Source organism: Cyprinodon tularosa, unplaced genomic scaffold (assembly GCF_016077235.1).
Source record: "Cyprinodon tularosa strain WSP-4 unplaced genomic scaffold, ASM1607723v1 ctg405, whole genome shotgun sequence".
Lineage (NCBI taxonomy): Eukaryota > Metazoa > Chordata > Actinopteri > Cyprinodontiformes > Cyprinodontidae > Cyprinodon > Cyprinodon tularosa.
The window spans coordinates 920,716-992,804 of NW_024039125.1; the positions used below are offsets into that span (position 1 = coordinate 920,716).

At 38.6% G+C, this 72,089-nt stretch overlaps 1 protein-coding gene across 1 annotated transcript; it reads left to right on the plus strand.

The window, feature by feature from the left end:
• The first annotated feature begins 32,768 nt into the window (after window positions 1-32,768).
• LOC119791921 (general transcription factor II-I repeat domain-containing protein 2-like) lies at window positions 32,769-34,294 on the plus strand. The gene is given in 1 exon segment (XM_038298308.1): window positions 32,769-34,294. A coding segment is annotated over 1 exon segment (1,371 nt). The 5' UTR covers window positions 32,769-32,923.
• Window positions 34,295-72,089: the final 37,795 nt, after the last annotated feature.

Genomic DNA, 72,089 nt, shown 5'->3' on the forward strand with positions numbered 1-72,089 from the left:
TGGTGGAACACAGTGAGTAATTTTGGATAAATTAATTGCTGCAACAAAAAAATGACATGAAAAAAAGGATCATTAAGTGGGTTTATAGATTCCTTGACCTTCTGTTTCAGATTTTACTGGCAGAGGAAGCAGGTTTATCAAAGGAAAGTTTGAGTGACAACAACGTTTTCAATGGCTGTTGCAATCTGCAACATATTGCAACGTAAGCTTAAAGGAATTCAAACTTCTGAAAGGACTTTAAATATGAAATTATTACATACTGTTCAATAAATGATCAGTGTTTTTAATTAAGAGTAATTTTCATTTGAATGTGCTTTACTGGAGGCATCCATGTTTGTCAAAGAACACAATACCACTAAAGTGAAGTGTTACTATATTCCAGCAAAATTGGCCGCTCCCAGACTCAGTGATCGAGTAAAATTATTAGTTTTATTTTATTACTGATTAAATTAATTAAGTCAGAGCAAACATATTACTGTATAGGTATAGTTAATGATCCATTGGTTGTTCCTTGCTGACTGGACTTTTCCTTTAATGTTGCCGAGTTGAAGAGGGAGGATTTGCCATCGAACTTCTGGCCAGAGAAAAAACCCGTAATATGTAGCCAACATTTGGAAGAAGAATGTTTTCAAGATGACTTGGATAATAGCGCGTTGTGACAAACACCAGATACAGCACTGTGACTTGATCAACAGCCGATACCGCACCGTGACGTCACAAACCAGTAGGTGGCAGTAGTGTTCTTTGACAAACATGGATGTCTCAAATAAAAGTCAATTCAAATGAAATTTACTCTTAATTAAAAACACATGATTTATTGTTGGTTTTTCACCCGAAGCCAGAGCGCCACGGCCAGTCTTTCGGGAACACTCACGGATGAAGTGTGCGTCGTCTGGCATTGGATGAGGGGTTGCAGACAGCGAACAAACTCGTCAAACCGACACACGGACAACCACGATACTAGCTAGTTGGTGATTGTCCCTCTTGCGTTGTCGCCTGGAATAACATAGTGCAGACCACGCTTCAAAATTTGGTATAAATCAAAAATATCTGCATCATACCTGCAACAAGCTAACTGTGACGCACTGCTGCGGGAGTATACACAACCCTTCAAAGTTTAGAGGACACAATCCTTCAGGAGCATTTTAACAGACTCACAAACACTTGCTGTCAGTCTGTCTGCTATTGGTAACATAACCAACTATTAGGTTTAAAGCCAGGGTGCTTTTGATAGCTTTTTCAAAATTGCTAATAAAACGTTTTTTTCTATTTACACAGGTTATCCTCTCCTGGTGTTATCACCTGTTTAGAACAATTTAATGAGACAGAAAGCAAGGCCAGGAAATATTCTCTAAGGCTGTAAGTGTTTTATAGCCTTTTGTCTACCCAGTGACATCGTTATGGAACTTAACACAGTTGTTCTGGACTTTGGCTTAGAATAACTCTTATGTAATGAAATCTCCAACACATTTCAACTTATTGAATTGACCAAGTCTGACACGTCAGGCTTTACTCATCCACCGGTGTCAGAAGGTCCTCTTTCAGATGCAATTTGTAACTAAGAAAGTTTAGATTCAAAAGATCTCAACATTTAATCGGCATAAAAAGACTGGTGCATGCATAGGAGAAACGCTCATTCAGCCTCCAATCCACTCATTAAAGCCTCACTCTGAATCATATGATAGGTTTTGTGATTTTTTTTCCTCTCATTTATGGAGTTCATGGTGAGGTTCAGGCACAGCTGCTATTTATTCAGAGCGACTTCCTTTCACCGCCTCATCGACCCCAATTCAGAAAGTCATATACATAGATGAATGACGCTATTGGGTTGCAAAGTACTCTGAGAGTTACATGCAAAGCTTCTCTATTCAGGAAGCATAGGAAGTGAAAATAGTATGTATGGATTCTGCTTGTTGCTTCGACATTCAGAGGATGTTTATTTGGAGGAGATTCTGCAAACTGGGCAGAAAAAAACTCACTTAAGGAAAATGTCTCTTGATTTAGTCAACTTCAACTGAAGTTGCTTATTTCTCAACTTAATGTTCTAGAATTCATTTTAGAAAACAAAGAGTTGGTGACAAGTTGGCTAAAGTTGGAACAGTGATCGTTTTCCTGGGGTTTGTTCAAGTCTTTTTATTTTATTTTGGATGTAAGTTTTCTCATCATTCAATTCTCAATATTTCAGTATGATTTGATTCAATTCTCTCTGCAAAGTTCCTTGAGATTACTTTTATGTGAAGCTGTGCTTTATAAATGAACCAAATTAAACTGAATTAATGTGATCTGTAAATATTGGTCTTTGTTTACTTTTGGGTTCTTTGTTTTGGCTTGAAGAGAGATTGTAAATATGAAAGAAACAAACATATGACTGTAATTATATAGTAGTATGTTTTTATTACAATTTTTTATGTATTTATTACTGTTTTCAAGGCTGCACTTTAAAAAAATGAAATTGTCTAGAGGTGTTTTAATCAAAATTAATTTTTTTTACACTCATGTATTAAAAAATGACAAAATAAATCTGTCTAAGTCTGTCTAAGTCTAAGTACAGCATTGTTCAGTTGTAGTACTTTGCTAAATACATTTTGTGTTCTGGAGCCGCATGTATTAAGTGTGTTTACATACAAGAAACGTGTGGTACAATGTCTAACACACAATGTGTGTGGCAATCAAAATGACTTTATCCTTAAGAATTACAGGTTAGGGCCTAGGGCAGACGTCTAGGGCAGATGTCTTCAACATTTTCCAGGCCAAGGACCCCCGAACTGATGATGAGATGGAGCAGGGACCCCCTGATCATATATATTGTGTGAAATTATGTTATATCAAACTGGTCCTATATACAGTCTACTACATATGGATTAATTTAACAAAAGTAATTTCGTCCTGGGATTAATAAAGTATTTCTGATTCCTGGTTGATGGGACAGGTGTTGTGAATGAAATGGTGCCCAGCTTGAAAGAGCTCCTGTGTGTCGCTGAATGTGAGCATTGATGACTGAAAGACATCTTCTGCCTCCATTTATCTGTTGAATTCATGTAAATGTGTATTTGAGTCAATGAGTCAATGCAATCAACTGGTTTAGATAGAAAACTTTGAATCAATTTGACTGTATGATCTGGTTGAACTGTAAAGTGCCTTGAGATGAATTTGGCGCTATATAAATCAACTAAATTGAATTGAATTATTTAAGAACATTTCAATAAGTAGAAAAAATTGCAAGAGGGAATATAAAAAAGAAAATCTTATTAAACAAAACTTTCCCGACCCTTCATGCAGTACCTCAGTGGACACCCTAGGGGTCGCCTAGGGTTTAGGGCCTAGGGATTAGGGAGGATTAGGGGTTAAGCCTTAAGAATTTGCCACACAAACATTTCAAATCCATGCAAACACACCCTAAAATTTAAACACTGTAAGGAAATGTGGCTTTATTTATTTGATTTAAACTGAAGACATATCAGACTTTTCCATTAGTTTGCAATTGTATAATTTAAATTGAGTGATGAAACATATTTATCCTCATACACCTTAATACACCTAAATTGATTAAAACAGCCTCAGTTGGGTGTAAACTGTGAACATGAGTGTGTGAACACCACCCTGGACCTGCTGCAGGGAGCGCAGTGAGAGTCATGTTCTTTGACTTTTCCAGCACTTTCATCAGACCAGAATTGCTGAGGGGGAAGCTAAATGATGCTTGATTCGATAGACATCTCGCTGCCCGGACCATCAACTACCTCACTGAACACCCTCAGCATGCGAGGCTGAATGCCTGTCAGTCAGAGGTGGCGGTCTGCAGTGCTGGGGGCCCCAGGGCACCATTCTGTCCGCATTCCTCTCCACCCTCTAAACCTTGGACTTCACGTAAAATACAGACAGCTGCTATCTCTAGAAATTCTTCTATGACTCTGCCTTTGTAGGCTGTGATTCTGAGGGGAACGAGCTGGAGTATCAATCCAACCGTGGCCCCGTGGTTGGGGACCGCTGGTCTAAGCTATAAAGAGCATGTAGATGTTGAATAGCAGGGGCCCCAGAATGTAGCTTTGGGGAACCCCGCATCCAATTTTTCTGGTCTCTTATTTAGAGTTCCTTACTGACACATAGAAGTCCCTGTACTTCAGGTAGGATTTAAACCAGTTCAGTGCTGTACCAGAAAGGCCACAGTGCTGGTATCATTGGACTTCAGTCCAATGATACCAGCACTGTGGTTCTTCCACAGTCTGAATTTATACGGATGTCATTGAACACCTTAATCAGGGCAGTCTTTGTGCTGTGGTTGGCATGGAAACACAACTATTTAAATAATTATGCTAATGAAGAGCAGGTCTGAGAAGAGCCAGTGGTTCTGCAGGATTAATCTGTCAAAGCTTCTGTTTTTCAACAATAGTTTGATATTTGCTGTTTTTAAGGCTTAGGGAAAACACTCGACATGAGGGACATGTTTATGATTTGTATCAAAACAGACTCTAAAACCGGTTTAACCTTTTTTAAAAACCTGTAGGTAAAACACAAAGACAACAGTTAGAGAAGTTTAGCTGCTCAACGTTTTCTTCTTAACCTTGCAGTTTATTTGGCAGAAATGGGGCATTTTAACAAAATTATTCTAACTGGTGACAACATTGCTACCGGAGTTGACAGTGGTGTATTGACTGCTTTTGTAATAACTTGTACAGTAGCAGCTATTTAAAATGACCCTTCCCGGTCAAACACCAGCTGAATGGCAGCAAATTTCCAGCCACTGGCCTTCTCCTGGGCATGCTTTTTCTTTACTTTGACTCCACCCTTTCAGTGAATTACAGGTTCTGACCAGGACGTGATGCTTTTCTTTAGATCTTAAAGGAATAGTACACCCAAAACATGATTAGCCTTCATTTTCTACTCACCCCCCATGCTGAACAACACTCTGGAGTACTTTTTTGATATCTCAAATGCATCTGGAGATCTGGGAGGCTTCTTGCTGTCTGATGACATTCAAATAATGGAGGTCTATGGTGCCCGAGTCAGAAAGGTCCATAAAAGTCCACAAAAAACGTGTCAATATTCCTCCATACTGCTCGTCCAATGTATTCCAAGTGTCCTGAGTGGGTAGCATCCAGAATTTACTCGAAACGAAGTCATTTAGAATGTTTTTAGAGCATAAACAGTAGTGTATAGGATTTCATGAAAGCGCGCGCCGGCGCGTTCATGACGCTACGGAAGCCGGCAGACCAAACCAGATGAAAGTGCGCATTCAGCGTCTGCTCTGCCGATAATGCAAGCGTAGAAGAAGAAATGTGCTGTTTACCTGTGCAAAGAAAGAAACAACGAAAGAAAAATGTCTGAGAACTTCAGTGTTGAGGAAGAGCAAGAGTTCTTTGCCGAGCTGAATGCGCACTTTCATCTGGCTTGGTCTGCCGGCTTCCGTAGCGTCATGAACGCGCCGGCGAGCACTTTCAGGAAGTCCTATACACTACTGTTTATGCTCTAAAAACATTCTAAATGACTTCGTTTCGAGTAAATTCTGGATGCTACCCACTCAGGACACTTGGAATACATTGGACGAGCAGTATGGAGGAATATTGACACGTTTTTTGTGGACTTTTATGGACCTTTCTGTCTCGGTCACCATAGACCTCCATTATTTGAATGTCAGCAGACAGCAAGAAGCCTCCCTGATCTCCAGATGCATTTGAGATATCAAAAAAGTACTCCAGAGTGTTGTTCAGCATGGGGGTGAGTAGAAAATGAAGGCTAATCATGTTTTGGGTGTACTATTCCTTTAATGTCCACAAATCCAGAGAGTTTAAAAAGGAATCTTAGGGGACCAGCCAAGAGTCCATCAAGGAAAGTGGGGAAATTTTGAATGGCTGCTACTGTATTTGCTCAGTAAAGAAGTGTTTAATCTCACTCACAGCATCATCAGTTACTTTTAATGTTCTTCATTTAGCAGCTGGTTTGTTATGAGGCTGTCTGGGAGAGAGCTGAATGTTCTCAAGCATTTGCCTGCTGTCTGGAAACAGCTTGTTCTCCTCAAGGTTGGTATCAATAGCTCAGCAAAGTTTTTTTCAATGGATCCCAATATTCTGAGTAATATCACTGGTTCCTTCCTTATCCATTGCTTTGGGAAGCAATGGTTTTTTGTGGCAGTTATTTGGCTTTTCGTGTCAGCCTGTTTTCATGGGGGCACAGAAAAGCATGAAATAAAGGGCAAGGAATTCAAATTTATTAAGAGAGCTGCATGAAGTGAAGTTAGGTTAAATAAAATTTCTATTTCTTATGAGGTCAATATCCATTTATAATTTAGGAATTTTACATATTTTTGACTTAATTTAAGTTAAAACTACTGTTTTCTATAAAATTTGATTTAGAACTGAAGAAAGACTGTTAAATCCATCTGTAAAAATCAGAGGGAGCATCAGAGGGACTCATCTCTCTGAAATGAGTTCCTGGAACTTGGGATGTCTGGAAATGTTTCCTGAAGTCTCGACCAGGTTTTATCATGTAGATGTGGTATTTGCCCTAATAGGTGTGTTTTCATATGTCGGTTGAATGGTTTATTCTTTGGCATTGCTTCAAGATTGTCCCAACGATGGCTGCTGAGATGGTTATTGTCATTACAATCAGCACCATTACAATTGCACTGCTTAATTGTTGCTCTGATGTGTTGCCGTGAAAAACCACTGGTGGGTTTATCTTCTTCTCTCTATTTGGAACACAGCTGCATCACGCATGAACCAGCCTTCAAGGTATGAGAGCTGAAATGCTTTCAGAAAATCATCCTATAAACTATTTGTCATTTGTAAAAATGTTTTTTAAAAAACTATATTTCTCATTTGGCTGTTCATTTCGTCTTTGTTACCAAATGTTTTCTATTTGTTATGATAAGATCTTTGGATATTGGTTTATTTTCTTTAGTAAAGTTAAACATCAGTCATTGAATAATAGTTTCTTTTGTTTCGGATAGAATAATTATGTGCATTTAAATGGTGTGGGACACATTTAGAGGACACAATATGTTCTTTTGAATTAGGTAGAATGCAGGAGAACATCTACTTTGCATTTTTCCTCAGCCACAGCTGTGAGAAACAAACCAATGTTTCGGCCAGTGTGTATGAACTGTCTCATTTGCATGTTGTTTATGGGAGGGTTATATTCTGTTCATTCTTAGCAGTTTGAAATGTGAAAACAGGTCATTAACCTGCATGCAGCCCATAAGTCAAATGTTAAATGTCAAATTTGTTTTGGGAGCGAGGAATCAATGCAGTTTTACATTGTTGCTCATTTTTCCATACACATTGTAGAGTGTGCATATAGTCATTTAGGCCCCATTCCTAGAAAGGTAGAATTTTCTTTTTCTAAAGTTGCTTAATACAAAGAACACTTTCAATGCAAAAAAAAAATTAAATCAAAAAACACTTTCAAGTAAAGCAAACACTGAATGCTAAAATATAGTTGTGACTTAAAAAAACATAAATTTTTTCAAATTATGATTTTCAAATTTTAAACCATTTCTGTCTTGGATTGAAAATGTTTTTTTAGAAGTTTTTTTGTTTTTTTTGTTTGAAGCATTTAATTAATTGTATGCGGCCCTGGATTTCAGGTTATGTCTTAACCAAGTAATTCACTAAAACATAACAACACATCCAAGGCTGTTTGGCATTTTTCTGTTTTCTGCCTTATAGGAGTAAAACCCAACAGCAGCACATTTCCAGATATATGATTCTCTTAAACCCATGCAAATTACGGTTGCATGGTGCTTTGCTTGTTTACCAAGATGATGCATGGAAAACTTAGGTTTCAGACCAGTGGGAACATTGGGTACCAGGTGTGGAACTTCAGCAACACTTGAAGTGTAGGAACACACTTTATTGGAGACCAATGCGTTTCGGCTGTCACCTTATTCAGGGTCATATATCCAACTTTGGGTACCTAAATTAGCTATGTAGCATTAAATGTATTGTGGAGGATTTTTGCGAATAAAAAAAAAAAACACACTCTCCACTTAAAAAAAAAAAAATGCACAACCCTGTACCCCCTCCGAGAGGGAACACTTATTAAAGGCATGCAGGAACCCATTTCTCCTCGTGCTTTCTCTGTTTAAAAGTTGCTCTTCTCATAGGACATGCAACCTTACTGTGCCTCAGTGTCCGCCCTAACCCCTAAATCCCTCAATCACTATATAAAGTGGGACTTGCAATCAACTGGTTTTCCTTAGATAGAAAACTTTGTATCAATTTGACTGTATGATCTGGTTGAACTGTAAAGTGCCTTGAGATGACATGTGTTGTGAATTTGGCGATATATAAATAAACTAAATTGAATTGAATTGAATTGAACTTTATAGCGCACTCAGTCAACTAATCGTTCGGACAGATGATCACTCCTTATTGCCCCCCGTTGGTCACATAACTCCTCCTCCAACACGCGGTGTTTGCTCCATCTTTGTTATTAGTTGTACTGTCAGGTAGCGACAGCCTATGACAACAGCGGGCCGTTATGACAGCAAATCCCATAATGCTTTGCGGGGAGAGCTCTCCGTGCAAAGCATTTCGGGATATATCATCCTTTTCTGAGGCTTTTCTTTTCTTCTCACAAACTTCATAGACACTTTTTCTCTTACGACTTTCGGCCATTTTCAAAGAACTGCAATGAGAAAGTTGAGCTTTAATGAAACCGTAGCTCACCACAGATATACGCCTGAAAGTGTGGATGCACAGAAAACGATAGCTAACTGGATGAGCACGTAGCACGGCCTTGATAGACATATCACCAGAATGATTGACAGTTAGGAGCCGCTGATTGAGATGATGCACCCGGAAATAAAAGATAATCATTATACTTTTTAAAGCAGCAGCCGCTTGTGGAATTTTCTCCAAGGGGGGGGGGGGGGGCTACAAACTCAAAATAGACGTATACCAAAAAAACAATCAAATGTATATTAAGTTATCACACCAGTATGTTTATATTAATGCCAACAACAAAAAACATAATAAAAACGCTTTATAAAAATAACAAAAAAAACATCCTTTCATGTACAGGTTTTCATTTTGTACATAAACCTTGCCCTTCAGATGCTACACTAGTACACTATATCATATTATTTTCCATCAGAATAACAGATTGTTCATTCTTCTTTGCCATTTCTAAAAAGTGCTTTAATAAACTGTAATGAAATACATGCCTCAATATCAATGTAATGAGCAGAGAGGCGTCCTGAATTTGCCATATTTTTAGTCTGATAACTGAACTCCCTGTTTAATCATTTTAAAAAGTGTTTTTTTTTTGTTGTTGTTTTTTTTTGTCTCTTGACAAAACAGTTTGATGTTATGATGACTGGCAATCAGCATATGCTAAAATTGCAGGTCAGAACAGCACAGCCTTTTTGCTACTGATTGGCCCAAAGGGGGGCCAAATCATATGCAGATAATAAAATGTTTTGGGTTTTTTTCTAGTTAAGTGCTAATTTGCTGGATATGATAAACAGCAAAGCTATTATAACAATAATAACAAAAGTTTGACATTACAGATGTGTTGTTGTTTTTTAAACTCTTAAAATGTCTTTTGGAATGACTATCAGAAAAGTTTTCTTATGAAAGACTGGATAAATCAGGCTGGAAATACCCTTCAGCATAAAGTGGGAGTTGGAGGAGCTGAAATTTATCAGTGTGTGTGTTGTCATCTGCTGGTTTATCCAAGCCGCTTTGTGCCAGCAGTTGTATGACCTTTTTTAATCACATGAATGGCTGGGAAAAATAAAGATCCTTTCAACTTAAGGGCTTAAAACTATGAGCTGTTGACATAAACATCAATGCTATACGTGACTATAAGTGACACGCTAATCTGAAACAGTAAGTCTGGCCAAAGTATCTTATCTTCTTTAGATCTAGTAAAGGGTGAGAAATCATAAATGACAGGTTGTTTTTTATGAGGTGCCCCCAGGGACATAATTCAGAATTAACTTGCATATACACATATAAAATTAAACTCTTCCATATAATATACTGAAAAATGTGCATAAACACTAGTGAAAAGCTCTCACATAAACTAGTAAAAACATTTACCTCTTATATAATCTACCCCAAAGCTCTCATACAAAGTAGTGAGAACTGTTCATATAAACTGGTGAAAAGCTTTACCTTTCATACACACAGTTTTCTAGTTGTGTGTATGAAAGCTTTCTAGAGAGGAGCAGTGTCACCGCCACACTAACCCTTCTAGTTCCTGCTTTGGACCCAGCTCCCCACCCCGCACCTGGACCAGACCACCCCCAGTAAAAGCCCTCCGGGGTCGGGAACAGCATATCCCGCACAGGCCCTCCAACCAGATCCTCCATCCCCCCCAAATAATTTACATGGCCAATTCCTCCCCTCAGTGCCCCAGTCATCCCTCCCTCCACCCGCCTTTTGGGGAAAGCTGAAATGACAGCCCCGGCACCGGCAGGCCACCCAGGCAACAACCCCCCCGCCAAGACCCAGGAGCCTTGCTCTTTCTACAGGCCCTAGAATCCGGGGGGCAGCCAGAGAACAGATGTGTGAGAAGAACCCGATCTTCCCTAATTCCACTCAAATGTAGTATATCTGCTTTTAAGAGCAAAAGAGATAACAAGCATTACCGTGTGAGAAAATAACAGTTTGTTTTTTTTTAGCTAACATATTTATTAGATGTTTCAAAAATCAAACTACATCAGTTCTGACATTACCCATATTGAACTTATTTTCTTTCTTAGCAACAAAAGATTGTTGTGTGCAGCTTCGCCAGCTGCCAATGACTTCAGTTTCCTGACAATCAAGACTTTAGAGAGAATTGCAATTAGCGGAAGACAGATGGTATGCCTAATTAGGTGGTGTGTCTATTTTGAAACTTGTGACCTTTCCTTAACACATTCTACAGATCACAACTTACATTATTGCCACTGACTTGGCATGCTCCTCGGGTCACATTAGGTGTTTTTTGTAAGACACGGGTGAAGTTCCTACGTTATCATTGGTTTGAAATAGGAATTAATACCAAAAAGTGTCAAAAGTGTTATACTACCTAATTTGTAATGCATAATGCTGCTACTTGTGCACACTTTCACACACTGCTGCTTAAAACAGAAAAATGGCACAGCAGATGTTCCCCCCTCCCCTTACCGCTTTACTCAGCAGTTCTCTTATTTCATGAAGTTTTAAACAAGCAGTCTAGTTAAGGTAAATGCCAGCTCCCACCTGCACCTTCCAATATCTGCTCTTCCAAAGACAAAACCTTAAATTCTTAACTGTTCAAATTGAGTCATAAAATCTCCCCCATTACAGCAGATTAGGTGCGAACTGGGATTGTACATGTGAGGGCGAGAGTTTAACTAGGAGAAATAAATTCCAAGTCATTTCTAAAAGCGTTCATTGTAGCAATGAGCAGGCTGCTCCCTCAAATGAAATTACATGAAGAAGTATGACTGAGCTGGGACACTATTCTATTAATAAAAGAGAAGTTGTAGTCATATTCAAGCATTATTGCACCATGATGCCTAATGCTATCCAGGATTTATTTTTCCCGACCACTGCAAAGGTTCCCTGGGTGCGGAGCACTCGGATAATGCCAGTGAGGAAGCAGAAAACCAATAATTCTTTCTGCGCTGTGAAGCCCTTTTAAGCTCCTTCATCAGTTTAATAAAATCCCTCTCTTCCATTCTCCCGTCACAAATCCTCAGGGTCACTGCTGTTTCAAAACCTCCAGCGTCAGTCATTATGGTAAGGAAAGTAACTGCCACTCTCATTCTCTGTGCTTTATTAGGATGCTAGTCTTATTTTACTGAGCTGTAAAGTAATGTTAGGAATGCCTGATGAAGGCAGATTGTGTTGTAGAATTCAAATTCCATCTCTAAGACCATGATAACTATTTTCACATAAAGATATTATACTTAATAATATAACTGTATGTATCTTAGGCAGCTATGGGCATGTAAAGAAGTTTGCAAAAAAATATGTTCAGTCACATTTTTGTTATGTACCACGCTTTCTTCACATTTTGTACATTTTTTAAACATTTGGCTGAAAAAGCTCAATATAAATGTATGACTTTAATTTTATTTTTTTCTCTTTCTCTCTTCACAGAGACTGCGAGTGGGGGCACCAGAGTGGGAAGTTGTGATTGAGACTGTGTATTTATTTTTATTTTTTTTACTTGTCAGGTTCGGGTCAGAGTCTTTGGATCCCCCGGCGCTCGTCTCGGTGCTTTGGAGGGGCGTGTCTTTGAATCTTCACAACCAATATTGAGCATTTTCCCTTTGGATAAACTGTACATGCAGAAGTGCATTCTCACAAACAACTACAGGTGCTTGGTTCCAGGTACTCAGAGATTCACTTCCATACAGAAAGCCCATATACTTACCTTCAGCTACCACAGTATATATGTTAGATTGAATAATACTACTTATACTTCAGTGATAGTATCAAGGTGTTACTTTATTGTATCTCTTATACTATATTCGCTGGTTGTGCTGTTCTTTCTACATCTATTTGCGGGTGATGAAGCAGACTGCAGATGTTTTATGTTATCTCCCTTTATCTCCTCTTTCCTCCATTGCAGTGTCCATTAAATCTGTAATACTCCCAGCATGAATTATAATAAAGCTATTTTTATGGATAAATCAAACAGACCACTATGGCGTTAGCCATACTGTTCCACTTGTGAAAGCAAAATCTGTTGGGCTCTCTTTTTGCCATCAAGGAAAATATTCTTATTGCCACATCACCAGACAGGACACTCTTAAAAAAAATAAAAAAGATATTGAATTAAAAAGTGTAGTGACTAAGGGGTGTAAAAGTGCTGCATAAACAAAAATAAGCAGCAAATAGAAAACATTCAGCAAAAGCAAAAACAGACTGTCATACAACACAGATACAGAGAAAAGCTGCAGTCAGAGAATGTAGAGAGCAGCAAAAGTGTAAACACGATGCATGTCAGGGTGGGGTTGAGGTTTGTGGACCCAAATGCAGAGGCAGGGGGGCAGAGGTGAGTTTCTTGTTGATTTAATGAAGGGTTAACAGAACACTGAGGCAGGACATGAAAACAAAAACAAACAAACCAGATACCAAGGAGACATCTGGGGGAAACAATTACGAGGAGGAAGACTCAGTGAGAACGGAGTTGGAGGAAGTTAGACAAGGAACCAGCACCGAGGAACTGCACAAAGAGTGTATATATGGGAGACAGAACAAAGAGAAGACTAGAGAGCAGATGGGGAGCAGGTTTAATCAGAGCAGACAGGAAAGGAGCTAGGGAAAAAGGAGAACACAAGAGGGCAGCAGAGAGCAACAAATAAAAGCCTGAAAACTGAAAAATAACGAGAAATTGCAACAAAATAAATAAGATTTAAACCACTAAATCTAGAAAACATGGAGCAAAGTAAAACTGAATACTCAAAAGAAAACATAACAGAACCAGAACTGTGACACTGCAGACCAGGGGTTTAATTCACAAAGCAGATTTACTGAAAACTTTAAGTTTTCTAAACCTGAAAACAGGGAAACTCCGTTTTCCATTTCACAAAGACAGTTTCCTCAACCTGTCACAGTTACTGTAGTAACATTCTCCTCGGAGCTAACCTGGTCAGCAGCAGGTCTTGAGTAAACTCTGTTTCCGCTGTCTCAGCTCTCCTTACAGCCAATAACCCTGTTTTATTTCCTTATTTAGTCAGATTTTTGTGGTAGTTTTATGTATAAGGCAGACTTAAAGCATGCTGGCACTATGGATTGGTCCAAGGAGGTGTTAATAATGTCTGTGAGGACACCAACCAGCTGACCTGCACACTCATTGAACACCCTAATAACATACCGCTCAGGTATTTTATCAGGGTCTAGGGCCTTTCTTGGGTGCACTCTCCTCAGAGTCTTCCACACATCAGCCGTGGCAAGGTTGCATGCCTCATTCTCTGATGTGGTACAGCTCTCACTGCTGGAGTAAAGTTTAGTGCCTCAAACCTTCCAAAGAAGTTGTTTAGGCCATTTAGGAAGTCAGCATCAGCTGCACCCACCAGGGGGCAGGGTGTGTTGTAGTCTGTGATCGTCTGTATGCCTTCCCATATCCTCCTGGTGTTGCTGGCATTGTGGAAGAGATCCTGGATCTTCCGGTTGTGGTTCTGCTTCGCTGGTCTAATGACACTCTCCAAGTTGGCTTGCACTGACCTCAGTGCCTCTTTATCACCAGACTTGAAAGCTGAGTTCAATATTATTAGCGATTTCCGAACCTCCCCATTCATCCAGGGCGGTTGGTTGGCCTGGATGGTGATGTTCTTTGTGATGCCGATGTCCTCAATGCATTTGTTGATGTAGGCTAACACAGTCAGTGTTGGGCACGTTACTTTGAAAAAGTAATTAGTTATAGTTATCTGTTACTTCTCCCAAAAAGTAACTGAGTTACTAACTGAGTTACTCCACAATAAAAGTAACTAGTTACTAGTAAAAGTAACTATTGGGTTACTTTTGCATTGCACCACCCGGCCAGCTGAATAGAGTGGACGACAAAGACAAGAACCTGCAGAGAGTTTTGCATTTATTACAACTAAACGTAAATGAGATCAGGGGGAACACTATCTATCTATCTATCTATCTATCTATCTATCTATCTATCTATCTATCTATCTATCTATCTATCTATCTATCTATCTATCTATCCATCCATCCATCCATCCATCCATCCATCCATCCATCCATCCATCCAGTGATGGGCAGTAGCGCCGCTACATGTAGCGAAGCTAATAGTTTAACTACATTTTGCAGTAGCTTGACCGTAGCGTCGCTGCTTTATTTATGAAGTAACTTTCCTGTAGCGACGTTATTGTTTTGATCAAGTAGCGACGTAGCGTCCACAAACGCTACAAAATCCAGGGCATAACTAAGTAATGAAACCAGGTTTTCTATTTCTAAACAACAATCAGCCACAAAACTACTGTAAATAGCAGTTTCAGCTGACGCTCTTATAAGTGGCGTAGTAGCACAGGCACACTCAGTGGGGTTAAACAAGCGCACCCTTTCCGAGTCTGTCGTTCTATTGGCTGGAATGGTTGCTAGGCGACGATCCAACTGCAGTCCGAGAGAGCAAAAAAAAATCCGCAAGCAGGGCCTACGGGTTTGCGATCGTATCTGAGACTGGTGCAGAGCGCGGATTGTGCGCGAAGAGAAGGAGGCAAGCGAGAGGAGAAAATATCTGTACAAGAAGCATTAAATCTGAGAGAATAAACAAAGATTTGAGAGAGAAGAGAAAATATTTGAGAGAGAGCGCATGTTTGGAGTGTGAGCATTATAAGTTTTGAGTGCAAGAAGATGAAATTCTTTTCTCAAATTGAAATGATGTGCTCTTGCATTATGGCAGGATAATTCTCCCATATGTGCCACTAAGATACTCTAATTAGAGAGCAGTAGTGAAACTTTGATATTGTATTTTCATGGCCTAGTTTACCTGACAGGATGTTTACATAAATCTGTTTTTAGGCTTTGCTCAGACAAGATTTTTTTATTTATGGAGGAACAGCTCTACCGTATATATAAAATAAATACATAAATAAATAAATGTTCAATAAATAAATAAATAAGCATTCAATTAATTGCCCCCAAAAATACAATGAATAAATATGTTGGTAGAAATAAAATTATATGGTGAGACATAAATATATGTATCACTTAATTAGCTTCTTTATTTTTTCACCTTTTTTGTAAACAGTTTCATTTGTTACTTGGATCGACTGTTTAATTGAGGTCTGAAGAAGTTTTCTCTAAGGGAGACCCTAAAGAAATAAGATGCCTTTTGTAGGGTTTTGTTTTCCCTAGAGATGTCCATTGAATGCAAACTCATAGCCATGTCTCGATATGTAGAACACTACACAGTACCTTTCATTTGGTTCTAATAACAGCAGATTGTTTACTAGTTTGTCTACTAGTAATTACTTCAGTTTTTATCTTAATATGCTGATCATAAAGCAATGTTTACACTGTGTTATGTCATTGGCTGATCTTTAGTAAATATTTTAACCAGTGCATCAGACTAATTTTGAATTGAATTAGGTTGGTACAACGTTAAGTAGCTTCTGATGTAGTTAAGCTACTTTTAACACATTAGTGTAACTTAGCTTGCTATAATTCTTTAGGTGGTAGCTTTGGTGTAATGAAGCTTAATTTATTGTTGAGTAACTGATAGCTTAGCTCACTACACTGGACAAGTAGCTTGCCCAACACTCACTCACTCACTCACTCACTCACTCACTCACTCACTCACTCACTCACTCACTCACTCACTCACTCACTCACTCACTCACTCACTCACTCACTCCATCCATCCATCCATCCATCCATCCATCCATCCATCCATCCAGATTTCTCCCTTTCTCCATATAGGCTATCATTTGATCGTTCACGCTCTCCATAGTTCTCCTGTGGCGCGAGCAAAGGGCGACTGTTGCGCGCCTTTAGCGAGCATGCGCGTTTCCTGTCGCTTGCGCGGTGAATCGTGCCGCCTGCGCTGTGCGGAGATGCAGGGGAAACCGTATGTGATGGGGAAACGCAGCTCGACGTAACGCCGGTATTTCCATCTGGAAAACGCTTTTTTGCTGCTGGAGTCCTCCTCACTCTCCATCTCTCTGTGTGTGCTATACGTTAACACCCACCAGCGGAAACACCCACCTACCCAACTGACAGACGGAATCTCACTATATATCAGCCATTCTCATCCTCTCCTCTCTCATGACAAGGCGCGCACGAGTCCTATCGTGAAAAAAGGTTAATTGTGCGACCTGAGTAACGTGCAGTAACGGGGTGTCTGCAATGGTAACTGCGTTATAGTTACAGTCAAAGTTATTAGTTAGATTACTCGTTACTAAAACAAGGTAACGGCGTTAGCAACGTCGTTACTTTCAACGCCGTTAGTCCCATCATTGGACACAGTCAATGCATACTTATCTATATATATTTTGTTGCGATAGGTTGCTGCAGCTTTGAACATGTTCCAGTCAGAGTATTTGATACAGTACTAGAGTTTCTCCATGGCGCCCTCAGACCACACTCTGACATCTTTAAGTGTTTATTTAGCTCTGATTAGCTGGGGCTTATATGCAGGAATAAGCATGACAGATAGGTAATCTTATCACCAGAGGTGGGGGTTGCTCGGAATGCATTTTTGATGTTAAGAGTAAACCAGATCTAAAGTGTTTTCACCCCGAGTTGCAAAGTCTACATTTTAGTAGAATAGATGGAGCATAGCCTTCAAGTTAGCCTGGTTAAAATCCCCAGCAATGATGAAAACGTCCTCTGTGTGCAGATTGAAGCGCAGAGATAGCCTGGTATTAGGACACGATTTTATTCCGATGCATAGTCATTTCAATTAATTATTTAATTCAGTGACAAGGCTTATTATATACCGGAATTAAACTTATAGTTGTATTTAAAGTTGAGATAACAGAAAGATTGACCAAGTTGTTAAACATTTCAGATCTTTAAAAGTAACTGTGTCTTCACTTTGAGTAGTAACTGGTTACTTTGGTTTGTTTAGAAACTGATATACAAATATAGTAACTGTATCATACAAAAAGCAGCTCTCCGTAATAATAACCAGTATTCATTTACAGTAACTAATTCTAATTAAATCCCCTTGTAATTTTCAATGAATATTACCGTTAATTAGATTTCACAGCATCTAATTCTCATGTTACAGTAAAATCCCACAATCAAAACAGTCTGGTATATCACAAGGTCTGTAATATCACAGCAGCACAGTGAGAAATGCAAGGATTTCACAGCATTTTATAGCATAATTACAGTGAAAACTGCATTTAAATAAATTAGGGAACTTGAGTTGAATGGAAAGAGCATTTTCCCTCTTCCAGGCTGAATGGAGAAAATACAAAAACTTGCATAGCTGTTTACTACACTACAATATTTTTTTCATATGATGATATTTATGTAACTTTTCAATGAAAATGACACAGTTTTTTTTTTTTTTTTAGCATTAGCATTTGCTATAGGAGGAGGTTAAAGTGAGCTGCAGGATATGTCAGTGTCCCGCCTGCATATCGGAGTAAAGTTGGAGAGCTTGAGTCTCCTCCATGAGCCTTTTAGCACCTAAACACTGTATTTCCTATGTTAGCCAGTGTTCTATCAGTTGAGCATACCTTGTCAGTCCAGCATACCCACTGCCAATACACGTTTATCCTTTTATTTTATACCTTAAGGTTTAGCCTGTTAAACAGGAAGCTGATGTCTTGTCCATGTGTATTGACTATAGGTATGCTCATCTGATGGAGTATGCTTATCTGACAGAAACCAGCGCTAATAAAGTTAATAGGACTCGGTCATCGAAACTTGACTAAAAGTGGGTAAAAAAAAATGTAGGTAAAAAATTTCTCAGTGGAAGACCGAATAAGTTGGGATTCTACACTGTATTCCCCAACAGTGCTATAAACTCAATACAATTGCAGAGCTGTACTCAAAGCTGCCATATTGTTCAGGCACCACAAATGTTTTAAGTTCACTCAACTGGTTATCCAGTTATTGATTATTTTGACAAGATTAACTCTTAGTATATGAGTAGAACTGACCCCCAAACTCATTCCTTTCAAGAGTGGATTGAATTTACGTCTGATGTAATAATGACGTGCCAGTTCATTGGATAGGTTCATATCAACATGGCAATTAACCTAACAAACCAATATAAAAAAATACAAAAAATCGGATATCCCAAATGAATGGTGGATGAACTATATGGAACCCCGAATGATTCATAATTAAATAAATAAATAAAAATTATGAAATAAATACAATTTTGATAAATAACAAACAAATATATAATATGGTCATGAAATAAAAACAAGGTAATGTTATTATGAAATATATATTTTTATTCTTTAATATATTTGTGTGTTATTTATCAAAATGGTATTTATTTAATAAAGTTTTTAATTTATTTAATTATGAATCATTCGGGGTTCCATAGAACTAGTCTATGATCGATTGTGGTGAATGTAATCTGTTACAATTTGACATCGTACGACTAGTTGTTTGCAAGGATGCTGTGCACTCGGATGTAGGCAGGCAACAACATTGAGGAGATCATCAACAACACCAGCCTGCAAACCGTAGCCTCTCTGCACAAAAGGTAAGAACGCGCTTGTAGGCTACTTTGTTTATTTATTTGTTTGTCGTCTTCCAGCGGGCAGACCTCAGCTGTTTTTGCGAGTTAACTAAAGTTCGTTGTCTCAGCTGTGAGCCAGCTAGCCTTTTGCGCTACTTGAGTGGAAAACAGGACAGACAAACCGTATGGTTTTAGCACTACCAAATATCTTTTATCATCCGTTTCTGGTGTTAAGCCTACTACTTTGGCCGCGAAAGTTATAGCCAGCCAGACGCCGAAGCAATATTTCTAGTGCTGTCAATCGATTAAATTTTTTTAATCGCGATTAATCGCATCAATGCCAGAGTTAACTCGCGATGAATCGCATTTTAATCGCAAATTTTTTTTCTGATTGAAAATCATTTAAATACTCTCGATGACATACAAAAAATACATACAGGGTAGGTTTGTGCCAATGTTCTTTTTTTAAAATGAAAACAGGTCACAGTCACTGATTTATGCCATAGAAACATATGGCAAGAAGATGGGGAGGCATGTAGCAAAAAATAACAAATATGTAGCCAAAAAAAAGGCCCTGAAAACAGGCTGATGTAAAAGACAGTCTTTACAGTTAATACAGTCTTTTGAACAAAGACAAGCATTTTACCCTACTGCTATAAAATGTAGTACAGTTAACATTAGATGCTAATTAACCAAGATAATAATGAACAATTTTCAATCAATACATCAAAATCAATAGACCGACATCACTAGATGGAGGTAGTCTATGCTCTAGAAAGTTACTTTTCAGCCTCTTAACAAAAATGAGAACACACACACACCCACACACCCACACACAGACACACCCACCAACACACACACACACACGATACCGACCTGTGGCGTACACAGACAGCAAGAGTGCCGTAGCAGATTCCACTTCACCTCAGTAATCTGTTTTCTCAGCGTATTTCAGGTTGCTACTAGTTACCAGACACTCAACTTGTTTGTTGGTGGTGGGGCTTAAAGAAAAGGCACTAGCGCTACCCAGCGTATGAGCGTCCTTTTTCCTTGAGGAGCTCCGCTCTCGAAGCCTATGAGAAATGCATACACTGGGGGAAAATTGCCCCGCCTTCCCGCAGGCTGCAGCGGGATGTACTTGGAAAATTGTACCATAAAACCACATAGCGTTAATCTCACGTTAAAAAAATTATCGCCGTTAAAATGGCCTCGCGTTAACGCGTTAATAACGCAATAATTTTGACAGCACTAAATATTTCATAACTTGAGCCTATGATAGGAAGCAAAGTAATATCCAAACTTGCCGACAATAGCCTAGCTTAGCATGATCACTGTCAATGTGTCTGATTCTGATAGGCAGTGTTAGGCAAGCTACTTGTCCAGTGTAGTGAGCTAAGCTATCAGTTACTCAACAATAAATTAAGCTTCACTACACAAAAGCTACCACCTAAAGAATTATAGCAAGCTAAGTTACACTAATGTGTTAAAGTAGCTTAACTACATCAGAAGCTACTTAACGTTGTACCAACCTAATATCAATTAAAAATGAGTCTGATACACTGGTTAAAATATTTATTAAAGATCAGCCAATGACATAACACAGTGTAAAACTTGTTTTATGATCAGCATAATAAAAAAAACTAAAGTATTTACTAGTAGACAAAAAAATAAACAATCTGCTGTTATTAGAACCAAATTAAAGGTACTGTGTAGTGTTCTACACATGGAGACATGGCTATGAGTTTGCATTCAATGGACATCTCTAGGGAAAACAAAACCCTACAAAAGGCATCTTATTTGTTTAGGGTCTCCCTTAGAGAAAACTTCTTCAGACCTCAATTAAACAGTCGATTCAAGTAACAAATGAAACTGTTTACAAAAAAGGTGAAAAAATAAAGAAGCTAATTAATATATATACATTTATGTCTCACTGTATAATTTAACTTCTACCTAAATATTTATTCATTGTATTTTGGGGGGTAATTAATTGAATGCTTATTTATTTATTGAGCATGTATTTATTTTATATACGGTAGAGCTGTTCCTCCATACCTAAAAAATCTTATCTGTGCAAATAAGCCTTAAAACAGATTTATGTAAACATCCTGTCTGGTAAACTAGGCCATGAAAATATAATATCTAAGTTTGGCTACTGCTCTCTAATGAAAATATCTTTAGTGGCACTCATCAGACGTAAGAAACTACTAATTTGATTATTTGCTTCGATGTCCCAATACATCATACTTTCATAAAATCATGCAACATACTCTACCCTATCTGTGGACATTGTTATTTGCAAAGTAGGTGCTGGATAAACAAATAAAAGTGCTTTAATGTTGCTTCAAAGAAACAGACTTATCCTCACTAAAGATACCTGTAGCATTTTCCGTTATCAAAATCGGACATGCTCTACAGCCAATAATATTTAGCAGTGTAGCCACCCCTGAGGAAGTGGTCTAACACACACACCCAGTTGTGAGGAAGTGCAACGATTTTTAGCATAATTTGACCTATGGGTAGTGATGCCATGCTGCAGCAATATATAACTTAATGTCATTGTGACCAATTTTCTTTTTGCATTTTCAGATTTGTGCAGAATTCCATCGAATAACAAATATAAATTTAAAGAGTAAATTTTATTCTGCATTTGATAAGTACATGCCATGGCTAATGACGATGTACCGTGAGAAAGCGGCCCGCACTGGCAAAACTTCTGAATTGCTAAGAAACATCTTCAGGACCTATGATCTCCTTGTATGTAACATTTTCTACCTCATGACAATTTGTACTATAGTATTATTTAATATATGCATATGATTAATATTCTGCTTATTCTGCAATTCTGTCTTCCCATTACCCACAATCCCTCTGTCTTCTAGGAAGACGTTGATGTTAACAGCAGACGAACAATTGCTCTGCAGGCACTTCCCATCTTCCTGCGTGAAGATGCTGCTGGATTTTTTAAGACCTGGAATGTAAGTTTATGATTCAACTAGGGCTGCAACAACGAATCGATAAAAATCGATTTTTAAAAGCGTTGGCAACGAATTTCATCATTGATTAGTTGTGTCGCGCGATTAATGCGTCATCCGCCGCCGCCGTCATCACTGCCACTTGACTGAAACGGGGGAAGAAAAAAGAATTACGGCAGAGCGAGTCAGCACCGCAGGTGCGCAGTGTTGCCAACTCAGCGACTTTGTCGCTATATTTAGCGACTTTTCAGACCCCTCCAGCGACTATTTAAAACAAAAAAAACCGAATAGTGACAAATCTGGCAACTTTTTACGGTGTCACTGGCGGCCTTTGGAGACTCTTACGTGAACGCATGTATCGTTCCTACTCTGCCGTGAGGCGCCTCCCCCATCTCAACCCCGTTCTCCCACAGGGGTCCCTCTCAGCGCTGCAGTCAGAGCCGCAGGATGTTTACCCTCAGCGTTCAGACTGCAAATGAAGCGCGCATGTGCCGGGATTGAAGGCGCAAATTGATCACAATAATTAAAACAGCCTTTATAAATAAATTAACTTGCAAATTATGAGGGCAAGGCTTTTAAAGTTTAAATCTTCTGGCAAAGATAAAGTAAAGAAGATCCTGCAATTTATGGAAGTAAAGCAGAATAAAATCCAGCAAGATCAGTAATATGTCAATTAATTATCTGCCACATTCCCATGTAAATACACTATATTGCCAAAAGTATTTGCTCACCCATCCAAATTATTGGAATCAGGTGTTCCAATCACTTCCATGGCCACAGGTGTATAAATTCAAGCACCTAGGCATGCAGACTGTTTTTACAAACATTTGTGAAAGAATGGGTCGCTCTCAGGAGCTCAGTGAATTCCAGCGTGGAACTGTGATAGGATGCCACCTGTGCAACAAATCCAGTCGTGAAATTTCCTCGCTCCTAAATATTCCACAGTCAACTGTCAGCTGTATTATAAGAAAATGGAAGTGTTTGGGAACGACAGCAACTCAGCCACGAAGTGGTAGGCCACGTAAACTGACGGAGCGGGGTCAGCGGATGCTGACGCGCATAGTGCGAAGAGGTCGCCAACTTTCTGCAGAGTCAATCACTACAGACCTCCAAACTTCATGTGGCCTTCAGATTAGCTCAAGAACAGTGCGCAGAGAGCTTCATGGAATGGGTTTCCATGGTCGAGCAGCTGCATCCAAGCCATACATCACCAAGTGCAATGCAAAGCGTCGGATGCGGTGGTGTAAAGCACGCCGCCACTGGACTCTAGAGCAGTGGAGACGCGTTCTCTGGAGTGACGAATCGCGCTTCTCCATCTGGCAATCTGATGGACGGGTCTGGGTTTGGCGGTTGCCAGGAGAACGGTACTTGTCTGACTGCATTGTGCCAAGTGTAAAGTTTGGTGGAGGGGGGATTATGGTGTGGGGTTGTTTTTCAGGAGCTGGGCTTGGCCCCTTAGTTCCAGTGAAAGGAACTCTGAATGCTTCAGCATACCAAGACATTTTGGACAATTCCATGCTCCCAACTTTGTGGGAACAGTTTGGAGCTGGCCCCTTCCTCTTCCAACATGACTGTGCACCAGTGCACAAAGCAAGGTCCATAAAGACATGGATGACAGAGTCTGGTGTGGATGAACTTGACTGGCCTGCACAGAGTCCTGACCTCAACCCGATAGAACACCTTTGGGATGAATTAGAGCGGAGACTGAGAGCCAGGCCTTCTCGTCCAACATCAGTGTGCGACCTCACAAATGCGCTTCTGGAAGAATGGTCAAAAATTCCCATAAACACACTCCTAAACCTTGTGGACAGCCTTCCCAGAAGAGTTGAAGCTGTTCTAGCTGCAAAGGGTGGACCGACGTCATATTGAACCCTATGGATTAGGAACGGGATGTCACTTAAGCTCATATGTGAGTCAAGGCAGGTGAGCAAATACTTTTGGCAATATAGTGTATCTGTCTTTGGAGGATGTGTTTTTTAGCACCCCTAGTTCTCTCATTTTTATTCCAAATACAATTTATAATTTGAATCACAGGGCTATTTTTATCTCTATGGTTAAGTATTTTCTCAAGTAGCAACTTTAACTGCTATACTTTCCTGTCTTAAAAGGCAGAACTCTTCTAGTCTAAAAAAACTCATTTGTTGAAATGGGGGGACCTATTGTTTGAACCCCTTAGGGGCTTTTAAAAACAAAAATGCCTGTCTTTTTTTGCGCTTTATGAAACGAAGTAGCCTATATTTTGTGGATGTACAGCTACATTTCTCATGTAAGTTTGCGTAGTTTTAACACAAACATTTATTTTTCATATTGCACCAGTACAGTTCATGAGCAACCTGTACTTGTGTGCTTGTTTGTTCTGTCTAAAATGTTTATTTTGGAATAAAGAGCTTAATATAAAAAATATTTTTTGTCCGATTCATCGATTAATCGAAAAAATAATCGGCCGATTCATCGATTTTTGAAATAATCGTTAGTTGCAGCCCTAGATTCAACTGTGTGTACTCTTTTACTCTTTCTTTTTCTTAGTTTGTGTATCTCTATAAATATATTTTTTTTTCTATTCATCCCTCTGTTACTGCCAAAAGACAACAACCACAACCCTCTTCCTAGCCACCAGAAAAGCTATTAAATCATACTGTACTACAGTAATTCTCCAAGAATGTCATATTTCGGAATTTTACCTTAACTTTTCATTCACTGGTATTTCATATTAAATACACATGTAGTGTTTTTCATTGACTGCTCTACTCATTAACTAATTACTGTCATGTCATCTTTAGGCAGAAGACATTGACCTGCCAGACCTCTCGGATACAACTGTAGCTGTTCTCACCATCGGCGTCGCCAGACCCCATTTACTGGGGCACGTGCCCCAGTATAAATGAGCTGTGCCCCAGTATAAATCTCATGAATATTTGCAACAGTGATACATTTTTTTAATGGAATTTAGATAATTCCAACGGGAGGAGACGTATATTTCTACTCAAATGCGCAGCAAGTGTGTTGTTAACTCCAAATTGAGGATGTATTAGCGCCCCCACATCAGCGCATGCCACTGCATGAACTGCAGGTAAACTAACGCGCTGCTCTCAACTGTTTTGGATGGGACACTGCGGCCGCGACGCATTTTTAGTTCTGGTACCGTTTCTTACCTGTCAATTTTATTATTTTCCCAGTGAAACCACATGATTTATAGGCTACTAACTGAAAATGACTGCATTGGTTTGTAGATGGATATCAGGAAATTCCTCACACGAAGCAGAGACAGTGAAGCAGTAAAACAAGATGAGAGAGGGAGGTAAGGTCCCGTCAGTGGCGGCTGGTGAAAAATATTTTTGGTGGGGCTGATATAGCCTAGTGTATGTCTCCAACTAACCCGGAATAAGAATTCAAATAAACAATTGGACAATACATACAATTTAACAGTAATGATTTAATTTACTATATAATAACAGTAACAGTGATGATTTGGGTCACTGTGACGGGGTTCTTTGGCCTCCAAGAATCCAGTCTCAGTCGGGTTACCGGTGTTGGTGATTTATTGAGCTCAAAAACTCAAAACAGGGTGCAAAAGAAACTAAACATATACAAGATACTCTGGGCCTCAGCCTCCCTCCAGTTACCAGCAATGTAACAAAGAAACAGAAAACAAAAATTGCCGCTTTTCTTCCCACAGCCCTCATTCAATAGTTTAAGCCCCTCACCTCAGGCTCTCTTATTTCTGATTTCTTCTCATTAATCAGTTTTGTCCATATATTACCTCCACAAACAATTGATGTACAAAAACAAATAATTTTTACAACCTAATTCTTTTACACAGATTCATTGACTTATTCAATTACACCAAACTGGGTTTGAACCCAGCAAAGACGCAGCCAGACTGAAGATGACAAGTCCCCGCATAAACACGTACACACCCACACCCCCCACATACCCACACACACACACACACACACACACACACACACACACACACACACGGCTAACCCCACTGAAATATTAAGTGTGCACCCTCAATACGCCAGCAGGTTACCAGGACAGCTTGTGTGTTTTAAGTTAATAGAGCTACTGATCTCAGCGCGAGTGTATTGGTCCTCACAAACACAGTATAACAGGAATGTGTGTGTGGCGCGCAAAGTTAGAGAGGTTGTTTTAAGCGACGAGGTGGATTCGTCACAGTCACAATAACCATGAAATGAAATGTTCATATCCTACAACAGGGATGTTCTTCTGGCAAACGGGTAGATAAATAAGGATCTCACCGAATTTGGTGGAAGCTGCATCTCGCTCGTTACATTCGCCATCGTCCCTCTACTTGTCTGCACCTGCGCTTGGGTTCATAAGAGAAGCCTGTAAAAGCGCAGTATTTTCAGCGCCCCAATACCATAAAGTTCCGAGACGCTGATTGGCCATTAAATTCACCTAGCAATAGTACATGATTGACAGATTCTCTGCAAATGTGGGTCAGTCTGATCACAGCCCCCAGAACAGAGACGGTAGGAGTCTGTCTGTGGAAATCCACAAATTAATGAAAGTAGATAGGGAAATGTAGTTTATATAATTTGTTTTGCTTATAGTTACACAGTCTAGAGAGTAAAACAGACATTTATGAGTTAATTTCTAAAAATATATTTTACGTTTCTCTCTTCTTATCAGGGAGGGCGGTGCCCCAGCGCCCCCTATGGGCCGGCCGCCACTGGGTCCCGTAATGAATTAGTGATTTAAGCTAAGCAGTTACATTAGCAACGTTATAAGCAATATGATAGATATTTGCATAATAATAAATTTACGTTTTTTAATGTTTGCTGTAGAGAATGAGAATGAAGGTGCTGGAGTAGGAAAGGGAGGAGGAGGCGAGACTGACAGGCAAGAGACAGGTGAAGGACAGGAGAGACAGGTGAAGGACAGGAGAGACAGGACCATGAAGGTGATGAGGGAGCAACAACCAGCTTCCACAAATAAGAAGGGGACATTAGTGACTTAGGGGGAAAGCATGATGGTCCTAGACAAGTGAAGTTGTCCCACTATCCCCAGCACAAATTTGGGGTAAAAAAAACTTTAATTTAATTCAAAATGGTTTGAAAGCTTTTCCTGGTTGAAAAAGAAAGCCTTGTCATCAAGGATACGCAGTGTGTTTTCAACTTGCTTGATAACATCATGTTCCCCACACTAACGCAGGTCATCCAGATCTCCTCACAATCACAATTAACAGCTGGAGTTGTGAAAGGTCATTCAGTGTGTTGAGAAGGATCCACACTTGGCTGAGGTGCACAATGGGACAAGACAGGCTCCATCATCTTGCTATTTTATCAGTTGAAAAGGAAGAACTTTCTAAGCTGAGTCACAGTCTAGTGATTGACCGCTTTGCAAAAATGAAAAATAGGAAGTAAACTTTAATGCTCAAAAAATAAAAGAAAAACTTAGTTCGGGTTGAGTTAATCTTTCCCCTGAACTAAAACTCTGAAACCTAGGAATTAATGATTACTTCAGAATGTGTATAAGGAAACTTTTTATTTGTCAAAGTTGGTGATGTCTTATTTTTTATAGCTGCAATGTTGAAAATGTCCATGTTTGTTAAAACAAATATGCTCTTATACTCATTAATATCTCAACTGGTAATTTTGGTAGGAATGTATCAGGGTGGGGCAGTGTGCTTGTCTGTATTTGTGTATGGAAGGAGGGGCATATGCACTAGGGGGCAAGTGCCCCAGTAAAGCTTTGTGCCTAGCAACGCCCCTGGTTCTCACTGTCTCGAATGATACAGTCTCCCTTGTGAAGTTTGGTCCTGCAATACATTCTATAGTTCTTGAGGGAGAGATTGTGGTATGTGATATACTATAGCACAGTTAACAGAGACATTCATTTTGCTTTTTGGCTTGATTTATGCACTACATCTACAGTATCCCAAGAAATTGACATAAACATCCAATTTCATCCAGAAAGTTGTAATGGGTTTGGATGACCTGAAGCGGTTACCTCCGAGACTGCTTAGCCTTAAAAATGATCTGATGATGGATGAGTAAGCAGTCTGCTTAAAAGATGTCGTTGTTACTACCAGCATGGTGATACTCAAGCAACCATTTTGTCTTTGTTTTTTGTTTTCGCTTTTTTATTTATGTTGGCCTATTATTGTTGGCCTATTATTTTTGGATCGGCCTATTATGTTGGCCAATTTTTCGTTTTTTGTGGATACAGAGAAGCCGATGTTTCAGAAGGCAGCTTTAAACAGACCTGCAGATTTGTAATTGTTTTTGACTTGATCATTTCAGTGTTTGGCTTGAGGTCCCAGAGTTTTGTACGGAAATGCTTTGGTCTGCCTTGAAGTCACTGGGAACTAAAAGATCTTTTACGGTTTTATTTGCTGAATAAATAAAACCGTATTTATTCAGCATTTTGATTAAAAATGTGGTTGTTATTTATTTTATTTTCTGTATTAACCCCATTGCTGGGGACATTGTTCTGAATTCTAATGGAATTCATAAATAAATGGAATCTGCAGTAAAATTGTCTTTTGAATATTTTTTTATTTGAATCATACAAATAAAATATATTTGATTTTGAGAAAAATTGCTAACATATACAGGCAATAAAATGTGTTTAAATACAGTTAAGTCAACTTAAAAATATAAAAGGCTGAATTGACAATGTTTAGGTCTGAGAAACTGAATGAGTCATGGTGATAACATGAAGATATTATTAGGGGTGATAACTTAAAAAAATCAACTCCGTGTCCAGTGTCAATTTTGTTAGTTTTAACATTAGTTTCAAAATGATCAGGTTCATTAAACTTATCAAAAATTTAAGTAGTGATTACTTAAAATGTTAGTTTGTGAAATTATTATGTTTCAGTTCATCAACTTCCTCAAAATAAATGAGTGTGAATAACTTTTCTAGTTTAGAGTAGAAATTACTTAAAATGTTTGTTTGTTGAAATTATTTGTTTTAATGTTGTTCATTTGACCAAAGATTTTAAGTGTAAAGAGCTTGTCTAACTAATGTAGTAATTACTTAAAACATCTTTTTCTCACATTATTCTTTTTAATTTTATCCTTGTCCTCAAAGATTTTGAGCACTAACAAAAGTCTCATTTTAAGTAGAAATTACTTAAAATATTCTTTAACATAGCTAAATATTTTGAGGTAATCAGTTTCATCAAATATTTTGAGTTCATTGAACCTGTTGGGGTTTACAGTGTAAGTCTACTAAGGTTTGATATGGGAAAAGCCGCATGTGAACACCTTGATAAATGCTACCTGCACTCTTTTTAAACCTGAAACTATCATTAGCAGAGTCTTCCTCAAAGGGGCTCACATAACAAAACACGGTCATCAACAAAGTCTCTTCTGAGCACCTAATTAGGAAACAGACTTTAAGTTAGCCTCATTGTTAAAAGTCTGTCCGTTTGCTTAGCACCACATTACCCATAATGTAGGGTGACCATATTTTCATTTGGGAAAACCAGGACACCTTTGAGCATGGGGGGGGGGGGTGTGTGACATAGAGATGTCTGTGGCATGCACTCTTAACATTGACCTACGTAATCCAATCCTACAACAACATTATATTCACAGTTGCTTTATTAAAAATGCTTTTCAGTAAAGGTCAACAGCAATAACTCCAACAACAAACGATAATTTTATTCAAAATGTATTTATTAAAAATGCTTAACAATTCCTGTAATGAATAAATAGCACAATGAAAGAAATAATGTCTCATCATCAGGATTTTCTCAGTGATCAGAGGAAATGTTACTTGGCGCAGAACAGTGGTGAAAATTGGAAGTTCAGTTTAATATAATCCAGTCTGTGAATAGTTCCGTCTGAAATGAATGAAAACTTTGTTTTAATGGTTATAGAGTCAGATATGTGGCGGTAATGTTTAATTTATCTAAAGGTTTTTATCTGTTACTGTGTAAATGGGTTTGGCTGTAATTTAAGGACAGATTGGGGACTATAAATCTGATAGGAGTTAAAAAATGTTATTGCTGTTTTGCACAATATGCTTAACTAAGTATTTTTTGTTGTTGAATATTAGAGATTTTGCAGATATATTTTATACACAGATTGTTTAGATTTACTTTTATATTTCTAACCCTTTTATGGAATAGAAAATCCCTTTATCCTCCCACAATGGGCAAATTTACAGCAGCAGAAAGATTATTAAAAATGGTCACACAAATGTGGACCTTAGAATAATGTATAAGAATAACATAATAGGGAAGAGTTAAAATATAAACAATAAAATTCTGTAAAGTGTTTTACCAATATAAATGTTAAGAATAAATAACCAATATGCAGCTATGGACATTTTTACAGTAATGGGTATTTGAAAATAGCAGCAACATCAGAGATGTGCAGAATGACAGCAGCAGGTTATTTAACTGACTAAGGTTTCTATCATTACATTTGATTTGATCTGTTCCTGCTCCCGGTGGTTGGAACCTTTATTCCACTCTGGATTCTTGTGAGTGTAGTCTTTGTTCACTTTAACTTTTTAATAAATAAATAAATAAACAAACAGTTTTGAAAAGCTCGGTATTCATTCTTTTCCTGCTTTGTGTGTCAACTTTCACGGTTGCTAAGCAACAGAGCATACGGCGGTAAAACCCCCCGAAGGGAGGACCTGTTCGAATTTACAGCCAAAACTCTTCCGGCCTCCTTATTTTCAAGGACTTCGAAGGATCCAGTCTAGGTAGACCGCGGTCTTGGAGGATGCAGCCCAGGATTTCGAACAGAGCCTCTGATTAAGAACAGGGCTGCCCTCACTGACGCAGCTCAGGGATTACGTCACACGGAGCGTCGAAAAAATCAGGACATTTCCTCACTTTCTAAAAAAAACCCGGGACGCCCGGGACAGGACGTGAAATACGGAAATGTCCCGGGAAATACGGACGTTTGGTCACCCTACATAATGCAATCTGTTCATTTTGTAGTTGCGATTTCACGTAGCTGAACAAGTTGTTTTTCTGTGCTTCTGGGTTTTTCGGTGTCATAAAGATAGCATCCACAGATAGCATCCACCATATATCCCTTCTTAATTCCATGTGTATGAAACGTGTGCTTATTTTACGATGTGAGGATACCTTTCATGTCCGATATTTGTGTTTTATATTGAATATTTGCCCGGAAGGTGAAATCGTCCTTGTGTTTCTCTCGTTACCGACAATGGAAGAGTTTACTTACAAGTTTAGTTATAATACTTAAGTTCTATTAATTGTCTATATTGTCATTGTATTAGCATATGAGAGCATTCCCTTTCATTTTATATTTTCCGACACTTTTTTGTGATTTGTATGTTTATTGCATTTGACCGATAATGCATGTATCTTGTTATGGCGCCCCCCAGTGGATTTCTATGATACTACAGGCCATTTTCATCTTCATCTATGTGTAGCCGTGTTGCCAGCATTGCTATAATATGTACCTTTAATGTTTCTTCTGATTCAGATAAACACACACCCTCAAACATGTTTCTTTGAAACTAAATATAAGCACCTCATCATCATCTGTACCATCATCTCCATTGTACCTGCTTCTATTCTATCAATTAAGCTGCACCGATGGAGTTGACATATTCCTTCTGACCGAGGAAGATTCAATTGATGAGAAACCTGAAATTAGTGCATATTAAATGCGAACAGTCTTCTAAAATCATAGTTTTTTGTTTTTTTTTTATTTTTTTTATTCCTGCAGTAGTAAATGTCAGGTTTAGTTTTGAGAAGCCAGGTTCTTTTGGTGCTTTTTAAAGAGAACGTTGCACAATAAGGTTTTCACACAACCTGAAGCATGTGGACTCATTGTAATGTTTGAGACAGAGTTCAGTGCCTGACCCCTTTTGACATCCTTTCATCACTCTCTCCCCTGTCGTCTTTTTTCTTTTGCCATCATTAGGATCCTCTTACAGTTAATGTGACACAGCTGATTGAATAATTAAATGACACAGGGTTTCTGCAAAGTACTGCGCAATATCCTGTGCAATATGCTGAATGTGCAATATTTCTCCCCCTGCATATAAGCCATCCGGATTGTACATGTTTGCACCTTCTGTAACTTCTATGCCAATATGTGACGAGTGAATTTCTCCGCTGTGAGATCAATAAAGCTCATCTAATCTTATTTCTAATCTTAATTTTAAGATGTTTTTATGACTAGAAAGTTAGATTTTTGAGTGGATGAAATTCTTAACGGTTACTTTATATTAAAAAAACATTTATATATTAATAAATATGTTATTGAAGTAACATATATTGTACCTCAGAGTTGTTTGTTTTGTGGTGCAGTTTGTAGCACTGTTGCCTTCCAGCAAGAAGGTCCCAGGTTAGCTATTTGCATAGAGCTTGTCCTCCCTGTCCGTGTGTGTGGTCTCTCTAGGTACCCCCAAAGAGAACACACACATGCTTCCTCCCAAAGTCCAAAAACATGAATGTTTGGTTACCATCTCCAAGTTTTCCTTTGGTTTGTGCGAGGTGTGTGCATGATCGCATGTTTCTGTGCATCCATGCTCCCCTGTGTTGGACTGGCGACCTGCCCATTGTCGACCCTGTAGTCCAGGCATGCCGGACCCGGCCCGTTGGATGATTTAATCCGGCCCGTCATAAATTTCTGAGTATGTCAAAAAAAGAAGCGAGTCTCTAGCTCATTTCTATCAAAAGTTATGATTCTTTAAAATAAATACAACTCAAATGCTCCCTCCGGCCGCTAGAGGGCAGTAAATGTGTAAAAGAGCTCAGGTCCAGCATGCGGCACTGACACGAGTTAGTACCAGGAAATAAACATTTGCAACGTGATGTGTCCAACTAGAAATAAACCGGCAAGCTTGCTTCACCATTCACCACTACTACTAAACAACTTATCGGTCAACACACCCTTCCAAAAATGGCACTGTCAAAAAAAAGAAAAGTGGACACGGAGTGCAGGGTTTTCAAGGAAAAATGGACTGAGAATTATTTATTCACAGAAGTGAGTGCAAAACCAGTGTGCTTGGTTTGTAAACAGCAAGTTGCAGTGCTCAAAGAGTTTAATATTCGGCGCCACTACGAGACTCATCATAAAGACAAGTATGACCACTTGAAAGGACAAATAAGAAAAGACGAGATAAACAAATTGGTCGCTGGTCTGAAGAAACAGCAGTCTGCTTTTACGCGCAGCCGCGAAATCGCGGATGGGGCTGTAAGAGCCAGCTACATTATTGCCAACGAGCTGGTGCAGGCATCCAAGCCATTTGCTGATGGGGAGTTTGTAAAAAAATGCATGCTGAAGGCTGCAGAAGTCGTGTGCCCTGAAAAGAGACCTGCCTTTGCCAATATTAGTCTAACGAGGAACACTTTCGCTGATCGGGTGACAGAACTCTCAAGTGACTTGAGCAGCCAATTAAAAGAGAAAATCAAATAATTTATCGCATTTTCAATTGCAATAGATGAGAGCACCGATGTCACAGATATTGCTCAGCTGGCCATATTCATTAGATGCGTTGATGAAACTTTGACCATCACCGAGGAGCTGCTTGAATTGGTGCCCATTAATGACACCACAACAGCAGATGACATTTTCAGCGCTCTCGTTGGAGCGCTGGACAAGGTGGAGGCGGACTGGTCCCGTGCTGTGAGCCTGGCGACCGACGGTGCGCCATCAATGGTGGGGAGAAAGGCAGGCGTTGCCACAAAATTCCGTGACAAAGTACAGACCGCAAATGGAGGACAGGAGTTTTGGGCATTTCACTGTATTTTGCACCAGGAGGCGTTATGTTGCAAAACACTGCAAATGGACCATGTTATGAGCGTGGTTGTGAAAACTGTCAATTTCATCAGAGCTTGCGGTCTAAATCACCGCCAGTTTGACTCATTTCTCAGTGATCATGACATTCATGCTGGCCTACCATATCACACTGACGTGCGCTGGTTAAGCAGAGGTGCAGTACTCAAGCGCTTCTTTGAGCTACGAGGCGAAATTGGACAGTTTATGGAGAAGAAGGGACGCCCAGTAAAGGAACTTCAATGCAAGGAATGGGTGCAGGATCTTGCCTTCATGGTTGATATTACGCAACACTTAAATACACTTAACACTACATTGCAGGGCCGTAACAGAGTTGTCACTCAATATCACGACAGCATAAGTGCGTTCAAGATGAAACTGTCACTGTGGGAGACGCAGCTATCCAGCGGTGACACCAGCACTTCTCATGTCTCACAGCTGTGCGGCCGAAGGCACCGGATCGTCCCGATTTGGATAAATATAAAGAAAACATAACAGATTTGCTGCGAGAGTTTGAGCGGAGGTTTCAGGTTTTCAGTGAACTTGAGAACAAGTACGGCTTTTTTCGCTCGCCATTTACAGTGAAGCCTTCTGATGTGCCAGCTGACATTCAGCTCAAGCTTATTGACTTGCAGTGCGATTCCGCTATGAAGGATAAATTTGGATCCGTGGGATTGGATACGTTTTATCAGTATCTTGTGCCAGGTTACCCCAAATTAACAGCCATGGCTGCAAAGGTTCTCTCCATGTTTGGGACTACTTATCTTTGTGAACAGGTGTTCTCCGTGATGATCAATAATAAAACAAAGCAGTGCTCAAGGTTAACAAATGAACACTTGAATGACATTGTTAAATGTGCTGCTACTCAGGATTTGACACCTGATATCGACGCACTTGTAAAGGCAAAAAAATGCCAAGTTTCAGGAGCCAGCAGCAGCAAGTAGACTGCAGGAGTGCAGTGAGAGAGAGAAAAAAGTGTGATGACACGACATTTGTTTGCACTCATGAATGCAGATAATTAAAAATAAGATTAATCTGGTTTCATATTAAAGACAATTAATATTGTGCAGTATATTCTCAGCTTCAGTAGGCCGAGCCTAGTAGTTTGAGCTGATGTAGTCTAATCTTATTGCCCATGCACTGCTAAAACTTTTATTTTGTATTTTTATTTATTATTATTTCAAAGCAGTATGACAGTTAAGGCAAAACATTTTTTTCCATAGCTCCCAAGTTTGTTTAGTGTGGTGAGTTGGTTCAGGTGTAAAACTGCATTCACTCAACTGTTAAAATAAACCAGTTGTTAACACATTCAATGCCAAACATGAAAATAATTTTTTTTCTCCATTGTTTGTGAATAAATGTGTTGTGAAAAGATCCCTTGTCATCCGTGATTAAAATATGTAGGGTAGGCTACAAATGTAGGCTGAATGATAAAGCATAGTACTGAAAAACAAAGCTAAATAGTTGGAGTTGACATTACTGACCCGGCCCACCTGAGAACAGAAAGTCTGGATCCGGGCCCCAGAGCCAAACTGAGTTTGACATGCCTGATTTAAAGCAATGATAAAATAGCAGACATTTCTTAAGCCTTTAAGCCGGGCATAGAGTGTGTGATTTTTTCAATCGTTGCACTCAGCTACAGCTCACGCTGTACGACGAAACCCTGTGGTTTCATCGTACAGCGTAAGTTCACAGCTTACGGTGTATGTTCTCACACTGTGTGACCTGACGCTCTGATGCGATCTACCTGCTCACACTGTAAGTCTAAAAACGACGTCTGACTCAGCTCCGCAGTGAGACTACTCATCTATACGGAAGCCAAATTAATAGAAGAAGAATATGAAGCTCACTAGAGTGAAACGCGCTGCTTTGGTAATTTGTTCAATTTTGTGCTGAAAGCCCTAAAAAGAAAAGGAGACGGCGTATTTAGACAAAAACATGGCTGAGCAAACATGGCTACTACGGTCTGTCAATTTTACAGAAAGAACTCCATTTCACTAATTGCACCCCCGCCATGATTCTGTGTTTTCCTCTGAGAGGAAGAAAAAGAATCTTTGTTTCTATTGGTTCGGTTGGTTGTGCTGTTCTTTTTCCATCTCTTTGCAGGTGATGAAGCAGAATGAAGATGTTTTATTGTAATCTCCTTTTTTGTTTCCTCTTGCTTTAAACTTTTCTCAGTTTTTTTCTGTTTTTCCTTTCCTCTGATACCTACATTACAGTGTAAATATAATCTGTAATACTCCCTGCACAAATTATAACAAAGATTTATATGCATAAATCAAGCGGAACACTATGGCGATAGCCGTACTGCTCCACTCCTGAGAGCAAAATCTGTTAGGCTCTTTTTTTGGCATCAAGACAATTATTCTTATTGCCACATTACCAGACAGGACACTGTTTAAAAATAATAATAATAAAAAATCCTTGTTTGCGCACAACACTCCAGAGAAAATCAAACATGTTAGATTTTTCTCCCGACCTCACGATTCCTGATGGGGAGGTTGTCGTGAAAGGCTGATCGGCCCTTGTGTACCTCTGTTTACTATACCACGCACCATCAGGCTGAAAGACCAGAAAGATCAGATCATTCTTGCAGGACTGGAAAGCGGCCCCGAAAAGGGCAAAAAATTGCACAGTTTTCACTACATATGTAATCTTTCAAACACATCAAATCAAATTTGATCAAATTTATTTCTGTTTTACTATGATTGTTTTCTATTAATCTTCTCCCCCGCCCACTGGATCAACGATTCACATATGAAATGGACACATGAACAGACTTGACTTGAATTAAATTCAATGAAATGTTTTGTCATTTTACTTTTGTTATCTTCTGATGTTTAAGTCTCAAAGGTACAGTAGCAGCTAATCAAAACGGTTCTTCCCAGTCAAACGCAAATCGTTACCATATTTCAAATGAAAAAGCATTTTCAGAAAGGCTTTTTCATTTTAAGAACATATGGCTGCATTATTTGATTCATAAATAAAATTAGTAATCAATCATCCTATTTGCATTTGCATTTTGTTCTTCAAGACTGCTCACCCTTTTACTTAATTAAAATGAAAAAGAAAAAGACATAGAGGATCAACCAAGGACCAGCCAAGGGCCCATCAAGGAAAGTGGAGAAATCTTGAATGGCTAATACTGTAGAGGTAGGAAACTTGTAAAACTTTTTAGGCTGAGTGAAATTTGTTCTTTTTACACTTAAGGTTAGAATTTATAATGATAGAATTTCGCAAAGAAAATGTCCTTTTTATTCGTACTGTGATGCAGACATGTCTGCAGCTCAAAATGAAGAGTACTTAATTATAACTCTGTTCGTAGTAATCAGGAGCATATACATCCAGCGTGTGCCTGTCATATAAAAAAACTGAAACTCTTCTTCTCTGATTTTACCGTGTTTGTCTGAAGTGGCACAGGTGTGACGACTTGTGCCTCCAGGCTTTCATTTGGCTTCAGATTCATCAACAACGTGACAGATGCTACCCACAGATTTTACCATGGTTACCACGCTGTCAGAAGAAGGCTGTGGGCGTTCTGCGTTTAATTAAAGCTTGCTGAACTATTTAAGGCTTGCTGTACACTATTATATGGGGATATAGTTGGTCTTAAACAAAGGAAACGTCCGGCTGATCCAAATCAATTAAGATGATGTTGCCCATGTATTTTGTTTATCATTCTAACAGAATCCAAGGACATGAGAAGTTCTTTATTTTGCAAGAAATAAAGCCTTATGAATTTTTGTAGGTTTAAATATTTGCAAAAACTTAAAACTTACTTTGAATCTAGACTATAGCCGTCATTAAAGCCGAATGTTGATGCTTCCTGAACTGAATAACGGAAATGATAGGACTAATCAGGGACTGTATTGAGCCGCTCTGCTTTGAGTGAGACACTGTGCTTCCATCAGACCACCTGTTGCTTACACTGCCTCTAAACAGCTGAGCCCCTTCAGGCTATGAATGAAAGCTCATCAAATTAACGAGCAATGAGGTGTGAAAAACAGAAACATAAAAAAATAAAACATTTCCAAAGTTATCTCCCTTCCAGTGTGCTGGAACCTCTAGGTGACAGTCTGGAAAAGCGCCGCCCATCTTCCCATTCAGCAAGGTAAGACAATGTAATTCATTAGCTGGTTCCCAGCTGCCACTGGATTAGTTTTACAGGGTTGTGTCCCCATCTGAAGCACATATTCTCATGATCCACTAAACTACGTAGGGGTTGATCACTTTCCCCTTCCTCATCAGCTCTGAGTGACTTTCATCTTACAAAAGTAGATTAAAAAAAGCTAAATCATGATGAAATACTGCTGGTCCTGCTGCCATGTCACTGTTTGGTTCATTGTTAGCTCACTTTTGTTAGCTTTGAGTACATTTTGTTTCTCTTCAAGATAGATAATGTTAACAAATTAAAAACGAGGTTTGCTTCTACTTTTAAACAAAAAAAAGAAAAAAAAAGTATAAATAGACATAAGTGAAGCCTACCCTGCTTCTCAAAGCTAACCTGCTTTCCAAAGCTAACCTGCTGGGGGGTTGGGGTGGGAGTGGAAGGCATGTCGGACGGTTGCTCTGTGCCATGCTGCTGTACTCATAAGTACGGAGCCCCTCTTATGACATGGTCAAAAAAAATGTTTAATTGTGGCCACGAAGTAGTATTTCGTGGCCACGCAATAAGTTTAACGTGCGCACGAAATACTATTTCGTGGCCACGCAATAAGTTTAACGTGCGCACGAAATACTTATTAATAATATCCATAAATCCGCCCCTGTTTTCAGGCTTATGTTAACTGTAATTACTTATCATGGACAGGCTGCTATGTAAACGGGCCTTTAGTCCTTCGTTTAGCTATGTTGCGGTTGTTTACACTACGCCTTTTCCAGCTAAAATAGCGTCTTAGCAACAAATGTCACGTGACTGGCGGAGACCGACTGGGTAAGCAAATCGAGCGCGCCTTAGACCTTAGAGAAGGCGCGCTCGATTTGCTTACCCAGTTGTCCAGGAATGATGTTAATATTATTAATAAGTATTTCGTGCGCACGTTAAACTTATTGCGTGGCCACGAAATAGTATTTCGTGCGCACGATAAACTTATTGCGTGGCCACGAAGTAGTATTTCGTGCGCACGTTATACTTATTGCGTGGCCACGAAATACTACTTTGTGCGCACGAAATACTACTTCGTGGCCACAATAACAATTTTTTTTTGACCATGTCATCAGAGGGGCTCCGTACATAAGATATCTGAGACGAAGATAACATGTGTGAATTAAAAATGCAATTTTTATATGATGATTTCAATTTGACACTACAGTATGGAGCTCATCCCTCAAATACTAAAAGAAAAAACAAAACTATATGAACCAAACTTATTTCTTACTGTATTTACAAGTTTTGCTTCATATTTATGATTTGAAACAATATTTCTTTCTATAATGACGATGAAAAGTAATAAAGCCACATCATATCCAACATTTAGACTTGCTGAGGTGGTAAAAGAGGCTGTCCTCCAGGTCTGGTGTCTTTCTGCTTCACCACACAGGTGATCAGGTCAAATAACCAGGTCATTAGGATATTTTAAAAATCTATCTTTAAACTCTAATCAAGCAGTGCTTTGAGATAACATGGATTCTGTGATGGTGGACGTGTAGAGATAGTTTTGTGTTGAATTCATATGTTTGTTTAGCTGCACTGCTCGATTGTATTCACTACAAATCTGAATGAATATATCTTTAATTTCAACACACATCTCTAAAGGTAATCATTTGCACCTAGGGAGAGTTTAAGCAGTTTTCCCTCAGGAAAATAACTTTCTCTGAGTTTGTTGGTGCCTGATCTTTGGATCCTCCAACCTGAGGACATCGGTGAGTAAAAGCTGTTGTGTTGTGTTGAATTGCATATTTCATGACCCTCTGGGAGTTCCTCAGGCACTTCTTTGTGCGAGAAAGAAATTTAGAAGCACTTTGTAGAGGTATCAAATAAAACATCTATTGGGTTGCTCTAAGTAACTTTTTCATTCATTTTTCATCAAACAACTGTAGGACAAAGGGTTTATTATGTCCATGAAAAACACAAGGCAAGACAGTTTTCTTCCAGTCAGGTGGGAGGTCATCAGTCCATGAACTCAAGCTGCAGCAGGAAAATTATAAAAAAGCACACCTACAAGATCACCAGTCTTTGTGTATCAAAGGACATTGACACACAAAGCACATTACACATTGATCTATTTCATACGGTGCAAATATGGCTTAGTTAGCTGGATGTAGCTAATTTTCATTGGTAGTCCCTCTGACAGTTGTTAAAGCCAGTCTAATATTAACAGAAAATCATATTAATTCACAATTATTCAATTATATTAGAAGAAGCCAAACATTTGATTAAATGTATCCCATGATTTCTAATTAAGATATCAGTTGTGTTTGTGTAACCACTGGTTAATTCAGTTAGCAAAAACCTCAGCAGGAAAGTTGCTTTTGTTCTAGGGTCACACAGGATTATAAACATACAAGTTTTAACAACTTAATTTTATTTATTTTTTCTCTCACAAAAAATATAAATGAAGGTAACACTATTTACCTTAACACAATTTAGAATAACAATTGTCCACCCTTATAAGAAAATCAAATATTCAGAACAAATGAGGGTATTTTTTCTAAATTGTAGCTATAAAGCTAATATAAAAAAAGAAATTAGTCCTTCAATATAACAGTTCAGTCAGTTAAGTCAATGTGCACATAAGTTGTCAGTTTAAAAAAAAAAAATGTTCATGAACATATAGTTTTTTTTTTTTTTTTCAGTAAGCCTATCTGTTGTCCAATCCAAATATCCAGCTCCAGGAGCTCCAGTTCCTCCATCTTCAGTCCAAGTCACAAAGATGGCGGCAGGACCCTCCTGCTTCTAGATCTCCACTCATTCGTTCAGATATCGGCCATCCAAAAAAACTAACCTCCACGCAGAGAATTAACCGATCATGGAGCTATACAGAAATCAGCAAAATCCTTCAATCACGCTCAGTGAAAATCAATTCTACATTTAGAATAAACAAAAAATGCTCAGTAATAAAGAACTTAACTAACATCACTTCACCATTAAAGAGTCTCACTTTCACAGAGCTATGCTATTTACAGAGCGACACCTTATACACCGCTTGTTTTTTTTTTTTCTAGTTAAAATAAACTGAGCGACGTTAGCTCCATCTAGGTAGCCATTCTGCATAGGTAAGCAGCTGAAAATAAAACAAAAGACTCACCGAAGAAATCTATACAGCTCAAAATAAACAAATCTCTTCTGTATCACAGCAGGATTATAAGTAGTAACTTCTCTACTTCTGCTGAAACGTTTCATCTACGTAGCCTGCCTTCTCTTTTTTTCCCGTCCTCTCGTCTGCCTTACTCTTCTTCTCGTAGCGACACAGGAAAAATGTGGGTCTGGCGCCGTCTACAGGACATTCTAAGAACTAAGAAAACAAAGACATTAAACATACAGACAGATGAGCATAAATATGGGGGTTACATTTGTTAGAAGTAAATAATCAAAATCAACAGCTCATTGGACTGAAAATATGTCATAGAATATTACGATTAGATTCAGCAGGATTGGATTAAAATTTTAATCAGAATCACAGGGATTGAAAATCTGATCAGCATTCATGTCAATACTTGTTAGGTTATTCTGAACCATGAAGGCTATTCAGTGGTGCAGTGGGTAGCAGTGGGTAGTGACCTCTCAGTCACTGCTCCCTTGCAGCAGAAAGACCCTGGGTTCAATTCCTGGGTACTCCCTGAGGATGCGTGGGCAAGATAATAATTTAATATGTCGGTTCTTTGCTTTTATACATAACAAACCACTAATTGCTTAAAATTACTTAAATCAGAATTGTTTGGGTTATCCATAAGTACTGAACTTTGCTGAATCGAGCCACAAATCTACAGTAAATAGCAGTTTCAGCTGACGCTCTTATAAGTGGCGTAGTAGCACAGGCACACTCAGTAGGGTTAAACAAGCGCACCCTTTCAGAGGCTGTCGTTCTATTGGCTGGAAAGGTTGCTAGGCGACGTTCCAACTGCAATCCGAGAGAGAGCAAAAAAAATCTGCAAGCAGAGCCTACGGGTTTGCGAGCGTATCTGAGACTCGAGCAGAGCGCGGTTTGTGCGCAAAGAGAAGGAGGCAAGTGAGAGGAGAAAATATCTGTGCAAGAAGCATTAAATCTGAGAGAAGAAACACAGAGAGAAGAGAAAATATTTGAGAGAGAGCGCATGTTTTGAGTGTGAGCATTATAAGTTTTTAGTCCAAAAGATGAAATTCTTTTCTCAAATTGAAATGATGTGCTCTTGCATTATGGCAGGATAATTCTCCCATACACTCACCTGATGTTTTGGTCACTTTTGAATGTTGGCAGTACTTTCACACTTGTGGTAGCATGAGACAGACCCTACAACCCACAGAAGTGGCTCAGGTAGTGCAGTTCATCTACGATGGCACATCAATGTGAGCGATGGCAAGAAGGTTTGGCGTGTCTGTCAGCATAGTGTACAGAGGCTTGAGGCACTACATCAGGCGATGTGGAGGAGGCTGCAGGAGAGCAACAACCAAGCAGCAGGACTGCTACCTTTGCCTTTGTGCAAGGAGGAATAGGAGGAGCACTGCTCAATGACCTCAAGCAGGCCACAAATGTACATATGTCTGTAGAAAGAGTTAAAAACTGTCTCCATGAGGATGGCATGAGGGCCCAAGATTTACAGATGGGGTATGGTGCTCACAGACCAACACTGTGATGGACACTTGGCATTTGCCACAGAACACCATGAAGACCCTGTGCTCTTCACAGATGAAAGCAGGTGTGAATTGAGGACATATGACAGAGATGACTGAGTCTGAAGAAAACGTAGAGAGCTATCGGCTGCCTGCAGCATCCTTGAGCATGAGCGGTTTGGCGGTGGGTCAGGGACTACCATTAGTTACAAAGACAAGATTCTCAGAACCCTTGTGAGAGCATATGCTGGTGCAGTTGGCCCTGGGTTACTTCTAATGGAAGACAATGTTAGACCTGATGTGGCTGGAGTGCGTCAGCAGTTCCTGCAAGATGAAGTCACTGAAGCTATCAACAGGACATTCCCCAAATCTTAATCCAATTGAGCATATCTGTGACATTTTGTCTCGATCCATCCGCCAACGTCACTCAGGTATTCTTCTTTAAGAGATCTTCTCAAATTATTGATCAGAATTTATTTTTTCTTATGTTTTTTGACTATGGTGCTGAAAGCTGTGTTTGTATTTATGTTTTCTTTTTTTCTTTTTGGATACTAATGTTGTGTAACCACAACAACCATAGGAAGGAGAAACGAACTAACATATTTACACCTGCAGTAAACAATAGCATCAAGTAGAATCATACAGCCAGAATATCACACCTGAATGCCACACGCCAACATTACAGGAGAGCTAAACAACTGCGTAATAACAACTAGATCTGATTTCATATACAGAGGCCTACTGCAAGGCACCCTGATGCCAAAGTCTTGTGTTAATAATGGATGCAGTAGTCATGCCTGGGATGTAGATAAAACCACGTTTCTATCACGTTTCCACAGAGAAAAGACCAAAAAGTTCCTTATATAGTATTTTCCTCATCCTAAAAAGTTTAGGTTTTGGTTTTGTTTGCTTAATTTCTTGTGAAGAATAATTAACTTATTGTTGTGGTCTGGCCAAGTTATAACAATGGCACTGAAATTGTTCCTTTACTAATTCTGTTGAATTATGTCTTCAGTTGTACTTTACCTCAATGTTGACTTAGATTATTTTTTTGAATACTTCTTAATAAATCACCATCTCCATCGTGAAGGCTTTCTTTTAGCTGGCCATTCATTTCTGCATTAATCCAGGGCTTGTTACCTGCATTTTACTTTACTGTGTTGATGAGGTTGGTGCTATCCAGGTAGAGATTTATATAGTACGTCACAACATAAGTTTGGCTGTTGATACTACATTAGTGTCTCCATGTGGTGGCAAAGGGCATCCACTCTGTACCCTTCGAACAATCCTCCAGGTTCTCTTCAGCTTGTGAGAACATCACCTTATAAATGGTTTCATTATATGCTGCCAATGAATAAAGGTTTTTATTCTGAGCAGCATGCCATGATTTGCAAGGAACAGATCTGTCTTTGGAAATGTTTAATTCCCTAATATTTACAAAAAACAAAGTCTAAAACCTTGTAGGTGTATCAGCGAATCAGGCTGGTGAGTTTCACCAGATATTGCCTCAAAAACATCACAGGGTTATTTCAGTATTCAGTCTCACAAAAACTGGTGCACTAGTTTGGTATATCTGAGGTAGTGTGGCCAAGTGGTCTGTGGTGCTGGGCTGCTCCAGTCCTGATGAAGGCATGGGTTCAAATCCCATCACTCCCCCGTATTTTTCTTGAGCGGGGAGTGGTGGCCTAGTGGTTAGGGCATAAAGCTTGGAATCCTGAGGTTCTGAGTTCAAGTCCCATTTGCACAGATTGCCTTGGCTGTTAGCAAGGCCCTTAATCCCACCCTGAATTACTGTTTTTCTTTTAAATGATATGGCTGACAACTCTGAACCCCCCAAACACCATACTTATGGGGCCAAAATGGTAGCTTTAATATTTGCAAATGTGTGTGGAGAGTTGTGTGTCTGTATCTCGATTTGTGTGTGTGCAGTGGGATTTGAAAATGTGTAAATAAATCTGTAAATGTGTGAGGAGATTTGTGTGTCTGTACAACAATCTGCAAATGTGTAAAACTACTTGTGTGTAATCCGTTTTGCAAATGTGTAAAAAATCCACAAATCTGTATTCAGATCTGCAAATGTGTACTGAGACTTGCAAATGTGTAGATCAATCTGTAAGCACACACAGAGACACTTGTGTCTGAAGTATTTTCGCTTCAACACCCAGAAATACAGACAAATCATTGGTTACAAGTCAAGCGGTTTTTCAGTTGGCTCTCTTTACACACGTGATTTTTGCTACTCTTCTGCCGTGTGAGATGCACAAATGCGTAGAAGGATTTGTATGTGTATTTACGCGATTTGTAACCCCTTGCGCAGGCTCGCAGGCTCACATGCTGCCCTGACCGCAGGCTCGCAGGGAACTAATTGGCATAAGTTCAATGCCAATTACATGGCATTGAACTTATGAAAGACACAATCTTAAACTTTATATTTAAAATATAATGAAGGCAGTGGTTCTATGGGATACCTATTTTGGAAGAAATGGGCTGGTTTGTAAAGTTCAATGGCTGCTCCTATCATCAATGTAGCTTAACTGTTTATTGATCTGTCTCTATTTGGATTTGTCTTTTTTGTTGTATGGATTAGACAGTATTTCTGTTAATATTGCTAAAATCATAGCTTGCCTAAAAAGCACATGTGGGGTTTTGAAAAAAGTCAGAAATATCTAACAATATCTGTCAGACGTAATATCATATTTCATAGCGTTTGGGTTGGTTAGCCTAAAGAGAAGTCAGTAATTGAAACTATTTATCCTACTTTAAGCAATTCAGAGCGGTTTCACTTTTCAAGTGCCTCGCTTTGCATCATGTCTCCATCCTTAACTGGTCAAGTCTGAATAGAGTCATTTGAATTTACATAATGGGTTCCTATGACAAGTAATTACTTCAATAGACTGATGAAGGCAGTAAAAGTGTTCCCTTATTTGAGAGACCTTTAATCTTCATGTTTATAAGACTCCCACTCATCTAATTATCTGTTATTACCTTCTCTGAAGCAATGTGGTTCACTTTGTTTGTTTGCAGCAGAAAAACAGAGGTAAAGAACTCAGAGTACTGCCTTGAAAGAAAACTTTAAACTGACGGACTTCCCTACCTCAGAGATATCATTTTTTTCCTGACAGAATATCTTAATTTCCAAATTATTTAAAGTCTATTAAAGATAATGTTCTGTGGTCCATTTGTTTTTATAACATATCATGATACAGCAGACAGCAGATACCAAAACCCTACATTCCTAAAGACAGAATATTTTGAAAAAAGTCTTCTAACTTTAAAAAAGATAGAACTAGACAACGTATTTTCTAATAAACTGATCTTAAAATGCCAGAGGCAACAGCCAGCTTGCTTTCATTTATCTTTTCGTTTTATGTATTTGCCTCTAATGCAGGCATTAGATGAAAAGATGCTCTTACAATTTTACAAAATGCAACTTAGTTTATTTAGTGCAGTACGATAGTTAAACTTGTAAAGACTGTTTATACGTAAAAAAAAAAAAAACATAAGTGGAAGTGAATCTTTTCCTTTTGGGACAATAAAGACTTTCTTTCTATTTCGCTTTTGCTTTTTTTTATTTTCCTATTTGCTTAAGAATCAGCATCATCATTGTTATTCTGATCACAGCAGCCGACAGCAAGCGTGACATAATTGACTTTGTTTAATAATGAGCCATTAAATAAAGCTTGGCATGAAACACTTTTAAAATATGCCACTTGATTTAATTACATATTCAATGAGGTGCGAAAATAATTTTACACTTACTAGCTGCTACAATTATCCAAATGTTTTTATCTTTGGGTGTTAAAATATACTGCTTTTAGTGACTAAAACGTGCAGGCACATAAGTTGAATGTGAAATGATAAAGAATAATGGGAGTTGAGCAGTAGAATTGTCTGTATCTCTGACTGAGTGTGAGGGAAAAGCTTGTTGTTTTAGGTGACATTTGATATACTCCAGGTCAGAGCACGTCAACGGAGTGGTGTGCAACGCAATTCCCGCTCCCCGCTAAGGAGGATGTTCGCTCATTCCCTTCACCGCTCAAAGTTACGCCATGACGCTCCGCTCAAAATCCGCTCCGTACTCACCTTCATTTTCCTGCTGCTCCAGTAAAATCGCTCCACTCTCGCTTAAACTTTCAGTACAAGGCATTCTCTGACATTTTTCTGTCATGTAATTATGTTTTTTTCTTTTTAATGATGTGACCGATACTGGCTGTTTCCCAGCCCTGAATGTAACAACTCGCACCATTCATGTTGTCCTGCGTTTCCTATTTAATTATTAATTGTCAAAAATATCAAAAGTTAAATCAAATAAATGTTATTTTTACAAATTTTATAATTCAACATTTTTAATTGATGTTGTGAGCTTATCGGAGCGAACTCATGAAGCACAGCGAAATCCTCGCTCCGGCCTTTGAATTAAAAAAACGCTCTGTGCTCCACCATATTTCTTCCGCTCTGCTCCACGCTCCGCTCACCTGCTCTGTTCCACGTAAAATCCTGCTGTTTGTCCAAAAATATCCTCTTTATTAGCATAATTTCCAATAAAAAGAACACCGTTTTTTTTCAATTTAATGACCACTAAATATTTAGTTTTGTACAGTTTCCATGAATATTTCTGAACACTGACCATTTCTGCAGTGTCGGTATTTAGAAAACAAGTTTTCTTTATTTCAATCCTTTATTTCCATCAGTATTTAATGAAAGAGGGTGCTGTGATTTGCTATTATATATTTTTTTAAATATTCTTTAACCAAACACCACTTAATTGAGACCTGGACTTTGAGGAACACCTGTAGGACACAGGATATATTTTAAAAATCCTCTCCCATTTTGATCTTAAATACCACGGTCTGACGTGATCTGATTGTTCTTGCGCTGGTCCTACTTGTTTATTGAAATTTAAAATCAGAGAAGAAGAAGAATCTCCATGTTTGCATAAAGGTTCTGTTCATTTTCGGCCGCTGCATCCTCTGAAGGACCCAGTCAAGGCAGACCAGGACTGGGAAGATATGGAGGCCGGAAGAGTCTGGCTTTAAATTTAAACAGGTCCAGTCTTCTCTGGCTGTCACAACTCCTAATTCAGCAAAAGCTCTGTTGCTTAGCAACCGTAACAGCTGACACATAAAGAGAGAAAAAAATGGATGCTGATGTTCTTTTTACTGTTCTGTGTGTTAATAACATTTCTGATTAGCTTCAGCAGCAGTACCATCATCTCAGATATCAGATTTACTGCTGAGATATTGGACAGTGCTGCCAGATACAGTCCAGGATTTCCAGCCCAAACATCTTTTAAAACCGCCACAACCCACCCAATTAATATATATATATATATATATATATATATATATATACACTATATTGCCAAAAGTATTTGCTCACCCATCCAAATTATTGGAATCAGGTGTTCCAATCACTTCCATGGCCACAGGTGTATAAATTCAAGCACCTAGGCATGCAGACTGTTTTTACAAACATTTGTGAAAGAATGGGTCGCTCTCAGGAGCTCAGTGAATTCCAGCGTGGAACTGTGATAGGATGCCACCTGTGCAACAAATCCAGTCGTGAAATTTCCTCGCTCCTAAATATTCCACAGTCAACTGTCAGCTGTATTATAAGAAAATGGAAGTGTTTGGGAACGACAGCAACTCAGCCACGAAGTGGTAGGCCACGTAAACTGACGGAGCGGGGTCAGCGGATGCTGACGCGCATAGTGCGAAGAGGTCGCCAACTTTCTGCAGAGTCAATCACTACAGACCTCCAAACTTCATGTAGCTCAAGAACAGTGCGCAGAGAGCTTCATGGAATGGGTTTCCATGGGCGAGCAGCTGCATCCAAGCCATACATCACCAAGTGCAATGCAAAGCGTCGGATGCGGTGGTGTAAAGCACGCCGCCACTGGACTCTAGAGCAGTGGAGACGCGTTCTCTGGAGTGACGAATCGCGCTTCTCCATCTGGCAATCTGATGGACGGGTCTGGGTTTGGCGGTTGCCAGGAGAACGGTACTTGTCTGACTGCATTGTGCCAAGTGTAAAGTTTCGTGGAGGGGGGATTATGGTGTGGGGTTGTTTTTCAGGAGCTGGGCTTGGCCCCTTAGTTCCAGTGAAAGGAACTCTGAATGCTTCAGCATACCAAGACATTTTGGACAATTCCATGCTCCCAACTTTGTGGGAACAGTTTGGAGCTGGCCCCTTCCTCTTCCAACATGACTGTGCACCAGTGCACAAAGCAAGGTCCATAAAGACATGGATGACAGAGTCTGGTGTGGATGAACTTGACTGGCCTGCACAGAGTCCTGACCTCAACCCGATAGAACACCTTTGGGATGAATTAGAGCGGAGACTGAGAGCCAGGCCTTCTCGTCCAACATCAGTGTGCGACCTCACAAATGCGCTTCTGGAAGAATGGTCAAAAATTCCCATAAACACACTCCTAAACCTTGTGGACAGCCTTCCCAGAAGAGTTGAAGCTGTTCTAGCTGCAAAGGGTGGACCGACGTCATATTGAACCCTATGGATTAGGAACGGGATGTCACTTAAGCTCATATGTGAGTCAAGGCAGGTGAGCAAATACTTTTGGCAATATAGTGTATATCACTGATTCTTGAAAGTCGGGACAAAACATGTCCCACATAAAAAATTCTAATTTATAGCAAATAAATAAATAAATTCATCATGATTTACATACTTACAAAGTTAAATCTAAAGAATTTTATATACCTATCGGATTTTTAGAATAAACTTTTTTATCTTTTTGGGGAAAATTTGTTTAAATATGTTTTCTTTGGTTAGGATGTCCATGTTATTTTACTTGTCCTCAGCAATAGGTCACAATATTAACCATCCCAAAAAACTTAAAAATGCTCTAAAATTGTGAAAACAGAAATATCAAATAAAAAATAAGGGGTATAAATATAAAAAACAACACATGAAGTCAACATTAAACTGTATTTTCCATAAAAATCTGCCTATTAAAGTTGTGTCCTCAGTTTCTGTCAACTCCGTCAGATTTTTTCATAAAGCTTTTTAAATCAGGCAATAGCAAGGTCAGCTATATCTCTGAGGACCCCTCTTTATCTCCCTGTCTGTGGTGAATGCAACACTACCACACATGATCTGGTATGTTTTAATTTTTTTTATATTTGAGACAAAGAACGTCAATATTCCTATGGTCACAGCTGCACATTGTCAATACTGTCTTTCAGTTGAGATACTTTTTTTTAAACCATAGTGGATTGAATTTAAGCATTTTAGTGAGGTTATTGAAACAGCTAGCAACTGAGGAAAAAGTATCTAGCTGCAGTGTACAATACATGTTTTGGAGGGAAAATACATGCCCTTACGTCAACTCCGTCAGACGTCAACTCCGTCAGGTTCTATGTCTGACGGAGTTGACCTGTAAGCTGACGGAGTTGACAAAACCACCAATGACCTTTTAATGTGCAAATATAATATTATTTGTGAATATAGTGAAAGGTTAAACTGATATTTCAAGGTTTTATTTACACATAAACGCACATTCATAGCATGCATTACATTATTTAACCATATGCATCTGACTTGTAGAGAATGGGCAGGCAGTTGTCTGCTTATTATTGTGTTACGTGTAACTTTGCCAGCACTTTCATATGTGTATATATATTTATATATGTAGAGACAGAGAAAGGGAAATGAGAGGCCAATGTGTAGATTATCACAACATCTGGTTATGAAAACTACATACTGCACCTAGTGGATTTTAGATCTATCCATTCATCCATCAGTCAATCATCATATCATGTAAATAAAAATCTGATTCTATAGTCTTATTCAAGTAAATTTTTCTTTATTTCAATTTGTATTGTAGGAAAAAATGGCTAGACAGAAATTGTCAGTTGAGGAGAAAAGAAGAAGAAATAGAGAGTACCAACGAAAGAGAAGAGAAAAATTAAACAGTGACCAAGAGAGCAAGCATGCTATGCAAGAGAAGGAAAGACAAAGGTGGAAGAAGAGAGTTAAAGACAGAAAAGTAATACAAATAGACGATATGGGAGACAGGGCAAAGAGGAATTGTAGGAAGTATTGGAGAGAGGCACAGAAAAGGTCCAGAGAGAAAAGATACAATGAAGATGCAGTGCTGAAGGCACACACCCCACCAGACAGTCCGCAACATCAGGATATTAAAGAATACAACGCCAGACACAGCAGACAGTCACTCAGACAGAAAAGGGAGAGAAATAAAACAAGAAAAAGGCATTCGAGAGAAATAAAAACTTTGAAAGAGAAGCTTAAGAAGGTAACAAAGCAAAGAAACAGAATGAGAAAGAAATATATCGAATTAGAAGCGCTACAAATAAAACAATACTTGACTCCCCAGGCACAGAAACAAAGAAGATGCTATCAGGAAGCAACATAAGGAATCCAAAAATTAAGAAAGCCCTTCTATTCCACAACATCCTCAGAAGAGAGCTGAAGAAAAACAAACAAACTCCTGGGCCACGGCTTCGGGAACCAGCACTAAGTGTGTCATCGGGCAAAATTCTCAAAAAGTATCGTCTCCTTCATCAAATCCACCAGTTTGGGATAACCTACAAGTTAATGAGAGGAAAGAAACGGGCAAAGGAAAAGCCAACATTCCTAATGGGAATAACTGAGACTGTAAAGGATTTCTTCCTGAACTATGCACGTGTTACAACTGATAAGACTGACACCATCACTAGGAATAAGATAAAGCAGCAGAGAATGATCCTGGCAGACTCCATGATCAACCTCCACTCTGATTTCCTCATTAGGAACCCCACTGTGAAGCTGAGCTATTCTTCTTTCTGTGCTCTGAAACCATTCTATATTACAGCACCAAAAGCATCTGATCGTAAGACATGCCTATGTCAAAAGCATGAAAATGCATACTTAATGCTTGAGGTCCTTAGAACGTTTGGAGTTGTGAAGTCAAACAAACTAGATGACAGTTTTCAGTTAGTTTGTTGCTCTCCAGCAAGTGAGGCCTGCCTTCTTCGCACATGTTCACGATGTCTACACAAAGGAACAGTTACAACTCAAGAGCAAGACAAAATCCATGTTCAGTGGAAGCAGTGGGAGAGAGTTCAAGAAGAGACAGTCAATGGAATCCACACTAAACTCATCCAACACAGTGGCAGTCTTTCAGAGCTCATCATACTTTATGAGCAAATACTCAGAAATGAAACCACAACACATGTGTGTTTAGTGCAAAACCAGTCAAAAGCATACAGAAACTCAATTGAGACTTGTGAAGAAAGTACAGCAATTATTCATGTTGACTTTTCAGAATCCTGGAGATGCAAGTATCAATCTGAAGTACAGGCCTGCCATTTTGGACAAAATCTTCCACAGATAACGCTACATACCGGAATGTATTACATAAAGGGTGGAAGGGCAGGGTTTTGCACACTTTCAGTGTCAAAGAGACAGGATGCTGGAGCAATCTGGACACACATGGATCCAGTCCTAAAAGATATCAAAACGAGATATCCACAGGTCACCACCGTGCACTTTTGGTCCGATGGTCCAAGTAAACAGTATAAGAACAAGAAGAATTTTTTCCTTCTGTCTTGTATCCCCCCTACACTTGGGTTTGAAAGAGCAATATGGAACTTCTTCCCCACTTCCCATGGTAAGGGCGCACCAGACGGCATTGGCGGAACAGTAAAAAGAACAGCTGACAACCTGGTCTTGAGAGGAAATGATGTGACAGATGGACACACATTCTTTGAAAAGGTCTCAAACAGTCTGAAGAGCATTCAGCTGTATCACATTGCAGAAGAAGACATGCAAAGATATGATACACTTCTCATGCATCCTCTAAAACAGGTTCCCTCAACAAGACGAATACACCAGGTCATCCCACATGAGAACAGGATCCAGCACAGACAATTATCCTGCTTTTGCAGCAAGATGTTGGTTTGCCAGTGCTTCAGCCCAGCTACCTTCTATTTTCATGGCTACCCAGAGGAACAGCAGAGTCATACAAAGAGGGCAGGGAAGAAAAGGCCTTTGGCCCTGTTGTTGGAGGAGATATGGAAATGGAAGATGTAATGGACCAGGGGTTGGATGAGGAGCCTCTGAAAGGTCCTGAGGGTACTGTGACAGTAACAACTGTTAGCAGCCTTAATAATAGAGACTGGCTAGCAGTAATATATGATGACCACTGGTGGCTAGCCAAGACCATTGCTGTGGATACTGAGCATCAAGATGTGAAAGTGGAGTTTCTGCATCCCCATGGTCCAACAGCAAAGTATCAGCCTAAGCTTCTCACAAAGGATGTCTGTTTCTGCCCAGTTGAAGACATCATAATGAAACTAATGGGAAATGCATCACCAGTCAAATTAAGAAAACGAGAGATCTACAGCATAGCCCCTGATGTGACGGACTTTATAGAGAGGGAGCATGTCCGACGCCTGCTGCTTAAGACAGAAGTGCAGATTAGACAAAAATGAAAGCTTAAGTAACCTACTTGAACCTACTTGAACCTAATTCAAAGATACAGATATTGTGTTGCAGTATTTTTGTCAAACGATGTCAATTTAAGATCACACCCAGTATAAAGTAGGCAGTACAAACACACACACACACAACACACACACACACACCACTCCAAAGTAAATGGCTACTTACAAAGGAGGAAAGGAAGAGAAGAACAGGTGGATGAGAAGATGAAGAGAAGAAAGTGGTATAGGGGAGGCAGATGAAAATAGAGGGGAAGGAGGGCCCCTTGTTTTCCTTTTTTTTTTTTTGATGGTTGGAAACGGTGAAATTTATAATAGTTAGAAACGTTGTATGTGCAATATGTTTATTATAGTTTGCTTTACAGTAAGTTAAATTCTCTATTAACAAGGGGTAGTTTTAGTAGTAGTGGTCAAAGAGCAAATCTGTTCATTCAATCAGCAATGCACGCATTTTTTGTCAACACCGTCAGTTTTTCGTTAACACCGTCAGATCTTCGTCAAGAGCGTTGGATGTATGTGTAAATTTTTGGGGAGAAAAAATATTCTTCCTTCAGTTTATGTTGTTTTTGTAATAAAGGACCATCTGATCTACATCCTCTTATGTTTTATTTATTTAAGGAACTTGTTTTTACAACATTGAAATTAAAATCAAAGTTTGAAAATGCTAATATTTAGAAATCTGAGTTTTCAAAATAGTGTGAAATCACAACTTAAGTTTATACATTATGTTTTTTTTTTTACATATAGTACTTAAACATTATTACAGTATACTTCAGAACTTTAGATTCTTGTATGATTGGAAGAATAAAAATTGTATACTTTTTAGTGTGTCTGACGGAGTTGACACAAATCCAGCTCTGAAGGGAAACATGTTTATTTGTTAAAAATGTGTTTTTATGTAGAACCTGTTCGTTTACATAGTTAAATAACTAAGACCATTCTCTGCAGAAACATATCACTCTAATTGATATAGTGTGTATTTTTGAAAAAAAATTTTTTAAACGTGTTTTGTCCTGACTCTCAAGAATCAGTGATATATATATATATATATATATATATATATATATATATATATATATATATATATATATATATATATATATATATATCACGGGGCAAGTAGTTTTTATTGTTGGGAGAGTACAAATTTCATGGCAAGTGCAATGATCGCAAAAAAATTTTTTTATCACTCAAAATTACTTTAAAATCACCGACATTCGCTGAAAAAGACCCACAAGCGTTCCCGGCGCCATTTTTGTTGTTTTGTACACATTCTCGCTTGATTTTAAAAAGCCGCCAGATGGCGTGATCTTGGCAGGCTAAAAAGCAACAACAAGGCTATTTTACCCTCCACCCATTTCACCCACTACCCAGATAACCCTAGCTTAAAAATTATTTGTCAGGGATAAGGAAAATTGGCATAATTGTATGCCATGCGCAGTGTCAATATGGCGATTTATGGCAGTCTTCTGTACAGTGATGCAGGTCATACATTAAAAATTTTCATTAAATTTTTGGAGTGGTGCATTTAAATGTTTTAGAGCTAAACATGTTAAATTGGTGACCTGTTATGTTGTTATTATTGTCTTGTTGCTGCATTTATTTTGTCAGGGAAAACTAATCCTGAGTCAGTTAAAAGTCAGGGAATTCTGAAATGATGACAGACTGTGTAAATTCTGTATAAAACAACTATGTATAATGACTCTCTAGAAAAGTCACATTATATTAATAGTATTATCTTGTATAAACATACCGTGACTCTAAAATAAAAGTTATTCATTTGTGACATTGACTTCTGTCTCGTTATTTATCTTAAGTTTTTAACCTGTTAAGTTTTTTTTAGATTGTTAACATTACAATTTATATTTTTCCAAGCACACAACAGTTTGAAACAAAGTTTAGTTTGAAAAGAATGTGCAGGAAGGATTGAAAAGCATGTTAACACGGTAATGTAGGCTTGAGTTCACTATCTGACGCATGCAGATACGCACCAGGAACCTGGAAACTTAAAAAATGCTGAATTACAAAAAACATTTAAAAACAAACATGTTTCATTGATATATATACAAAAATGAATATTAGGAACTATATTTATCAAACATTATACTGGGCAAGTAAAAATTGTTTCTAGGCAAATGAAATGTGAAAGGTAAAAACGTAAAGTTGATATATATATATATATATATATATATATATGAAAGATCTGTGTAGTATTTTTGGTATTGTGCATTTTATTTTATTTTGGTTTTTAATTTGTAAACTATATGATTTAAGTGCTTTGATTTATTTTTTTAGTTTCACACTGTAAACAGTAGCCTATGTAGTTGCTGTTGTCTCAGCAAGATTGGGAAGGGGAAAGCCATCCATTCGTCCCCTTCCTGTGTGCCTCATTATCTGCCCTGTCTGTTGTTAGAGAGGGAAATACTACTTGGATCCAGACCCCTCTTCTCTCCCGTTTCATACTTCCACCACTCAAAGACCTTTTAGCTATTCTAATGTGACTGACGGTTCATGTCCGTTACATGCAAATAATTCAAATGAGCAGCCTGGCTTGTTTGATAATTACTGAAAGGGAAGGATGTGCAAAAGATGACATTAGAGAAACATTAACATTAATAGTAACAGATGCACTGGTTTTCTGAAAAGCATGCATAATTCTTTCATGGGTAGCACTGCTGCCTTGCAGCAAGAGGGTTCTGGGTCGATTCTCAGATTCTCTAAATACGCCTTAGGTGTGAGTGTGTGCGTGAATGGTTTTTTGTCCTTTTTGTCTCTGTGTTGCCCTGCGATGGACAGACGACCAGTAAAGGGTGGACCCGACTTCTCGCCCGTAGACAGCTGGAGACAGGCACCAGCACCCCTGCGATGCCGCTTGGGATGAGTGTGACGGAAAATGGATGAATGGATGGATGAATTCCTTCATGATGGCATACTTTGGTTCCAGGTCAAAGTCAAGATAATCATTGCTAGAAATCTGTATATATAAAAAAAAGAAAATAAAAAGGTATCAAAAACCTAGTAAGTAAAGGATTCACGGATATTCAAACTGATGTAGAACGTCATCTGCTAAGAACTAAAAACTTTTTTTTATTTCAAGTAATAAATGAAAGCAAGTCGAAGGCATGGTGGAAGATTTGGTTTCTTTAGTGTGATTTCTGAGCTGTTTTTTTTTTTGGAGAGAAATGTTTTCTGAATAACCCAAATAATTTGAATAAAAATACGCAATGATAATGATAATTGTGGCAAGGAACCGCATTTTTGGTTTGGTTTCTTTACCCAATTTTCTGCAGCTGGGGTAGAAGGTGCAAAAGAAAGCAGAAAACATTCCCAGCCTCACTGAGGCACAAAACATAACACGTTAGAATGAAAGGAAGGAGATAATCACAGTATTTTTAGAACATCTTTATCATGTTACTCTGGCGCATCACTAATGATAAAATTTCACACCCGGTTACATTTTCTAGCTGTCATGAAAATGAGCCATTTCCTTTGAAAAACATTTTTATCATGATACTCACTTCTTAGAATAACAGGAAGTAAATGCATGTCGCTTGTTTCTGCTTTTTGCCTCTGTCTGATGATTCCCTCATCTTAAATGAAAAAAATGTGGAATTGTTACATCTGTAACTAAATCCTCAATTGAAGAAAACATGTTGCTTTTTAACCATTATGAAAAGTTTGCTGTTTTTTTCTTTTATTATGACTTAAATTGATCTTTATAGGTGGTTCAACCACCACATGTCATTTGGTCAGGTATATAGTTCTCATTGTCAGACAAAAAAAAAGTATCACTACATCAACTCAAACCCCCACTTTATGCCGTTAAAGCTTAAAGTTATTTAAAATGTCACAACTAAGCCCTTATTTATCATCATCAGGGGCAGCATATTGGGGGGGAAGTTAGGATTAGTCCTACTATATTTTTAAAATATGAAAAGAAAATCCAGCAGGAAAATAAATAATCTTCATGTTGTCCCTCTGTGATGGACTGGCGACCTGTCCTGTCCCTCATTTTTCAGCAGTAAACAGTCAAAAAAAGCATGAATTTATCAACCCCCCCACCCCACCCCCCGTGAAATTGCAATTAAAATGTTCGGTCCTCGGGTCCTTACTGCATCGCATCAGGTCTCCCCCTCTGTCACCCGTAGATCACTCCTTGGCTTAAATGCCATGTGCACGTCAGTTAATGTAGTGATAACGAATTAAACAAATGAACAAGAAAATGTCGAAATGAGCAGCAGTGTGGTAAAAAATAATAATGTCTTGATCAATGCCTTTCATGGGGCCCCAAATTTCTGGCGGCCCCCTTGATTACCGTTCCAATAATATACACGTAAGAAATGTTTAAAAGTTATCGATAAAGATTAAACATGCAGACAGATATTTAAAGCTCCTCGCAGACTGGAGAAGTTGTTTAAAATGTATGGAGAGGAAACAGAAAATATTGTACATGTTTTAATTATGTTTAATGAGTCTGATCTCACTTTTAATGCTGTCTGGTCATTTGGACCCTTAACTAGTAAAGACAGCTGGAGCAGTATATTATCATATTAATGTACAAAAGTTGCTGGGATTACCGTAGGGATCTTGCTAAAATGTAAAATATATCAACTATAAAAGGAAAGCAAGTATTGGTGCAAGATCACTTTCTTAGTTAGGACCCCCAGTCCATCTGGATGAAGGTATCTTCTACCAGGTTTTAAAGCTACAGTGTGTAATAATTACAGGGATATACAGTCAGAAATGTAATATATTATACATAACTATGTTATTTATCATCACCTATGAGCTCAGCCTCTTAACCTTAATATTTGCGTTGCCTTAGAATTCGTTATTTATAATTACATAGGAGCGGGTCTCGCAGCCATGGAGGCTGACATCTTTGCGCTACGGCAGCGCAGAGCCAACAAACTAGCGATTGCGAGATCTCCCATTATGCTTGAAAGTAACTACGGCAAGTTGAGAGAGATGAACTGAGACGGTACTGAACAATAGATGGCAGTATTAAAATTATCTATGTAAACAAACCTCATCACTTGAGAAAGTGATGCGGACGTCGTGGAAGACATTTTGTCCCCTAACGCTCGCCGTACTGTTGGGGGGGAGAAGCGGTGGGGGGGAGATGTTCATGTTGCTGCGGTCTGCAGTCTGGACGTTAGATGTCGCTGAAAATTACACACTGTAGCTTTACGGAAAAACATTTTTCTCTGTCTCATATGAGCAGCTATTGTGCATCTGCCAGCTGCTCAACCAAGGTGAAGTATTTTTTTTTTCATTACGTTGTCCATCTATTGTCCTTTCTAGGTTAAAAGTGAGGAATCTGAGGTGGAGATGTCCACAGGTGGGACTCATTTCTACAGCCCCTCTACCACTAGCACAAAAGAAAAGTTGTGGTACTGTATCATGATCCCTGAGCCTGCATGCTAGCTACATCATCAGCCAGGTACTTCGGTGCTGCCACAGAGTTCTGGGCAAACGATGAAGGGAGGGTTCTATAGGGGATAGAGGCTCAACATGAATTGTTGTTCCAAGGAAAAGTCATAAATAACAAAAAAAATAAATAGATTTCTATATCTAGCTATATACACAGTAGCTGAAATAAGTATTTTGATCATGCAAACCAAGCCCAGACAACAGCCTTAATCTCTGATTAAAAGAAATCCTGCCCCTTTTCAGTCCCAAATGACGGCCTATAAAATGTGGTCTCTGGTATCACAAAAAAAATAAATAAATCTTATGTTGGATAAAAGTAAAGAGCTTTCTCAAGACTTTGCAACTTTATTATTGCAAATAATGATGGCATTGGTTCCAGTGAGCACTGTTGGGGCCTTAATCTGTAAGTGGAAAAAACATCATTTCATCCTTAAACTTACCATGACCAGGTGTTCCTTGTAAAATTTCTGACAGAGTAGTGAAAATAATTATCAGAAATGTTGTCCAAGACCCAAAGACCACATTTGGAGAGCTTCAGTAATGCAGCAAGCGGCCATGGCCTTATGTACGAAAAGCATGTTCAAGTTTGATTAAAGTTTGCTGCACACCATTTAGACCAGCATGTGAAATAGTGGGAGAATATAGTCTGGTCAGATGATACTAACACTGAACTCTTTTGATGCAATAATACACCTCATGTTTAGAGGTCAAAGGGCACTGCACATCACCCCAGAACACCATAGCAACCGTGAAGTTTAGAGGGGGGGACATAATATTGTGGGGATGTTTTTCAACATATGGTTCTGGCAAACTTCACATAACTGAAGGAAGGATGAATGGAAAAATATACAGAGACATTCTTGATACAAATTTGCTGCCATCTACCAGGAAGATGAAGATGAAGTGTGGGAGGACATTTCAGCAAGACAATGAGCCCAAACACACAGCCGAGGAACCTCTCCATTGGTTTCAGAGAAAGAAAATAAAGGTGCTAGAATGGCCCGACCAATTAGCTGTCTGGAATCCAATTAAAAATCTACAGAAGGATCAAAAAGGTCAGAGTTCAAAGGATGGGCCCATGAAGAGCCATTTAACTTTATTACACATAACTTCATAATAAAGTCTGTCTAAGTCTCTATGTCTAAGTCTAATAACAATATATATATATATATATATATATATATATATATATATATATATATATATATATATATATATATATATATATATATATATATATATATATATATATATATATATATATATATATATATATATATATATATATATATATATATATATATATATATAGGAGGGATCAACTGGAGCTTAAACTGAGCTACGGATTCCAAACAGGAGGTTTGGATCCAGCCACTTTGAGATCCTTGAGATCACTCACTGAGTAAGGAAATCATCTTTACTACGACCCGTTTAAGTACCACCAGAAAACTGAGTGGCAACCAGCGTCTGCGTCAATCTTCACCGTCCGAGTTCTGGGTAAACCCTGTTCCGCCCTTCACCGAATCAGACAAACTCTGGAAGACCAACACACAGACTGGAGTCAAGGATTCTCCACTTCTCTGGAAACGTGAGTCGCAACAAATCCTCTCCTTCAAGTTCAACGAATCATATTTCCCACTGAGCCTGAATCTAACAGTCTGTCTTCCCCTCGCCTTCCAGTTTCCGGCTGAGCAGAGTTGTGAGAAACTCTGCACCGAGCTCAAACTATTTCATTAAAACCCGTTGAATTTTTACTTTGTGTCTCTATTTGGCTTCACTGCATGTGGGCCCGAGCCTTAGATAAAATCATGACAGGGTTGTTTTATCAGATGTTTTAATTTACACAAATCTTTGACTCAAGGTCATGTGTGTGGGGGTGTTTGGTTATAGACTCCCAGCCAGGATGTCTGAAAAAGAAATACATAAGACTTTTATAAAAGTGAAAGTGTAAGTTACATTCAAAGAACTGTGTAGCAATCCTCCTAAAACACCTTCATTGGCTCCATAAAGCCGCAGATCCACTTGAAGATCCTCCACTGAATTATAAAGCACTCAATAACCTTGTAAAGTGTATTTGTTTTATTAAAAGTGCTGATAAATAAAATGTAGTGTTGTTATATATTATTATTGTCATCAGAAAAGGAAAAATTCAATCTATGAATGTGATTTTATATATCCAAGCTCCTAAATATGTTTTTTTTTTAATCCACAGTGATTGTTCCACCCCAAATTGTCCAATTGTTCATGTCATGCATCCATATATTTTGTCAGGAGAGGGTTAGCAGAGATGTAAGATAGAGTGGAGGAAACAAACGCAGGAGAACTACTAGAAAATACACTGAAATCATATATAAGAGTTATGATAAAAAATACTTGCAACCCCCAAACCACCCCCCTCCCAACCTACTTCAGAAATAAAAACAAATCCATGACTGTAGGCATTGCTTTCACAGAGAAAACACCATTTCATTACCAACTGCTTCTCTTAGCAGGAGGCTTGGTGACAGTAGGAACACTGTTGCATGTCAGCTGCAGACGGTGAACATTTAACACTACTTCATACCCACGAACCTGAACTATCCTTTTAAAACACACATCCAGAGAACTACAGGTGATAAAAATAAGTTCAAAGTTTATTTTACAGAGAAGGTCAATGCACAGACCTTAAAGCCCGGGTCTTCCCTGCGTACATTTGGGGCACAACCTTCTGAGGAAGAGAACAGGTTGGCTATTGAATGTTATAATTCTCAGAGCATGAAGAGAACTTACTGTATGTTTGTTGTTTATAATGTTTTATAATGTCAAGAGAGCAGTTTGAGCTCCAGAGTGTGAAAGAGGTCAGTTTTTACACAGAACAAAATCGCTAACTATGGGCAATTCAGACACATACACAATAATAGCCTTCCCTTCATAGTAGCCATAGTTGACCACTGTTAAACTTTTACAGCTGTGTGCACAGTTTGCATTTGCATATTGGAAACCAATGCAAATAATCGATTCAGAGCATGGCAGAGCACACACCACATCCTGTCTGAAAGACTCATAAAAAGCAACCCGTACCTCCTGAGCTCTACTTCTGGAGAGGATTTCCTGACATCCTTGTTATCAGCTGGGCTACCTGGTAGATGTGACATATTTTATTCTTTAGAGGAGATCAAGAAGAGTAGTGCTACACACAAAAAATAAATATATATATATTTCATTCCTTTTCTATTTCTGGGAACCTAACTTTGTAGTATCTCTTTGACATGACAGATTTGCACAAACATATTTAAAAACCCATTATTTTTTTATAATTGAACATAAACCAACCCTGTAAAAGGGGGTCAGGGTAAGGCTAAAGCTATGGTAACCATTGTACGTAGCTATGTTATATATATGCAAACAGTGCTGTTTTTGACATGTATTTTAGATTTTGTCTTCAGGACGAAAACTAATATTAGTCTTAGTCGCATTTAGTCATTACGATGTGCTATAGTCAACTAAACTTATAAAAGGTTTTAGTCTCGTTTTAGTCAGTTTTATTTTGATAAAAAAGTGAACCTTTCACTGATTCTTGAAATGTTGGCAAAAACATAAGAAAACCGCTAATTCTGTTGGAAATAAAAAACATTTTCATAAATAAAAAGAATCAAGGTTATAATCAGGAGGTCATTTGCACATATGTTAGGTTCTTGTAAAGGTTTATTTTTTCTGAAATTAATTTAATGATTATATACTGGCCCATTGCTTACAAAATCAGTTGTCCTTGGATAGGATATAATCATTTCAACTTGATTAAATAAAGAAAAAGTAATAATTAAATTCAGTAATGTGTTTACCAAATGAAAGAGTACATGTAATATGTATTTAAAACTACAAACGGTGAGCTTTGAACAATATTTACCATTATTTTGTGATTCCTCAAAATGTGTCCCACATATTTGTCACCACCGTCAGATATTTATAAAAAGCAATAAAATGAGGCAACTAAAAGGTCAACTACATTCCTGAGGACCCCATTTTCAAATCTTCAGCTCTACTGCATACTTCATATATATATTCATATATACTTCACATAGTTCACTCAAGCTCATGTAAGATTGTTATTTTCTCTATGATTTGTTCATATCTTTGGACACTGCTAATGTCACAACCATAACATGTCAACACTGTCTCTTTTGTATAAAAAATATTAGATTAGCTTATGACATAAATCTTTACTTTTTAATAAGTGGTCTAAAGTAGCTAGCAAGAGGGGGAAACAAGATGGCACATGTGAAAAATGCATCCATATCATGTGAAAGAGTAGGTTTTTGTCACCACCGTCAGGTTTCCTTTCTGAAGGTTATGACATATAGTCTGACGGTGGTGAAAAAACACCTACAAAGGGTCCTCAACGGAGGCTAGAATGTAATTGCTGATCTGTAATGTTTCATTAACCTGTTTATATTTGTATTTATTTTTATGTATGTAGGGGATGAGGTCTGCCTTCCCTCTCTCTCAATTCACTATTATGCTATGTTCATGTGGCTTACGTCATTTGGGATGGACATAGTGCGCCTACTACCTACCTACATAGCACATAGTATACATTATCCCTTGTAAGCTGTGCATCTGCTATGACTAAAGCCTAATGAAAATGGCGTGGCAACATTTAACCAAATCTAACATTTACTGTAATTACCACCAATTTCATAGTCATTACACTCAACTTTGACTTTATGTATTTTAGAAAGTTATGGCTAGGCAGCAGCTATCTGTGGAGGAGAGAAGGAGACGAAACAGGGAATATCAAAAGAAGCATAGAGAGAAAAAAATATAGTGATGCAGAGTTAAAGGAGGAATACCTCAGAAAGGAAAGGCAAAGATGGAAGAAGAAGGTGAAGATAAAAAAAGACAATGACTCAATTCAATCAATGACTTCAATGAAAGGGAAAAGAGAAGTCAGAGAAAGGCTTGGAAATGTAGACAGCAAGCAGATTTAAGAGAAAGGCTCAGATCACCCAGACACTCCCCCAGACGGTCCAGTGGATCAGTTCATGCATGAGCCAGCTCAGAGTACACAGGCTGTAGCAGGAGTAGAGGACACTAGACCACAGTTTAACATGATTTCAATGATGCATTGTACATTCTTCCTACTGGTAATCACTTTATTTTTTACAATGATGAATTGATATTTGATGATATGGGGATGGGGTACTTCTAATAATGATACTGCTTAACTGTACCTTATTTTCTTTTCAGCGTGTGTGAGCTGTGATTGACACTCCATCAGACGCTCCTCTGGCTGTGATTGGTTGTTTTGACTCGTCCCAAATTATTCTTTTCCAGATTGAAATACAGGCAGTAGGCGGCACCAATTGAAGCAGTTTTTTTCACAGGTTACATATCACATGTACTGCTGTCTGGGCATAGGGACAGTTTTAGCCAATATGACAAAAAAGTGATTTTTAAAAACTTACAGACTTCAGCTTTAATAAGCAAGAAACCATTAACTTGAGTTGTATACAGTTTTAATTGGATGTTGTAATGAGGCCACTGTCACCACCCTCGGAGGGCTTTTTATTTGTTTTAGATTAATATGCTTTCAATATGTCCCTTCAGTGCTGTTCTGTCATTAAAGTAATAGTCTCTATTAATAAAAAAATATGTTTGTTGAATCAAAAACATGACTTTTTCTAGGCTTAATGTAAACATTGTAAGATATTAGATCTTTTAAAGGACTACTTGTGAAACAGTATAGAAAATTAACAAAAGTAAATATTAACATTTAACAATCTATAAGTGTACTAACAATGCCAGATAATAATTTAAAAACTCTAAATAGATTTTAGACCATATAATTAAAAAATTATCTGCTTTATATTGTTTCTGATGGTGTTGACAAATAAAAGGTAATAACTGGAAAAACGAAAAATATACAAAGCAAGGATGTTGAACCGGTTCATTGCTGAACAGCCAAGACCTTGGTCTATAACAATATACCTTCAGATTTTTTAATTTAACTAACTTTTTATTTTCAAAATTAAAACCTGTTTTATCAATTTCAAATACCAACCAGTTTCTTTACTAGACTGACAGCTCTAGCCTAGAAACCACAATAGCTGGGCATAGAATGCTGCTGTGCAGTTCATCATTGCTGTTGGGCAGAATATAAAATAAAATGAACTTTTTTATTAATTAATGCCTTACTTTATAAAGAGTTGTCTCACAAAAGCTATGAAAATAGCAGATCTAGTTCAAAACATCATATTGGTTAATATAGCAGACAGACAAGCAAACAAAATGTAAAATAAATGAGTGGTTTTAGACATACAAAGTTTCCACCCCAAAGCAAACACTTCCTGATCTACTATGAATTATGCATTACACACAGATTTATAAAATCTTAATTAGTCCAAAAAACAAAAACATTCTTCTTTGGCAATTATGATTTTATTTCTTTAATTTTCCCCTTGGTTACCACTGCTCAGGGGTCAAAGTACATTTAAATTTACAGGGTTTTGATATAAAAAACATACAGAGAGAACCTACATAATAGACCTAAAATGAATAATAAAATGTTGACATATTCAAAGGAAAGATAGAAAATGTTTTAATGACAATACAAGGAAACATTTACGTTATATAGATATAATATAATAGATAGAAACAAGAAATATTCAAAGATCTATGTAACTTTTCACTTGGCTCTTTATCCAAAAATAAACAGATTGGAATGAAATACATTCTTTGGATATAATTTAGGGATTCTGTTTGGTAGAAATGAAAGGATGTTTAGGGTGGAGAGAGAAGCGCAGACTTTGAGCTATGCACATGCAAAGATGCATTTCTGCAAAAGCATAGCTGGAAGATCAGTTTGTAAGAGAAGAGTTCGCAGTACCGGACCATTCCGGGTTACATTTTCCGCTGCAGCTGCTGTCATGGTCCATCTGTGGTCATCCAAAAAGACGCAGCGGCACGGCTGAAACTGCTTAGCAGATTACAACACAATGAAGCATTGTAAATGTCAAACCAATGATTAGTCATGTTTTAGTCATCAAAGCTCCATGTTTAGCTCATCAGTTTTCATCATTATCATAAGAGAAGGAGCATCAACAAAATAATTGTGTCATCATTGAAAAAAACAACACTGTATTGTACTTTTTTTTTCTTAATTTTTTTCTCTTTTAACCTTACATCATTCATGGAAAATAATTGCATATGGAATTTAAATATTACCAGTGGAGTGTTTTCTTCAGATGTAATTAATTTTCCTGTGTAGATTTGCAGAATCTGGGTTTAAAGGGCCTTTGCTGGAGTAAGAGAGCACATTAGGTCGGTAAGTCAGCTGTGTGCAGGTGCCAAGTCTGTGTATATGGGCATTGGTGCATGTCAAGTTTAATCAGCAGCATGTTGGAGTAATTAGACATAATCAGCTCTTTTCAGGTCAATCACACATGACTGAGAAGAAAGTGAATTAAAAACAAGTTGTGTGTGTAAGTAGAAGGAGAGAAAAGGTTAGGCAACCAGAGGGAGGGACAAATAGAGCATTGGATAGACACTGTTTGCTCATGTTTAGTTTATTTTACTTTACTGAAATTCATTGCCAATTGTTTTATTACCTATTGATGATTTCTAAATTAATGTTATGGCTAATGGCTCCAGTTATGTAAGTAAACAGAATACACTACTTTTCCCAGCCTTTTATTGTCATTCCACTGTCACAAGAACAGAGCAACAAAATGAACTCTCTACATTTAACCCATCTCCTTGGGGAGCAGTGGGCTGCCATCGTGTGGAGCTCGGGGAGCAGTGTGGGGTTAAGGGTCTTGCTCAGGGACCCAGAGTGGCAGTCCTTGGGAGTGGGGCTTGGACTCAGAACCTCAGGATTCCAAGCTCTATGCCCTAACCACTAGGCCACCACTCCCCAAAGTGAGCATTAGAGTGAAGGGTCTTGCCAAAGGACCCACACCTGCAGCTGGAATTCAAACCCGCGCTTCCTGTTTGCTTTCCCCCCCCCTTTCTGCTCATTTACTTTAGCCATATGTAACAGAGGTTGGGTGCAGCTATCTGTGTTCAGAGCATTTTAAGTCTGTGGTTTTTTTTTTCCTCTCTTCCACTGCTCCATCTCGCTGCATCTCAGTGTATGATCATTGGAGCAGCTACTTCAATGTAAGTAAAAGTAAAAGTTAGCAGACGGGTTGGTTTAAATAAATCTACATCATACCACTGAAAAATCTGCTTGACATAGGGAGCTTTTTCAGCTTTAAAATGGAAACAAATTGTAAGTTTATACAAGCTAGTAATATAATGCAAGAAGCTTGAGAAAACATAATTCGTACTTCTTTACTAGTTAAAAAATCTTGGCTTACAGAGGACCATGGCTCCTAGTTACAGGTTAAAATTCACATGTTTTCTTATTGTGCAGACAGAATCAGACTGCAGAGCTTCTCCAGATATTGAAATTTGGTTTCTGGCATCATTGTATTAGTAAAGAGGTTCATAAAACTTTTTTTAAACAGAGCAGAGAGAAGTGGGGAGAGATGCAGATTTAAATGGAAACAGATTTACTGGGATATGCAACATATAATAAAATATATCTCCAAGTTTACCAAAAACTTTACGAGAAAAAAATATGCTATGCTAATTAAAATGCAGCATATCCATATTTTTCTGGCTGGATGGAATTGAGAGATTTCACTTTGTTTTATTCTGTTTGTATACTAATATGTATTTTATACTCGATCCTTTCTATTTTATAATAGCATTGTATTTTATGATTGTGAACAGCACTTTGGTCCTGTCCTGTCAGTGTATAAAGTGCTTGATAAATAAAGTTGGTATGGTACGGTATGGTATATATGTAATGCATATATCATGTATTATACTTCTATTGTGTTCTCAACTTCATTTTTGCTTATTTTTGGAAAATCCAAAAACCTAATGAAAGCGTTTTGGTCGGTAACTGTCGGCCCATCAGCGGGCGCATGGTAGCGCAGTAGGTAGAAATGCTGCCTTGCAGCAATAAAGATCTGCATTCCAGATAAATTATGAAAGCTGTCCTCATTGGTAACCCCATAGCTTCCTCCAACTTACCAGAGAAATCATTTTGGGTCTGCTTAACTTCTCTACCTTGGCAAAGATGGAGTATTGCAAGATGTCTTCAGTGTGTAGCTAAAATTTCCCTTGAAATGGGAAATTGGAATGCCTAAAAAAAAAAAGCCAGATTTCTGTGCACATTTTGACCTTTTTAGACTAATGGTTCTAAATGTCTCATCAACTGATGAACAACCTATTTGAGTTAAAACGTAAATGTAATTTACCTCCTTATCCACTTAATGTCTTACTGCTGATTCTTGCTATGTTGCATGTTGAAGCTCTTAAGTTTCAAGTCTACTTTTGAATCCCTGGTGCATTATTAGGACATATATTTCCAATGCAACTGAGCAAAAAATAAAGAGGACTGAATGGGGGATTTCTGATCGGTGTATTCGGTGCTTGACATGAACTTTATTTTATCATTGGGTACAGGGGATGGTGGTTTTCTGAAGTTACAGTACTAGCCACTAAGCATTTTCACCAGCCAATAGTTGTTGGAAAATTGTGTGTGATCAAAGCTGACTATGGCGTGCTAAAGTTTACTTAAACTCTACATTTTTAAAATGTAAATGACCCTTGCACACAATCATCAATCTACAGAAAATGTTCAACCATACTGGTCATTATCAAGTATTGAGCTCCAATAACGTTTTTTTGTGAAGCCCCTTTAATATGAAGATATGCAGAATACAAAATAATGAAATTAGTTGTTTCCTATTGCATGTTCAAATTGTTCCAAAGAAAAAGAGGATTAATTTAAAAGATAAAGATTTGTCTGTAAAAAAAAAAAAAAGTTTGCTTTATAACCAAAAAAGTTCAAGTTAAAAAACAAACTTTGTTTTCAAAATTGGAAAACAGAGTCCAGTGGATTGTTTTTTAACTACCGTATTTTCACGACCATAAGGCGCACCGTACTAAAAGGCGCAGTCTCAGTTATGTGTCCCATTTCTGTATTTAACACACACATAAGGCGCACCGGACTATAGGGCGCATTTTTTATATACAGGTACATGTCCTCTACTACCTTTAAATACCTCTACTGCGTATTTAAAAATACAGCGGGGGCAAAACTGAGTATGACTGTGCTTTATTCATGTATTTATTACAAAGTATTAATCAAACCTGGGAGCTGGCCGTGAGACAGACACATCGCAGATGACAGAGCTGTGATGACTCCTAAATTAACTTAAAATCCTGAAACCTGCCGACGGAATATGTTCGCTTTTATTGCCGGTATCCTGGTGCCTGCAGTTTAAATTATTTAGATGAAAAACACCTGCCAGCCGCCGCGTTGAGGCTGCTGTTGAAGGGATTTCTGCTGTCGGTGCACCGCTGGTATGTGGAGGTCTGGGCGCCTCCGACAGAAATAGATAATCTGGATGAACTGACTGCAATTAAGTTTTCAGGTGGACTTTCTCACTTAAAAACATATTAAAACTACTTTATTCCCACTGATCACAGCAAATATAGCTGCAAGATTTAGATTATTTAGATGAAAAAACACCTGCCATCCGCCGCGGTGAAGAGGAGGAGACCCGCCCAGAGGCTGCTGTTGAATTAAGTTTTCAGGTAGAAAAATAGAGCGGGAGCAAAACTGAGTATGTTTGTGCTTTATTCATGTATTCATTACAAAGTATTAATCAAACCCATCAAAGTCATCATCCTCTGTTTCTGAATTAAACAGCTGCGCTAAATCAGACATGCCAGTTTCCCATTCTTCGCTGTCAGAGTCACTTTCCGTGCAGCGCAGCTCCTCAGAAATAATGCCTGCTTTTGCAAAAGCTTGAACAGAGCCAGCAGACACGTTAGTCCAAGCATCTGCAATCCATCCGCAAACGGTGGTGTAACTCGCCCGGCGCTGCCTTCCACTTATCCTGAAACTGTGGTCTCCGTCTGTCATCCATCGCTCCCACGCCGCTCGCAGCCTTACTTTGAACGGCCGCTTCACACCGATGTCGAGCGGTGGAAGTTCCTTAGTCAGACCCCCCGGGATAACGGCGAGCACAGCGTTCATTTGATTCACCTTTTTTTTCACATCGGCTGTGAGATGGGCACGCAGCGATGATGATGCGTGGAAAAAACCACCTGGTCTCCTCACATACACCTGCCTTTCTCCTCATCCATCCAGCCTTTTTCATTTGTGTTAATATCATATGTCATCAGAGCGCTGTGTCTGTCTCGCTGTCAGCTCCCAGATCAGCTTCTCTGATTGGTTGATGCGGCGCGTCCAGCAGCAAAACTTCAATTTTTCCATCTCGAGCAGCAGCAGCGCGTTGGCGGTGCGTCAGATACTTAAACGCTCCCGAGGCGCTGCGGCTGCTGCTCAAAACGCGCTGCGGGACCTTTTGCTGTGCCTATACGCGCGTCAACCATTGACTTTGCATGTAAACTCGCTGCTTCTGCTGCACCTGCTGGGTCCCGTTCACACCGATGTCGAGCGGTTGAACAGCGAGCACAGCGTTAATTTGTTTCCCCATGTTTTTCACATCAGCTGTGAGATGGGCACGCATGGAGTTACATATTAACAGCGATGGTGATGAGTGGAAAAAAAACACCTGGTCTCCTTACATTCAGCCACTCTTTCATCATCTCCTCAATGAGGTGGTCTCAAAAGTCGCAGTTACAACACACATAGGGCGCACCGCACCAAATGGCGCACCGCACATTTTGAGGGAAAAAAAAAGACGTTTATGTGCGCCTTATAGTCGTGAAAATACGGTATAACTTGTTGGAATATCCATGACCTGGATGACTTGCTCGTTAATACTTTGATGAAGCACAAAGACAAATATCTATATTTAAGGCATAAACTAATTAAAAATACCTTAAATGTGTTTAAAATTAAATATGAAGTCTAAACAGTAATTCTATAATTTGTTTTTACCTAAACCAGAACTAAATTGCAGCCAGGGTTCTGATGAAAATTAAAAAGAGAGATCATATCTCGCCTATCCTGGCTTCTCTTCATTGGCTTCCTGTTAAATCAAGAATAGAATTTAAAATCCTCCTTCTCACATATAAAGCCTTAAATGGCCAAGCTCCATCTTATATCAGAGATCTGATTGTTCCTTATGTTCCTAACAGAGCACTTCGCTCTCAATCTGCAGGTTTACTAGTGGTTCCTAGAATTTCTAAAAGTAGAATGGGAGGCAGATCTTTTAGTTATCAGGCTCCTCTCCTGTGGAACCAACTACCAGTTTTAGTCCGTGAGGCAGACACCCTGTCTACTTTTAAGGCTAGGCTTAAAACTTTCCTTTTTGATAAAGCTTATAGTTAGGGTGGCTCAGGTTATCCTGAGCTATCTCTATAGTTATGCTGCTATAGGCTTAGACTTTTGGAGGACATAGGGACCCCCATTTCATCATTCTGCTTCATTCTATCTCTGTTCTCCTATTCTGCAGAATCTGTTAGTTCAATCTCTAACGTTCTGCTCTCTCTGCTTTTCCTCAGAGTAGCTTCATCTGGTCTGTTCCTGTTTGGCTGTGACGTCATCCTGGAAAGAAACATCAGCTGTGCTGCTTCCATCAACACCCTTGTTTATAGATGTTGGAGATCGGCCTGTTTTCCAGTGTGGTCCTGTTTCTCTGGCCGTGACTGAGTGGATGTGCTCTCTTCGTCCTCTGGCATGGGAGCTGCCTTGGAGCTCGTCTGCCTGGCTGTGTGTTTCCTGGACGGGGCCGCCTTTTACAGCTGCTTTTTGTATCTCTGTTTCTGTCTCCTTGAACCCCAGTCGGCCTCAGCAGATGGCCGCTCACACTGAGCCTGGTTCTGCTGGAGGTTTCTTCCTGTTAAAAGGGAGTTTTTCCTCTCCACTGTCGCTACAAGCATGCTTAGTGTGGGGGATTGTATTTGAGTCAATGAGTCAATGCAATCAACTGGTTTTCCTTAGATAGAAAACTTTGTATCAATTTGACTGTATGATCTGGTTGAACTGTAAAGTGCCTTGAGATGACATGTGTTGTGAATTTGGCGCTATAGAAATAAACTGAATTGAATTGAAATTCATCTGTCTTATGATACCAAATTCAACTTAAAAGCAGCAGAGGCACACATTGCAAGAGGCTGTGCATGAATTCAATGCATGGGTAAAAAAAGTTTAATATTTTAGTTACACCTTAATTTTAATCTAAGTGTGGTTACTGGACGCTTTGGCATGTGTAACTCATTTACAACAAGAGAATCAGTTGGTAAGTATCCAAAAACACCAAAAGTTCACCAGATTGGTTGAAAAAAACAAAAATGGCTAACTACAGTGACAAATTCGCTCAGTATAGATAGAATAGCATATGATAGCATAGCATGGCAAAGCATAGGAAATTCTCTGTTTAGACCAAAGAAACTGGGGTGGCTTGTGCATCACTAACTGAATATTATTCTTTGGAAAGCAATGTTTCCTGGATAATGAGAAGAAAGGTGATGAATACATTGCAAGAATGTTAACAGCTCCTGTGTTACCTAGCAACATAATATTTTATCAGTACAAATACAAGGCAGAACTGCGTTTTTGCAGCAGCTGTGCTGTCTAGGTTGTTTATACATATCAATGTTCCAGCGCTGTGGGGGTGATGTCCTCGTTTTTAATTAA